At 31.8% G+C, this 72,089-nt stretch overlaps 3 protein-coding genes across 5 annotated transcripts; 1 reads left to right on the top strand and 2 right to left on the bottom strand.

Moving 5' to 3' along the window:
• Positions 1 to 11,631: 11,631 nt before the first annotated feature.
• Positions 11,632 to 13,499, bottom strand: LOC139522297 (myosin-J heavy chain-like). Its single transcript, XM_071315843.1, has 2 exons — positions 12,643 to 13,499; positions 11,632 to 12,067 (listed from the first exon to the last, which is right to left on the bottom strand). The coding sequence occupies exons 1-2, from the start codon at positions 13,430 to 13,432 to the stop codon at positions 11,685 to 11,687; spliced, it is 1,173 nt and encodes a 390-aa protein (XP_071171944.1). The 5' UTR covers positions 13,433 to 13,499; the 3' UTR covers positions 11,632 to 11,684.
• Positions 13,500 to 17,589: 4,090 nt separating this feature from the next.
• On the bottom strand, positions 17,590 to 38,933 carry LOC139523040 (ribosome assembly protein METTL17, mitochondrial-like). Its single transcript, XM_071316787.1, has 15 exons — positions 38,816 to 38,933; positions 35,185 to 35,347; positions 33,672 to 33,803; positions 32,468 to 32,585; positions 31,253 to 31,334; positions 30,599 to 30,672; positions 29,270 to 29,370; positions 28,405 to 28,475; positions 27,657 to 27,764; positions 26,285 to 26,353; positions 23,676 to 23,723; positions 22,855 to 22,947; positions 22,326 to 22,395; positions 19,955 to 20,075; positions 17,590 to 17,952 (listed from the first exon to the last, which is right to left on the bottom strand). Exons 1-15 carry the CDS (start codon positions 38,909 to 38,911, stop codon positions 17,631 to 17,633), a joined length of 1,668 nt encoding a protein of 555 aa, XP_071172888.1. The 5' UTR covers positions 38,912 to 38,933; the 3' UTR covers positions 17,590 to 17,630.
• A 711-nt stretch (positions 38,934 to 39,644) lies between these two features.
• LOC139523041 (diphosphomevalonate decarboxylase-like) lies at positions 39,645 to 56,813 on the top strand. Of its 3 annotated transcripts, none has more exons than XM_071316788.1 (11): positions 39,645 to 39,764; positions 41,625 to 41,695; positions 43,288 to 43,355; positions 44,025 to 44,071; positions 44,641 to 44,778; positions 45,465 to 45,519; positions 47,571 to 47,715; positions 48,212 to 48,379; positions 52,326 to 52,448; positions 52,848 to 53,003; positions 56,501 to 56,813. In XM_071316788.1, exons 1-11 carry the CDS (start codon positions 39,713 to 39,715, stop codon positions 56,654 to 56,656), a joined length of 1,179 nt encoding a protein of 392 aa, XP_071172889.1. In that variant the 5' UTR covers positions 39,645 to 39,712; the 3' UTR covers positions 56,657 to 56,813. The 3 variants fall into 3 exon arrangements, with proteins under 3 accessions (XP_071172889.1, XP_071172891.1, XP_071172890.1); XM_071316790.1 differs by having other exon boundaries at positions 39,694 to 39,803; positions 41,625 to 41,709; XM_071316789.1 differs by having other exon boundaries at positions 39,694 to 39,764; positions 41,625 to 41,709.
• The last annotated feature ends 15,276 nt before the right edge of the window (positions 56,814 to 72,089 follow it).

Consider the following 72,089-nt stretch of genomic DNA (forward strand, 5'->3'; position numbering starts at 1 on the left):
TTATTATTTTGTACATAAATAAGTTAGTTAGTTTTCTCGTTTGAATTGTTTTACATTTGTTATTTCGGGGTCTTTTAAAGCTTACCATGCGGTATGGGTTTTGCTCATTGTTCAAGGCTTTACGATGACCTTTAGTTGTTAACTTCTATGTCATTTTGGTCTCTGGTGGAGAGTTGTCACGAAGGCAATACCACATATTCTTATTTTTATAAAAAAAAACTTTGGCATCCATCAAAGAATTTTTAGATACCAATCTCTATTAAGAAATAAAAAGATGACATTATTTTGTGGAAAATAAGCTCTATCGGGTTTGAAATTGTAAACACATATTTCCAAACATTAAACCAATACACATTTGCTTTAATTTTATTTCTTGGACTATCTTTTTAATAGTTCAACTTCAGAATCAAAAGAGTACTTGATTTTATTCTATGTAATGAATTAGCATTATCCCGTAAGTTGTAATATTGATATACAGGAAGTATAATCTCCAACTATGCGGTTGGTGTGTCCGATGCCTACAGATAATGTATCATTTTCACTTAAGAGCAACATAAACACTAAGGTACTTGTCTGGAGGTTACCATTCAGTGAAAAATAGCCAAACCCAATAGCACCGCCATTCTTTGAAAGATAATAATTGTCATTCGTGTCTGTCACAATTTGTGATGATACAAAGTAGAGACCAGGTTTCTCGCATGTAAAAATTCCGTCCGTTTTCATAGATGATATAACAGAATCTGTTATTCCAAGATTTGTGTAAACGTGGGGAAACTGTATTTTCTCGTTCCTGGAGTAGGTTTTCTCAAAGGCACAAGCTGTTACTGCAACTAGATAGATAAATGGTATGCTTATTTCATTTAATATATATCATGCAAATGCAACAACAAAATTGTTTATTAAATATCTTTTAAAAAACAAACAGGTCCTTGATCCAAATATAACTATTAGTTTTCATTTATCTAAAAGTCTTTAAAAGCAGGCTGAGAGGCTCAACCAGGTAAAACTGATGTTGATCAAATAATGTCGACATTTTTTTACCCGTTTTCTTACACAAGTTCAGTTCAGTTTCCTGTATATTCCTCCATTAATTGTTAAGCACTACCCATAGGGTATAATAGTAGCAACTATATACACCTTAAAACATAAGGAAACATTTAATTATCTACAGTTGACTGAATTTAGGCAATAATAATTACTAAATAATTTATATTATAATTAATTCATAGGATTGTCATCATAAAATTTTAAAAATAATATTTATAATGTGCTGAGGTGTAAGAACAAGTTAAGTAAGAACTGGATATATTTACAAATAAGAATTTAGAAAAATACATCAAAATTCGCTTTTTTGTTTTTATAAAATATCCCAATCGAATTTGGGTACCTGTGAAGTGCGAAACGAAATAGAAACGGAACGAAACAAAACGAAACGAAACGAAACGATTTAGCGCAAAACGAAACGAAATACAGGAAATCGAAACGAAATGAATTGAAAAAAATATTTATTTTTACAATTTCAACTTAAATGTCCCAACTCAATGTCTTTATATGTACCTATTATTTCCGGGGACACATTTATCGTCGATTTTCGATGTAATAGAGTCCCTTGTGTGGACAGTGTAAAAAAAATTCATACGTCATCCAAATTTGTTTCATAATGTTTTATGCCTAAAATAGTAAGTAAGGGGATTAAATTACATGTAAAAAAAAATGAATATTTAGCATGTTTAGGTAAAGTATTGATTTTGCCCAGTTTGAAAAGGTAAAAAAAATAGTATGTCAAACTGAATTACAGACCCCCTCAACATAAATTAAAATTATCCATAAATTTGAGTTAGAGCCGATAGACTTTCCTATAATTTTGATATAATTTGTCATGAAAGTAGTACACTGCAATGTAAAAATCTTTTTGAAATAGAGCAAGTGCGATTTTTATGCCCCCGCCTTAGCGGAGAGGGCATTATTAGTAACACAGGGTACAATTGTCCTAATACGAGAATTTATCGGGTCAATAAAAAATTCATATCGGATGAGGCGAAACCAAACCCGATATGAATTTTATTGACCAGATAAATTCCGTATTAGGACAATTGCACACTGTGTAACGATTTTATCCTGATTTTGTTATATTACATATTAGTATATTCAAATTCATTTATAAGAACAATATCAACCAAATATATTTGGATATTTATCTAAAACTGTGAAAAATGAAAAATTTTAGGACTTTAAAGCAACTAAACAAAAACTTTTTAGGTCAATGGTATAAGGGAGATAATTCCAATTGACGTAATAAAAAAATGTAATGAAATTTATTAGTACAATATCAGCCAAACAAATTGCGAGAAATTACACTAAATCAGAATAATTAGTTTTACCCTTGTCCGTCAGTAGAAACGTCCGTGCGTACGTCCCAAAATTGGTTTCCGTTCTTTAACTTGAGTTTGCCTAAACAAAATGTTATGAAATTTATACACAATGCGTATCACCGTAAAACACACATCAAGTTTGAATTTTGGTGGCATCACTATAACTGTTTTAGATTTATGCCCTTTATAAATGGAAAAATTGCAAAATTTTTATTTCCGTTCTCTTACTTAAGTTTGCCTCAACCAATTGTTATGAAACTTATACAAAATGCTTATCACCATAAAACAAAGATTAAATTTTTTTGGTGGCGTCACATTTACCAATATTGAGTGATGCCCCATTACGTACTTTAACTTTAACTTTCAACCAAATGTTATTAGACTGATAGACAATGGTTACTACCTCAAAATTTAGATCAACTTTGTCTCAACTAAATTTAATGAAATGTGTATATATAATGTTTATTACCACTTAACCCAGTTTAAGTTCAAATTTTGGAGGCGTCACTTTTACAGTTCTTGAGTTGTGTCTCTTTATTATGTTATATCCTGGCGAGGGCATCATCTGTGTCCCTATGGACACATTCCACATTTATTAAAATTTGCGTTGTGTGTCTTAAAGAAATCCACTACGACCTAACTGTGTTCTCGGGACAATAAGGCAAAGACAGTGTGAACTGACAGAATATGGGTCCAAAAGGAGGGGTTATCGGGATATGATTGAGTGGTTAGAATGTTCTTCTGTGGACTGTTTTTGTGTGAGCAGGTTTACATTCGGCTTATATTTACATGGAAAGAACATTACCATCGTAATTTTGGTTTATTTGTGGTATAACCCAATTAATTTAATAGGCGATCATTATAATTTCGGCCGGGGATTTTTGCTGCAAATTTTATTTTCATTCTGTGTTTAATTTGGGTACAACACAACGTGAAGGTAGTTTCCTGATAAAACATTGAAATTCAGATGCACACAAAGTATACAACACACAAACATATTGTATTATAAGACATTTTGCAGAGAATTAAGTTAAAAGTGTAAAAAAAAATATTATTTATTTCATTTCGTTACGTTTTGCTGTAGTTCGTTTCGTTCCATTTCGTTTTGTTTTGTTTTGGTCCGTTCCGTTTGTATTTCGTCTCGCACTTTACAGGTACCCATCGAATGATATGTTGTTTTAAGTATTTTTGTTTCACACTTTGTCGCGAAAATTGTTCAATGTATCGAGATATGCTGATTTGTTAGTATATATCTTATTCAGATCATGAGGAAAAGTGCAATAATTGATAAATACGTTTCTGTCTAAAACGAGATTAAATGGACTATATATAAAAGATTTAAGGGTGTACTTATGTGTTTACAGTATTGTACTCATTCTTTAATTCATTGAAGATCAGCCAGAAAAAAGACTTTAGTCTATACTATTTTTCTTGAATTAATGGTACATCGACCGCCGCCATACTTTCTGGTTCTACATAAACTTAAGCAGACACATTTCATAGTTCAACTTTTAAAGAAATTTCAAGCTAAATATTGAAATAAATGTATGTTACAACTATGTATTGTCAATTTGAATAATAGTCCATTGGTGGCATATTATCGTCACAAGATCTACGCTTTATTGAGAACAACCTAAGTAGCTATTTATACCGTGAAAATTGCATATGACGCAACTTTCAATCCCAGTCAAAATGACGTTATAGTTAGCAAATATATATATAATGTCATTTTTGGAGCATGCATCCATACTTTGGGTATTTTCATCGAATTTTTACAGTTTGTTCTTATGTTGTGCGGTTTCACCCGCGCAAGGTTGAGGAGGATTGAGCGCTCACATACATATCTAATCCTGCCACACAATGACTGTGACTGTCTCAAGTAAAAAGCATGTGATTAAGTGGTTTTCAATGGTTTCTGTCTATTTGTTTTTCCATTCAAATTAATTTGAACAATTAAGACAGGCGAAAGATACCAAAGGGATACTGAAACACATAAGTCAAAAATAAACTGACAACGCGATGGTTTAAACAAGACAAAACTACAACTTGACAAACAAACAACAGTACACAAAACATAACATAGAAAAATAAAGACTGAACAACTCAAATCTCACCACAAGTTGGGGGTGATATCAGGTTTTCTGGAAGGGAACATAATCTACTGTACATGTGGCAACCGTCGTAATGCTCATGTTAGTACAAACCCGGTTATAACTGTAATTCGGTAGATCTAATTGATAATTGTGATATTCTTTGTTTAGTAGAGTCAAAAATGGTTGATTTATACCAATTAAATCAAGATAAAAAAAATCTTTTGCGGAAGGTAAAATCTGGGGAATAGTTTTATGTTTTAAGACTCATTTAGCAGATAAGATAAATATGATTGAAACAGATAGTAATTATATATCATGTCGTTCACAGTGGACCATGAAAAACAAAAAAATGTTTTGTTAGGAATTGTGTACTTTCCTGCTGAAAATTCATCGTATTGTATTTGGGGCCCCTATAACGAAATAGAAAGTGATTTTTTTAACTTCTGTTCATATTATCTTTATATTTATCTTGTGGGATATTTCAATTCTAGAACTAGCATACTTCAAGATTTTATTGATCTTCAATACGATGAATTATCGGGAATGTTAGACATTGAAATTACCTGTATGAACGCATTACCAAATCTAGGTTTACCCATCCAAAGACAAAGTATGGATGTTAAAAGAATAGTTTTGGTAATTATTTATTAGATTTGTAAATATACCAATATTCTTATTGTAAATGGTAGAATTATTGACAACAGTGGACACTTTACTTGCAAAAATGCTATTGTTATTGATTATAGTATATGTTCCTCATGCTTTCTCAAACTTTCCCTACTTAAGAAACGAATACTTTCTTTTCGAATACACATTCTCCGTTATCAATAACTCTTCAAGCAGAAATAATTGAAAATAAAGTGGTTGTAGATGAACCATCGTATAAAAAGATTATAAACGTGGAGAGTACTAAAACTGCAGACTTTATACATAATATAAACGGGAAAAGGGTGAACGAAATACTGACTCAGCTAGTAAATATGGTTGACAACGCAACAATAAGTGAAACGACCATAATAAATACCGCAGTTGAAAGTATAAGTAATTTACTAACTGATACAGCTAAAAGTACTTTTGGGACATATACCCAGCAAAAACTTAATCCCAATTTAAAAAAATATAAGAAAGCATCCAAACAGTGGTTTGACGATGATGGTAAAGAAGCCAGGACAAAATTATATCATCAAAAAGAAAGTTAAGAAAGAAATCGATCTCAATTTCAGTAGGCCGAAACTAAATCAAAAAGAGAAATATGTATGAGAAGACTATGGTTTCTCGCTAAATTGAAGACCCATTGGTGGCCTTCTTGGTCTGCTCTATGGTCGGGTTGTTGTCGGTTTGACACATTCCCCATTTCCTTTATTAATTTTATGGATAAAAGTATGAAAAACAACTTGAAAAAAATTAGAAAAATAATTAGAAATCAACTAACACAAAAGAAAAAAAAATGAAAAGCCCTAACATACCTTTTAGATTATTTTAAAATATTTAATGCTGATATCGCAAATGAATATGGGGGAAATGTGAAAAATCAAAACGATATTGTTTGATTAAACATGTCATTGAATGTACCCATATCTGTAGTTAACATACAAAAAACAGTTAAAAATCTGAAAATTAATAGAGCCTCTGGTAACGATTGTCTTTATACATGAGTATTTGAAGCATTCCTTTCAAACCTCTGTTTTGAATACGAGATTCAACAACTTCACTAATGTTTATCAGATAATGTGTGAAAATATAGTAAGACAGATATTTTTCTTTTCATATGTCATTTAGTTTAATGAAAAGTTAAAAGAAAAACAAATGTATTGTGCCTCTATTGACTTTGCTAAAGCCTTTGATATTATATGGAGAAATGGATTGTAACAGAAATTGATTTGAAACGAAACTAAGGGTAAAATTATATAGCAATATTCAATATCTATAGTAGTATATAATGGTCAATCATCTGACTATTTTTTATTTAATATTGAGATGAGACAAGGAGTAAATATCTCTTATTTTTCTCCTCCTTCTATCTGAGTAATTTTAATATTTTTTTTACAAATGCATGTGTTTTTGGGACTAAGCTGTATATTTGAAGACATAGAGAATTAAATGAATGAAAGATTTAGTTATTTTGCAAAATGGCGGATGTTTCTTGGCATTTTACAAAATGCCTGAAAATATTTTATAGAATGAAATGTTAAAAAAAAACCAGTGAAATCTTTTAACACTGGAGCAGTTTTATTTATGATTACTGAATTAAACAAAAAGAGTTTAAATGATCGAGAATAAAATTTTATTGAATATTCAAAATTCACAATAGCGCATATCTCGATAATTATTTATTATTTCCAGGGATCACAGTACTTTTACACAATATGTGTTCTGATTTTTTTGCAAATACACTGTTCACTCACATTTGGTGAAACCCAAATCATCACACATTTAGCTATTTTACTACCTTAACTGATAAACACTTAACATGGGCTTCGCAATACGCACACACGTCACACATGAATGACTTCTTTTTCCCACAAAATTAAAATTGCATTATCATGATTAGTTTGACTTGTATATAATATTTGCTTATAACTTTTATGCTATTAAAATTTGCTGTTACAAAATGTTAAAAATTATTATAAATTAAGGAATGTATCTCCCTCATGCAAAGCTCTGATTTCTTTCACGGATTTGGCTACACTTTTTGGACCTGTTGGACCTATTGGATTATATCTCTTCATCATTTAAATAAGCTTATGATTTCAAATATTTTGGCCACGAGCATCAAGAGTCATGTATTGTCGAAATGCGCATCTGGTGCAGGAAAATAGGTACCGTTTATGTTAACGTACTGAAGGAGATCTGAGAATGACGGATGATCAATTTATACCTGTCACTTATCCTGTCAAAACACTGATTTTTGTCTTTTTATTGTCAATTTTATAGATTTTAACCACTGTCAACTACCGCCTCATTTATTTATCAGTTTGCAAAGACCTGGGAATTCCATTGAGACATTTAAGATTAAGATACTTATATCTTTGCATCACAACAAAACTCGGCATTGTACGGCGGAACAGATGCTATAGAAGGGAATTTGTTTTGATGTGGATGCATAAAATTCTCATTATTTCTGAATGGGAACATTAAATATATTGCTACATGTTAGTAGAGTACAACACTCTCTGCACGTTAAGAACTCTATGAATGTTCTACAGGTGGAACTTTCTGTCCTAACCCAAAATATTTTCACTTAAAAGAGCATATAATATGACTTAAAAACTTTCCCAGCTGGGGTTTTGAGAATAAATAAGTCTGCCGACCCATTAGTTATTTTCTTTGCAAGATATTGTGATTTAATCCACTTTCTTAAATGCATCTCAATGATATATTTCTTTTACATGCTTGAAACTGAACACACAATTTGTTGAATTTGTTTTAAAATTTCAGTCATTTTACAAAATGCCTAAATTAACAAAATGCTGTTAAAAAATATATATATTATATACAAATTTTTTGCTTTATCATATGCAGATGATACAGTTCTATTTGCTGAATCAGTTGAATCTTTTCAGTCTCAACTTAATACAGTTAGTGAGTATTGTACATTTGGAAACTTAGTGTTTATTCTTTTAAAAAGAAAATTATTAATTTGTCTAGTGTATCGTAAAATCATCATATTTTTTTTAATTATCTTGAACTTAATGTGTATCCCATGGCAGTCAACATTCTACTGCGTATGATTAATTTTTGGTCTAAAATTGTTCAAAGCAAAGAAAACAAGTTGTCACACATTTATGTTTTTAACATATTCATATATCCTTGTATGTCTGAATGGGCTATTAAACCCTTGGAACACTTGGTTTAATAGCTTAAAAATCAGATCATTTGTTGTCTCTTTGAATTGTTTCATATTTTGTCATGTCGAGGTTTTTCTAAGCTGACAATGGGTTTTACTCATTGTTTGAAGCCGGAGAGTAAATAAACTCATCATAGATACCAGGACTAAATTTTATAAATACGCCAGACGCGCGTTTCGTCTACAAAAGACTCATCAGTGACGCTCGAATCTAAAAAAGTTATAAAAATCCAAATAAAGTACGAAGTTGAAAAGCATCTATAGTTGCTTATATATACCTAATTTTAACACTGAGTGGATAGTTGTCTCATTGGAACTCATACCGTATCTTCTTATATCTTATAACAATCACTAGGCAATCAATTATCATTGTAAAATATCCCCATCAATATACTATTACCTCTACCAGACATTGAATGCATTTCCTTTTCTAGTATTCCAGTGGACACATTCTGCATATTTTCCAGCAATTGAAATCGCGATTCTGAAGTTTGCATTTGCAAGGTTACTGAACTAAAATTAGCTTCCATTGTTTTCAATGCTAGGTCTAGGCTCCGCTCTACTAAATCAGCTTTATTAAAAAGAGCAATAAAATCCTGTTTTCTCGCACTGACATCGTTCGCAATAGAACTCATTTTGTTATTCGTAATTTGTAGTTCGTGCTCTAATCGTTTCGAAACATCAGTTAAGTTCACGACAGTTAGTAGGTTGGCTACATTTTTCAGCAGCTTAACATTTGATAATTCCTGCTCCAAAAGACTGGCATATTGATTTGTTCGAGAATTATTTAGCTTCAACTCGTTCAATTCTGCATTGACCAAATTATATTTATTTTGCAAATCGGAATAGTTTGAAATAATTTTTTTTCATATCCTCCTTCAAGATATCAAATTCTGTCTTCAAAGTATCGTTGCCACTGTGTGAAGCATGGAAGTTAGTCGTTACCCCTTGTTGGGTGGCAATCAATTCCTTCTCTAATTGGGAAATTTTTGTGTTCTGTTTCAGACGAGCATGTCTCTCCTCAGCTAAAAGATCCATCAGCATATTGAAATGTTTGTCTGTCATTACTTGTCCAGTTGTTGGGGACTGAGTTCTGTCATCGAGTAAAAATCCATTTGTGTAAAGAAAAAGTAAGAAATTGACAACCAGAATTTTCAACTGCATAATTTGTGTTAACAAATTTGCAAACAAATGTGTATCTTAGTATTGCGTTGAATAATACAATGTCAAAGATAAGCGCAACCCACATAGCCAATTCTTTCTGATAAGCAGTGTCTACAATATTTAATCCAACTGTGCATGGTATCTTCAATGTCATGTTGCAAAAGGTAAAAAGAATTTGTGGAATCATTCTTATTTTCTTTTCTTTACGTTTATTTTTGTACTTATACCATAACTTGTTAGATAAACAAGTATTGATTACAAGCATCTCTGAAAACCGGATTCGATTGTCACATGAATATATATATTGACATATTGTTAGATATACTGTTCCTATATTGTCAGCAACCTGAAAAAGAGGATTTGATGAGCATTCGTAAACATATATATTTGTGTGTCAAGTAGTTAACTATTTGTTCTTATTTCAAGATATCTATGAGATATCTTATCAAGTCAGACATTGTTCACATGAACTTGACCGCATTTCATGGATCGGGGATCCAGGTTAAAGTTATGTGATTATATTCGTTTCTCAAATACAATTAGCAGTAGGTCAACTATGTGTGGTGTGTGGAATGATTGTAAGGGGAACATATCAGTCTGACAGGTTTCATTTGACCTTGAAATCATTTTAAGGTTTTTTCATGAATGATAAGGTGTACATGTCTTTCTGGCATATATCATCTGACCATCACTTTAATTTCATGATTTATTGGTCAATGTTATTTTGTTTCAAAGGTCAAGTATTATTGGTGTTTTAAATAAGTTGTAATGTGTAAAATAGCCAGTATGTTAGAGTAAACACTCTTGTTTGTAAGTGTGGGTAGGATTTATGAATTATAAATGAATAAGATCAAAGTTTGAACTCTGAGTACAAAAGCGCACCTTCTGTCCAACTTATTTCTCTCAATTTTCACCTGAATATAACATTGAATAAACTCCGGTACATGTATACATTTGCACACCCTAAGCATAAATATACTAGTTAAAAGACTCTTTAAAAGTATGCCTACAAAGTTTAAATTTTCAGTGTGTGTATTTTCTTTCTAAATCTCAGCGTGTAATTTGTAATTCTCAGTGTTTGTTTTATATCTGGTCGTTTTCCTTAAAATGCCAAGTGTGTTAATTATTCAAATATTCTGATAATATTGCTAATGTCTTTTTAATTGGTAGGCTATCGTATACGCTTCACATTCGTGTTCGTTAATTGATTTTGCATCATTTTGTTGCTGCTGCATTCGATTACTGTTTTTGTGAATCACAATTTTATATTTTGAAATACTGCTAATGGTTAATTCATATTCAAAATGTGCATAATGTTTAGTCTTAGATGCATGATTTTTTTATTAGTTGTTAGTGGCTTTGAACTAGCTGTCAGATAACTGCGAGTACTCTCAGATCTGTTCGTTGCGTCTTTTTGTGTCGGGATGTATAATTACCCGGCCACGTCTACTTGTATTTTTGTCCATCTGATGAGTTAAGCCTTTTTCAACTGATTTTTATAGTTCGTTCTTATGTTGTACTGTTATACCACTGTTCCAGGTTAGGGGAGGGTTGGGATCCCGCTAACATGTTTAACCCCGCCACATTATTTTTGTATGTGCCTGTCCCAAGTCAGGAGCCTGTAATTCAGTGGTTGTCGTTTGTTTATGTGTTACATTTTTGTTTTTCGTTAATTTTTTTTACATAAATAAGGCCGTTAGTTTTCTCGTTTGAATTGTTTCACATTGTCTTATCGGGGCCTATTATAGCTGACTATGCGGTATGAGCTTTGCTCATTGTTGAAGGCCGTACGGTGACCTATAGTTGTTTATGTCTGTGTCATTTTGGTCTTTTGTGGACAGTTGTCTCATTGGAAATCATACCACATCTTCTTTTTTATATAAACCGCATATGTCTGTATCTCTAAATTCTGTATCATTCCAATAGTTACCAAAACATTTTATACTTAGTCATCCCGTGTTTACGTAGAATGTTATGTTTACTTAGAAAAGTGTTTCAATCCGTAAAAAAGGAAACAATTTTGAAACTAATTTGTATAAAAAATAACAGAATGTCATATTTTGTGTAGCTTATCATTAATCGTAATTGCAAATTAATTGTAGATAATTTCAAAACAAGAAACAAATACATCGTCTTATTTCTATTTATTGGACTATCTTTTCAATTTTTAAGAGTTAATGAGTGCTTGATCTGCATGATGAATTAACATTATCCGGTAAGTTGTAATATTGATATACAGGAATAACGATCTCCAACTATGCGCTTGCTGACCGCGTTCTCTATAAATAATGTATCATTTACACTCAAGAGTATTAGCTGCACAATGGTACTTGTCTGGTAGTTACCATTAAGAGAAAAATAGCCAAACGCAACAACATCGCCGTTTTTCCTAAGATAATACCATCCATTGGTGTTTGTCATGATGAATGAGGATAAAAGGTAAAGTCCAGGTTTCTCGCACTTAAAAATTCCAGTAGATTTCATAGATGTTGTCACAGAATCTGTAACTCCAAAACTTGTGTGAACGTAGGGAAACAGTACTTTCTCACCACTCGAGTAGGTTTTGTCTAAGGCACAAGCTGTTACTGCAACTAGATAAATACAATGATAAAAAATATGCACATTACACTTTATATATATAACAAATGTATCCACACACTTGTATATCAAAGATCTTAAATACACATGTATTTGATACACCTACACTTTATATAAGTTTACATTAAAAGTCTATAGAAAATGAGAGGATTCTTAACTTTACCAAGTTTAAAAGATGCTAATCAGTTAATCGAAACATTTTTTGTTAACCTTTTTCTTGCATCAAAATAACCTTTATTGCATGTATATCAGTATCAAATTGACTTTTGTTTTTGTTTGTCTGTTATTTTTGTTATCGTGCGTTTGTCATAAAAGTCTTCCAATGTATCAGTATATGCTGGCTTTTGTGTACACAGTGTATATTCATTTCAGATATGATTAGAGGATTAATTGATTGATTATTTTATTTGCATTAAATTTTTCTGTAACTAAATAGATTGAAGGGAAATGATCGGTGCACATTTGCGTCCATTTGTTTTGAGAAATTAAAAAAAAACGAATAATAGATAATGAATATATTGCCAACGTTAAAAAATAGTACTATTGTAAAATGCTCATATATTATTACCTCTATCAGACATGGAATGTATTTCCTTTTCTAGTTTTCCAGTGGATACTGTCTGCATACTTTTCAGCATTTGTAATTGTTTTTCAATATACGAAATTGATTTGTTTAATGAATCGTCCGTATATTGGGTTTGTGAACTAAAATTGGTTTCTATTGTTTTCAATGCTAGATCTAGGCTGTGTTCGGTGAATTCTGCTTTATTATAAAGAGCAATAAAATCCTGCTTTCTCGCACTAACGTCGTTAGCAATAGAACTCATTTTGTTATTCGTAATTTGAAGTTCGTGCTCTAATCGTTTCGCATCATCAGTTAAGTTCACGACAGTTTGTAGGTTGGCTACACTTTTTAGCTGCTTAACATTTGATAATTCCTGTTCCAAAAGACTGGCGTATTGATTTGTTCTTGTCACATTGAACTTCAACTCGTTCAATTCTGCCTTAACCAAATTATATTCATTTTGCAAATTGGAATAGTTTGAAACCATTTTTCTCATATTTCCCTCCATAACAACCAATATTGTTTTCACAGTATCGTTACCACTGTGTGCAGCAATGAAGTTAGTCGTTACACCCTGTTGAGTGGCAATCAACTCGTTCTCTAATTGCGAAATTTTTGTGTTCTGTTTAAGTCGAGCATGTCTCTCCTCGGTTAATAGATCCATCAGCATATTGAAATGAGTATCTGTCACAGTTTGTCCACTTAAAGCTGGAGGCTTTGTTCTGTCATCGAACAAAAACCCATTAACTTTAAGAAAAAGAAAGCAATTGATCAGCAGTACTTTGAAATGCATGCTTGTTGTTAGATATTTCGCAATCAAATAGATCACACGATTGCTTTGAACAGATAGTCGACTTACTTCGCAGCTAAGACACAGAAAAATGTAGCTGATAAGATTTATATTTTATCTCTAAAGTGTTATCCAAAGTGTTATATGATAATACATATTATTTTCAGTGTCATGTACGTGGTCGTGATATTTTTATCATCCCCCCTTCGAAAAAAATAAACGAAAATTTATGTTTAAATTTCCTACATTTGTGGAAACAAAAGCGAAAATTAATGTGATGAGTAAAGTTGCAGACCTACGGACTCTGATTGTTGATAATTTAATAATTATTGATGGTTTTTGTTTCGAATTGCATTTTGCAGACGAAGAAATATAAAATTATGTGTATGATCATTGTAAATACTACATTAGATGAAGGAAATTTAGCGTATTTATAATATGAATTTGCTTTTCTTGTGATCCTTGACATACAGGGTCCATTTAAGACAAAGCAACATTAAGCAAGAACGTCACTGCATTGAATAAGCAATGATAATATAAACGTTCTATCATATAAATATAATTTAAATGAACATCACAATGAAATATGTAAAAAGAAAACATAAAAGAAAATGAAATCCAGAAAACGGAAATTTAAAAACATCACAGTAAACGAAATCCACCATTTCTTTTGGGAAATCGCATCGGTTGTGAGAAAAGGCTATTTCAGGTGTTTTGAGATATAACGATTTTATTATGAAGATCTTCTTATTATAAATTGCACTAGATTTAAAAACAGGCGGAGGTCTCAACATAAGATTTTAAGTACAGACATACAGCAGAGATTTAGAAACACCCCCAATTAGTATATTTGTGAAAACCCAGGCTAACAAATGTTAGTATATGTATATGTTGTGTACAATTTGTAATGTTGTACAAATTATAATTTGTACAGATTTTTTGTACAAGTTATCAGTATTTTATGAACTGCTTAACACAAATGGATGATGCAAGCACACAGTCCTTTGTTTGACATATTTTTGTTATATTTTCACAACTACACGATACAATCTAATACTGGGCATTGCTACACAAACATGATAAGACAACAAAAAGACGTTTTATGGATATAAATATCGTATCAGGAGAAAGATAAAATTATAATTTAAATCATTCAGGTATCCTCAGTTCCATTTTGAGGACAATGAGAATAGAACTAAATCTTAGGTTTAAGTATATAAATTTGAATTTAAAACATTGAACTAGAACATTTTAGAAGATAAACCTGTATCACCTGGTACAAGAAGGTGTGTGTCAAAAACCTTATAATTAGTACAAAAACCCTGTACAAATTATAATTTGTACAAACTTACATCTTGTACACAACATATATAAGTCATAATCCTTTCATATTTTCCCCAGTAATCACAAACATACAATAAGCAATAATTCACGACAAATTTTTAAATTTTCTAAATGTTTCAGTGCAGATAGATCTTCTTTACTAATCATTGATATTATGTTGATAGTCCTAAATATGAAGCTTTATTACAACTGTCACATAAACGCAACATAAACTAAGAAAACTGAACATTGACCAATGAACCATGAAAATAAGGTCAAGGTCAGATGAACCATGCCAGGCAGACATGTACAGCTAACAATTCTTCCATATAATTAATTAAGTTGACCTATTGCTTATATATAGTTTAAGAAAAACAGACCAACTAACACTAAGCATTGAACCGTGAAAATGATGTCAAGGTCAAATAAAACATGTGTGACTGACATAACCTCATGTAATATTTCCATACACCAAATATAGTTGACCTATTGCATATAGTATAAGAAAAAAAATCAAAATTCAAAGAACTTAACTTTGACTACTGAACCATGAAAATGAGGTAAACGTCAGATGACACCTGCAATCTAGACATGAACACTATCCCTATGTCGAGATGTTTGCGACAAAAGTCGGAGGCTCAACAAACACTGAAATTTGTACAAATGGATATTTCAGGATGCAATATAAACTCTGAAGTTTGTTCATATAGTTGGCAAATTTTGTTTGTAAAGTTTAAGTCCAGCTCAAAAGGAGACTTTTTTTTGCTATATCAGTAGGATGACGTTCTAGTTCAATTTATACCATATAGCTGGATGTCAATGTTTCCACAGAATTCGCTGAATTTTAAGTGAACCTTTTCTCAAATTTTATTATTTATACCAAATCACTGCATTGCAGGGCCATATACAAGTATTGGTTTGACCATTTAAATCAATTAAATTTAGATGAAATTGAATGCAAGCTGTTATCATCTTCAATTTCTAAACTTATACAAACCCTTGCAATAAGATTAATTTGGTAGGTCACATTTGGACAAAAGGGGTCAAGATTGTAGTTCAGACATAACAACCATATCCCCTTTCTTCTGTGAAATTGATATTCCATAACAGTCAACCTATTTGTCATGGTGTCTGTAGAATTTACAAAGGGATGATTTCAACATATGGAATTTTGGAGGAAAGCACTAAGTTCAACTTTTCATGTGTATTTTTTGTCATCAAGTCTGTATCATCTGCATATAATATTACTAAAATTGTCTAGCTCATTTTCTAGGTCTTCAGAAATGATTTAAATCCCAGACATATTTTTACTAGAGTCTTCAAAATAACTAAATAAGTATGTTTCAAAACGAGAGATAAACTTTAAGCTTGTCTTTGAATATTTATGTAATGCAAAATATTATGATGTGCAGTTACTGTAAGTTCAGAAATTATTGCAATGTTTTTATTATTGCGAAAAATGCAACAGGGTTATAATCACAATAATTTCAACTCGCATTTTGAAATAATTTATATTAACTAGACAGGATGTTTGCTTGTGATACAGTAGTTTGACTACTTAGGCCATTTGAAAACAGAGGACCCCTGTAAAGAAATGGTTCATGTTTTATAATTTTAGTAACTGTTTAAAAAAATTAAAAGGCAGATTGGTTTTCTAGTTCAATTTGTAACACCATTGGTTTGAATAATGCAAGAACTGGAACTATCATCATCCGATATGAAAAGTTACAGCTCAAATATATATGCTTTATCCAATAGTGGTTGTAATAAGGGTGACATTTAATAACTGATAACCTTGTGAAATAAGATGAAGTCTCTGATATTGGTCACCAATAATACCAGTATACAAGTAACAAGTACCTGGTAAATAGAAAGTTGAAGAGTGATGGAATGGATGCTGTAACTCATCATATCAAGGAAGTATAGCATGCTCACTTGAGGAGTCATTTGAGTCTGCCATGTTGGTTGGCAACGAAAGCCAAGTAATGAGATGGGTACAGATGCGCATTAGTTTTTCCATAGGCCGTAATGGTAACGTTTTCTTCTGTTGCTCAGTCCATATCGTTAACTTGGACATGTGTGATGGCTCATTTCGAAGCTGAGACATTTTGACATATGTGGTTAGATTTTCGGGGTACGAAGTGAGATTACTTTTTCCATAAATTAGCAAACCCCGAGTATCCTTTTGTGATGCGGCTCCTCATGGTAAATAATCCCATTTTTAACACAAAAAGTTCTTTGAAAATTTAATACTTTGAACACATTTAATAGCTCCATAGATTTTACACATTTATTCTGTGTTCCCCTACTTTCTAAATTAACTCAAATGGTTAAGCTCAGTCACTTGTTTATCATAGAAAAGTGTCAAATATCACTACACAGAGAATTTTTGTTTACACGTGACTTTTGAGTTCCTCATTTCAAGGCGCATTAGGGATCTTGTCCCAGATAAGCTCACTTGGCCCATTGGGCCAGGTGAGCTAAAAATGTGACCAACATTTCAGAAATAGCAATTATGTACAAGATTAAGACCTTATCTTAAGTGTTCTGTAGCTGATGACCATTAAATAGAAAAATCCACCAAACAGTAAAGCAACCTCACTTAAAATTAATATCAAATTACAGCAAGCTTTGATTTAAAGTTTTGAGAAAGATGTAACAAATTTTGAGGGAAGGATTCAAATACAGATGTAGAAAAAGACCAGACAAACATAAACCAGAACATTATCCTTCTTTCAAGGTGGGTAATATTCAGATGGAGATCAGAACTGCAATGAAAATATAGGTCTCTTGATATGTATTGTTACTTTATCTCTTGGAAACATGTTATGAAAATAAACAATCAAGTATTTATTAACATCCATTATGTGTATTTTAATCAAGTTAAAATTGTGCCTGGTTTTGCAGAAAAATTTCGAGTATCACTATGTTCCTCTAACTCAGAATCACTTTCATGTCCTTCTACATCTCCAACTGATTCAGTCACTTTACTGGAGCTGGTGATTTCTTTTGGTGATACAGTTTCTGGGTTATTTCCCTTTGGTTGTGAATCTTGTAAGTTTCCTAATTCATTTTCATCCCCTTCTGACAATAATTGTTTGTATTTCATCAATCTTTGATGCTTTTTAGTTGATTCATTTGTATATATCACAGGGAGACAATCTCCTAACTTTGAATTCTTGACACAGGCATATAATTCCCTGAAAGTAGCAATTAAAATGTATATTTTTTAGACTTTTCAACATATTAAAGGCTTTTTTCATGAATAATTAATAAAAAAAGATCACAGTAAATCTTATGCTTCAATGAATAATTTCTCAACAGACATAAGCAATTTTAGGAATACTAAGTGTTATGACGAAATGTCTAAAATATAATAATATTAATATCCTTCTTATTTTTATTATTTTGTTTATGGTGACTTGAATAACACCAGTATCACTCAGATTACAATTCTACCTTGACAGGTAAGTTTGTATTTAGCCTATAAAATACTTATTTAGCCTAGAGAATTGAAAGGTCAGTTTATCCCATTCATACAATAGAAGTTTACCTATGAGGGTCTGAATGGGGTTTACAGAATAGAGAATAAATGTAATAGCAACAAAAAATAGAGAATAGAGAAAATGAACAACAAAATAAAGAATAGAGAATAATGCGGTTCAAAAGAATAAAGAATAAATGTGCAACTAAAAAGGAAACTTAGGTAACTGTAATGCAATACACATGTACTGATAATATAATGATCAATGTGCATAATTGATAAATAATCTTGTAACAGAAAGACTATATAGTAAAATCATTTTCATGAGAATTTGCTTAACAGAATGAGAGTTATTTTTAAGGCTATTAAAAGAAAAATGCCCTAAAAATTTAAAGAATACAGATATTAAAAAACCCATGCAGGTCCTCATGTCGTTTACATTGTCAAAATATAGGACACATCTAGTCAAACTGGTTTTAAACTAGACATCTTGTCAAACTGGTTTTGTATAACTGACTGTTTCTTGCCCTAGATGTCTATTTCACAGTGACCTTATGTGTTTGTGCTAAGAGTACATTGTACTGTCAAATTCATTGATTTTCTGTTAGGACATGACCTACATTATAAACATGCAAAATAGTTGCTTGAGATTTTAACTGATATTAGTATAATAAATTAAAATTTGGAATATTATATCCTGGTTGATGATGGGTTTTTTTGGGACCAAGATGTTTTCTTCATTCTTGTTCACATTATGATTATTTTAACCTTCAACATTGTTCAATGCACATTTAAAGATAGAAAAAATTTCAGCTCTCATTTAAAATATTTTGCAACTTAATAATAATCTGTCAGATTTGGTGTAAACAAAAAACAAGACCCTGCAAGCATAGTCTATTTCTATAACAGTCAAGCAGATAGTTTTTTTTTTATATCTGAAAAAAAACTACCATGTAAAGAAATATGCAATTAAAAGGCCTAAAATAACCCCTAAAATTCAACATTAACAGATTTTTAACAATTAAATCAAGATGCACAAAGTTTTAAGTATTAGTCAGAATACAGGGTTCTTTTGTACTTTAACAATATCACAATAACAATAAAGTGACCTTAATTTTGGACAAGGTAAATGGCATGAAGCCAAATTTATCAACCTCTATTGTATGAATGGGAAACTGACCTTTCAATTCTCAAGGCTAAATAAGTATTTTATAGGCTAAATACAAACTTACCTGTCCAGGTAGAATTGTAATCTGAGTGATACTGGTGTTATTCAAGTCACCATAAATGTTTTTGCAATTTGGTTCAGGTAGGTAATATAAAAATAAACCCCTTTTAATATTTCCTACAAAGGCATTCAAATGGCATTGGCTGAAAATTGATCTATGTGAAAGAAATGATAGTATTCCAATAACTTAATCATTTTTTTTTGCTTTGAACCCACAACCTCTTGCACTCAATGTAAAATTGAGAATGGAAATGGGGAATGTGTCAAAGAGACAACAACCCTACCATAGAGCAGACAACATAGTGCACACAAGACAATTGATGTCGTAACTGCATTTTGGATATTTCTGTTATCAGGTTGCTGTCTTATCAATTTTCACCTTAACATATACTAACCACATCTTTCTCCCTTAGACAATATGAAAAGTGTTCAAAGTTCTGATTTAAAAAAAAATCTAGTCTAAAAGTTTCTAACAGGTTTCTATACATACTTTGAGTGTTGTTTCTTTGTAACTATTATATGATCCAACTGTCCTGTTGGACAACAAATTCTGCAGTGTATATGTTTATTGGCAAAGGTAGAGTTAGCAACAAGACGAGGCCATCGTACACCTGAAAATAAAGGAAGGATGTCAATATAATATCCAAACAAGTACTTTTTATTGTAAATTACAATAAATCATTTTTTTAATCTGCATCTTAAATATCTAACCCTTCTGGAGCATCTGAGACCCCTCCCCCTTTTTTCTTGTGGGGTTTAGTGTTGCTCAGTCTTTAGTTATCCATGATTTGTGTAGAAAGTGGGTGTGTCAGTTTATTTTTGATGTATGTGCTTGAATGTCCCTCTGGTATCTTTTGCCCCTCTTTTATACAACTTCATATATATTTGTTGTTTCTATGAACATTCTTTTTCTGTATAAAGAATTTTCTTAAGAAAGAATGTATAATATTTTTCAATTTTAACAATTAGGTTTAAAACATTTTTCACAATATATTAAACAAACAACTGCCAGCAATGCCATTTTACTACAAATTTTCATTCACATTTTTCATGAGACATTTCTTAACTGATTATTGACTGATTAGATCTAGATGTGTTCTTTGACATATTGTTTGTTTTTCCATATATTATTGTTTTGTGAACATTTATACCATTTTAATAAATCAATATTTGTTTTTATTTATTTCAGGCTTCTTTTACTGATCCTTACTAGGAAATTAATTTTTATTTGAACAATTGAAAGTGACTTCACTAGATATAATAATTAGGATGCATATGGAAGCCATCCCTGTGAATAACTTGTGGTAAAAACTTTCTATCTTTACCATAGGAGATACAGACAGACTGATCCAAGGGTCCGGAAACGGTCATATATGCCAGTCTTGTCCTAAACTAAAAGTATAATGTCCTAAACTTTTAATTGGGATTTAGGTCAAATTTTATTTTTCAACAGTAATAAGTTAGGTCATTTCGTTGTCTTTCGTTGAGATCGAGTTTCAAAATCGCCATTTTGAACATATTTTTTTTTTGTTATCAATTTCCTGTAACTGCCACTGCAGTTAAGTGTTATAATCCTGAGGGCCCTCCTAATAACTATATTAATGCCTTGGGGAGCTATTGGTTAATGGTCTCTTATCTCTTTACCTGTGTTTTTAACTCACACCTGTCAATTAATCACAAGCTCCGAACTAATATTATACAGAAATAAAAATTCCATACCAACTGGCTTCATTATTTAATTACTTAACAGCTAAGACATTTGTCAATTATGATTTAATATTAAATTAAAACTTGATTTAATTTACGTAGAATAAATATTTTTTCATTACTAACACACGTGCTTTGTTTACTGTGTAATACGCATTCTTGAAATTTTCTTCCACAGATTTAGTGTCACAGATTTAGACACTAAATCGTAAATTTAAATTAATTTCATGCTAAAAAAGCAACTGCAACTATTTTCATTAATATTCTTGCACTATTAAAGGTAAAATATTAAAAAGCCGATGATTTCCTGTGTATTTGATAAACAAAACTAATCCCGGAAATGAGTCCGGAATTGTTCGTTTTAGTATTGTCGCATTACATCCGGTTTGAATTTCGACTTCAGAATCGAAAGAAACGTAAGTGATGACTGAAAAAATTATCGTTTTGAGTCTTTAAAATCATTTTATTTTTAAACTGTTGCCTTCCCTTAATTGCTCTTGATCGGTTTTAGGAAAATGGAAGGATAAATCATAAAGTAAATGTGATGCAACAGTGAAACAAGTTTGTTGATGCTACGAGTATGAGCATACTCATCATGAGTCTTATGCAGTAATGAGATTTTGACAATCATTTTTTGAAAAGGGGCACCAACCTTTAAGTTATATGAAAATGACCGAAATTAGGTGAAAAAATTTCCGGATCCTTGGACTGATCACAATGTGGCGGGGCTCTAACAATTTATCCATCTAAATTTCTAGCTTGGGTTTAATGTTTCACATTGTAAATTTTTCAGTGGACGTTGATTTCATTCAATACTATTTATTTGAGAATTATGGGGGTTCAACTACTATTTTTCTGAATTAAATACAACCTGCCATTAGAGAAAACTGAATTATCATGTACATAAATTAAATTATACTAAAATTTTAATACCTACATAAAGGTAACATTTCATGAAATGAAAACTAATTTTAATCAGCTATAGTTAGAGTAGGAGATAAGGTGTCTGCGCAATGCTAGGCAATGTTGTAGAAATAAGTAGTATAGGTACAGGTTCAAGCCCTGTATGGGGAGGAAGTGAATAATCAGATCTCTTTAATTTAATTTTCTAGGCACTATATATATGTATATATTACTCTAGATAGAATACTTGCTTTCTACGTGTTCTTTGGTCTTTTTTAATATCACAAAGGTATATCTTTCACTAGTTTTATCTACCTTTTTCTGAAGAAAAAAGAATCAATAAACAACATTAGATGTAAATAATATGTACAAATTATCATTCCACTGAGACAGACTTTTCGTTACATGATACCTTAAGCTTTTTCTAAGAATGTTTTAGTTCACCAAAACTATAAATTTTAATATCGACAAATGCTGCAGATTTGGAGAACAACAGACTATTTCAGTGGACTATTGCTTATTTTTCGGTTTTTTATTATCTTTTAATGTGATATATATATAACATGTGTATTTGGCAACATGAATGAACCGAGGCATCAATAAAAATATCATCCAGATAGATCTAAATTTAGAATTAGTTATTAATAATTCTATGAAATTACATTTGTAACTTTTATCGTAAAGGAACAATTGAGTAGTTGATAATAACGAATGCATACAATCATTATTTACTTGTTTGTTTGACATTTTCTGAATTTTTTACCACATAAGTAAACTTACCGCAACTTGCTCTAGAGGTTTAAAATCTGCAACAAAGTAGCAGGGTACTTTGTGTGCTAGTTTGAATTTGGGACATGGCATATCATGTGGACACTAAAACATAAATTTTGTATCAATTAAACACTCTTCTCTACAATAATTGCTAACAGTTATTTACAAACTGATTGTTTATTTTTAAAGACAGTTTATTCCTTCACCTATATGATCATAAATTTCAAATGCACATAACTTATTTTCTTTCTTCAATAAATTTTTACTTATATTATGCATTTTCGTTACGTTTTACAATCAATATGACAAAACTTATTTACAAACAAATATTTGTTTATTTTCAAAAGCTTAAATTTAAATTCAATGATAAAAATTATTCAATGTACCTTCTAGAAATTATATATTTCATAGAAAGCCCCTTGGTTCACAGTTAATTAAAAAAAAAGTCATATCATCATTTATACTGTAACTAGTTGTGTTTATTTCCTAAATATAGCAACACGGCTATGATTTTCTACACAGTCAGGGGTTCATTAAGGGATACAAATAAGTTTGACATTTGTGTTACGAGTTAAAAAGCTGGCAATGTATTAATTTAAGTTGCAGTATAAAAACAATATTATGTCAATGTTATAAAAATATATGAACTTTTTTGTACTCAACACTAAACTGGGGAAGGTCTCAGTACCTGGCCCTTCCCCAGTTTCTTAGACTCATACAAAAAAGTTTATATTTTTCTGATATTGACGTAACATTGTATATTTATTTTTTATCTCAACTTAATGATTTAAATATTGAGGTTTTATATGCAGTCAGTACTAAAAACTTACAGGTGCAAACACAGAGGCTTTTTTATCTGTTTCTTCTTCAGTGGGAATCTATATTTTAAAATAACATTAAGGTCAAAGGTTAAACAATCATTACATAATCTCTAAACAAAATTTGTTAATTTGTTGTCAGGATTTTTCTACATAGAATCATAATTGATACCCTTGAGCGCACTTAAAATGTAGAATCTATTTCATATTTGAATCAGAGAACATGTTTGCTTATACATACATACATGTATATTAAAAATTTATATATTTGTTTTTCTACACTTCAAAGAATGACAACCAATAGCAAAAAAACACATTCTTGAAAATGTTTATAGATGGTACGACTGTTACATATATTAAAGTGTATAATGTAAGTTCGACATTTAAATAAACTCATCATAGATACCAGGACTAAATTTTGTATATACACCAGATGCCCGTTTCGTCTACAAAAGACTCATCAGTGAGGCTCGAATCCAAAAAAGTTAAAAAGGCCAAATAAAGTACGAAGTTGAAGAGCATTGACGACCAAAAATCCTAAAAGTTTTGCAAAATTCAGCTAAGGTAATCTATGCCTGAGGTAGAAATGCTATTATCAAAGGAAATCTCCAACAATAAACATTAATAAGTGATAAAAAATTATTTTAATTCATGTACACAATATGGTACAATACTTTTAGCAAAAATTAAAATATGTTTTTCATTTCTACGTACATTGGGTCAAATTTGTTTTGTTACTGTTCAATAATAACCATCACATTATTTTCTAGAATAAATGTATATTCTAATGCAATCTTAATGTGACAATTTTTTTCATTAGCTAAAAGTTACAGTCAAATCCACAGTTGACCAGACGTAACTAGGGAAGGACCCGCCATTTTGAACTGATTGGATCATCAAATATTCGATTACTGTAATATTATCAAAAATAAAACACCACCTATCTGGAATTCGTCGTTTTAATGTGATTTTATCCAAATTTGAATCGTAGAGGTAACGTAATAACCTCCAGTTTGCAAGTTTTCATTTATATAGCACCACGTTTAGCAATGACGTTTTTGCTCGAAGATCATTAACGAAGTTTTGCAGATTTTTTTTTGTATGTCAAATTTATTATTTTTTTCAAGCTTTAACTTATTATTTCTTCGTGTAATGCATTAGAATCGGAATAACAGTACTGTACAGAGTTGCCATCGTCAATTTTGATTGCGACTGCATTTGCAACCGTCAAATCGACAATTGACGGTGGCAACTCTTCAACTACAGTACTGTTATTCCTTAATTAGCCTCAGAACATGCAGCTTAAGTACTCTGGTTTCTGCTGAGGAATCCATTGTTAATAGTTTACTTATAAACTAGATATCTAAATACTGCTTATAAATATGAAAGACAAGAGTGCACACACTGAAGTGTCTTGCCTTCTTTACTAATCATTGATATTATGTTGATAGTCCTATAAGTATAAAGCTTTATTACAACTGTCTCATAAACTTAACATTAACCAAGATAGCTAAACAAAGACCAATGAACCATGAAAATGAGGTCAAGGTCAGATGAACCATGCCAGGCAGACATGTACAGCTAACAAAGCTGCCATACAACAAATATAGTTTGCTAGAACTACTACTTATAGTTTAAGAAAAATAGACCAAAACACAAAAACTTAACACTGTGCAATGAACCGTGCAATTGATGTCATGGTCATATAAAACCTGCAGGACTGACATATAGATCATAATATATTTCCATACACCAAACATAGTTGACCTTTGGCATATAATATTAGATAAAAAGACCAAAACTTAAAAACTTAACTTTGACCACTGAACCATGAAAATGAGGTCAAGGTCAGATGACATCTGCCCGCTAGACATGAACACCTTACAATCATTCCATACAACAAATATAGTAGACCTATTTCATAAAGTGTGAGAAAAACAGACCAAAACACAAAAACTTAACTATAACCACTGAACCATGAAAATGAGGTCAAGGTCAGATGACACCTGCCAGTTGGACATGTACACCTTCCAGTCCTTCCATACACCAAATATACTAGCCCTATTGCTTATAGTATCTGAGATATGGACTTGACCACCAAAACTTAACCTTGTTAATTGATCCATGAAATGAGGTCGAGGTCAAGTGAAAACTGTCTGACGGGCATGAGGACCTTGCAAGGTACGCACATACCAAATATAGTTATCCTATTACTTATAATAAGAGAGAATTCAACATTACAAAAATTCTGAACTTTTTTTTCAAGTGGTCACTGAACCATGAAAATGAGGTCAAGGACATGGGACATGTGACTGACGGAAACTTCGTAACATGAGGCATCTATATACAAAGTATGAAGCATCCAGGTCTTTCACCTTCTAAAATATAAACCTTTTAAGAAGTTAGCTAACGCCGCCGCCGCCGGATCACTATCTCTATGTCGAGCTTTCTGCAACAAAAGTTGCAGGCTCGACAAAAACTGTAAAAGATGCATTGGTCAGGATACATATGTGACAGGCTTCTCAATTCAGATTATGCTAATTTTAAATGAGAGATTCAAAATATTTGATCTATAAACAAGTTATTTGCCACTTTAAACTACGAAAGTGTATATATCTTACATTTAAGATAAATTCTTTAGCTTCCTGTATTAATCTGTGTCCTACAAATGTACCAATTTCTACTAGCACCTGAAAAAATAACAATGTATGTTAAAAACACAACTTATTCCTAATATTTTCCTTACATTATATTCTAATACAAGGCATGGTAAATTAGTAAAATATCACGGATTTATTCGTGGATCAGCCCAAAAAAAGCTATGTGTCAATAATGTTCAGGTTCGTTCTGTTCATAAAACTCATAAGACATTTCATATTATCTTACCTCCTATCAATGTCTAGGAAAGTAGGAATATGACTAGTCAAAAGCAACTGCATGGAGACCTAATGTGAAACCCCTACTAACCTAATATGGAATATACACAGTCTCCACAGAGTTGTTTTTGACAATGTATATTCCATATGAGGTTAGTAGGGGTTCAATATTAGGTTAGGAGTCTGGGCTTATTTCAATACACTATTAGTAGTGGTGCTTCGTCCCTTTATAAAAACAACACAGTGTTTAGGAAAAATCTTTAAAGGTTTCAACAGACTATGCAGTCATAATGATGAACTGTTGAAATAAATAAATAAAACACAATTAAAGATAACAAGTTGTTATTGTTGGCATTTGTTTTAGTCCAATGGAAGTAGGTTCTTAATACTAACAGTATTGAAGGGTTGATCACTTCTCTAGCCCACTAGTCTAAATATTACAATTTAAGATAGTTGGTAAGATAAAGGAGTAGGTCCAGTTTTTGGCCCCAAAATATAGCAGGTTTACAAAATTGTTAAAATGTAAACTGTTAGCAATTTTCTTTTATTAGAAAACTAAAATCCACCAATTTATAAATCTACGAACATGTAAATATTGCTCAAACCACGAAAATTGATACCCACGAATTAAAGTACTTTCACAGTAACACAGTAGTTTTTCAGACCTTTAAATTTGACAGATGAAAATAAATGAATATGTGGAAATGAGAATTGGACTGTTTTAGTAGCATTGCAAGAGTTGAATAATGGTACCAGAGTATTACTATGTGTTCAAGCCACCAATCAATAGATCAATAGCCTCTGGCCTTTATTATATATATAATTAGTCTTGTATGATTTTTTTAATTTAAAAAAAAAAAAAAAGTTATATATATATTTTTGAGTTTAGTAGTATTATGTCCATTATCACTGAACTAGTATACATTTTTGTTTAGGGGCCAGCTGAAGCCTGATGCCTCTGGGTGCTGGGTTTTCTGAATGCATTGAAGACCCATTGGTGGCCTTCGGCTGTTGTCTGCTCTTTGGTCAGGTTGTTGTCTCTTTGACATATTCCCCATTTCCATTTAAATTTTATGTTTCTATTAAAAGAGTTAATATATCAGTGATAATTTAATACCAGATAGTCTTCTGTCATATCCCATAGAGACTGCACCATTTTCTGTCTAGCTTCTTTATTTTCACATTCTATTAATGTATAGGCACTCACAACCGTGGAGAAGGAATTCTGAAAAAAAATATATAAAATATTTGGTGATTCGTCAAAAAAAAATTAAGACAACACATCATCTTCAAACAATTTTAGAAATAAATTTATATGAATATGAAAGACCAGGCCACTTGACTCCCCCTAAATCCGCCTCTGATAAATATTGTGGACGGCAAGGGTGGAATCTTTCTTTTTAAACAATACTTTTTTCTTCATGATGAACAATACTCACCCAAACAGTAAGAATAGAACTTTTATGCTATGCTATTTCTTTTCATAGACTATACTTAAAGTTACTATACAACATTTGCTTAAACCAAAGAGGAAGGTCAAGGTTGGAACCTTATTCTGATCATTACTTACCATGGGTGGTGATGGTGGGAACTTCTTAAAGAATGTACTCCATTTACCTACACCGATGTGGAGGGTCCAGGTTGGAAGCTCATTCTGATCATTACTTACCATGGATGGTGATGGTTGGAACTTCTTAAAGAATGTACTCCATTTACCTACACCGATGTGGAGGGTCCAGGTTGGAAGCTCATTCTGATCATTACTTACCATGGATGGTGATGGTTGGAACTTCTTAAAGAATACTCTATTTACCTACACCAATGTGGAGGGTCAAGGTTAGAACCTCATTCTGATCATTACTTACTGTAGATGGTGATGGTTGGAACTTCTTAAAGAATACTCCATTTACATGCATATCTTTCTCTTCATGTCCATCTATAATAAAGAAAATAGTCAAGTTACATTATCAATTCATTTTTGTTCATTGTCAAAATTACTGCTTTATACCAAACTAGTTACATATAACATATAAATTTAAAGAGATGAGATAGGATTACCAATGAGACAATTATCAATAGAAGATCAAAGATCATGAATGTAAAGAACTATAGGTTGTTGTATTGTCTTTAAAAATAACTAAAACTCATACAGTACTGCAGTTGAAAAGCTGCTTCCTTCAATTGGCAATTTGATAATTGCAAATGTTCTTTAACTGGCGATTCATAATGGATCATAAGATATATTTTTTATTGTATTTAATAAATTAATAAATATTCTTACTCTTATTCTAATGGAGACACTAAAACAAATATCTGTAAATGTAAGATAACAACTGACTGCAGCAACTTTTCATTTACAGTACTCTTAGACCTCGTTTACACTTGTACAAAATTGAATCGATCTTAAAAAGATCAGTTCACTTTTACATTTAACAAATAAGATTTTTAAAACCTTTTGAAATATTGGGCCCTCAATGCCATTCAACTTGTACTTTAATTGGACTTTTTAACTATTTGAAGAAGAGTGTCACTGAGGAATCTTTAATTGTAGACCAAATATGTGTCTGGCTTACAAAATGATAAGCTTAAGTGTATTTTGGGTGGTGCTTTTCCTAATAATTTTCGAATGGTACATGATACAAACTGAATATTGGCAAAGTATTGACAATTTGGCAGATTTTATGTAAGAGCCAATTACCACTTTTACCTTTTACTTCAATCATACTTTACCTTGTAACAGTAATCTTGCAATAGTATTAATATCAACAGAAGGATCCACACAATAATACTGAGATATGTCTCTTTGCCAATCAGGATTATTCTGAGCTGCCCTACAATTTACATATAAGAGTAACTGCAGAATATACATTATTCAGAAACAAGGAATATACATGTACACTGGGATATATCTTTGACATCTCTTTCTAGCTAGTTTCTGCCTACTAGGTTGCACTTTGTAAATACAGCTGTTTCTCACACCACACCTCTTTTGGGGAGATTTAGAATATTCATAGATTATTAATTTTGTTTACATACTGGTTTCCAGTTCTGATCTGTAGGTTGCATCTCATAGCGACATAACTTAGGAATGTTACCAGGAAATATACATGTGAATATTGTTTATATTGAAATCTGTGGTAACCCTACAGTCGAGGCTGGGGTAGTTAAGAAATTTATTGTTAGTTTAAACTCTTAGAACTCCGGGGCATATAAACCTTGAAAATATGCTGCACAGCCCTATATTTTGACCTTTGAAAAAAATAGTAGTGCATATAAACTTTCCATTCTAGGATATTATTTTTTTCAAAACTTCATAGTAAACGTGTTACAGTTTTAGCCATAAAAGGAGTTCCTATGGGAAAATGCATTGTCAATATTTACAGAAATGCAACGTACTAGGATCATTTTAGCTCCTGTACAATTACAGGGTACCTCTGATATATTGATTGTTAATGTTCAATGACAATGCAATTGTAGGATAAAACTGTATGAGGGGATAGGAATAACTTCAATTAGAATTTCATAGATTGTGGTAATTTTATAAAGATAGCCCTATTAATAATGAGATACTCCATATCATAGACAGTCATACTCTATATGTAGTTAGTATTAGTATGTAAATTAAAATTCTTGACTAAATTATGGCAATAAAATAACAAAGTCAATGAAACTTTAAAGCATGTCAATTAACTACAAAATGAATTAAGCATTTCTTCAATGAATTTATAATTGTATTTACACTCAGAAGTGTAATTGATGCACACAAAAAAGAAGTTAACATGGTAAACATTTTTTCTGTGGATCCATTATTATTGGTTGGATACTAACTTTCTTGGATTTCATGGGGTATAGGTGAACCACAAAATTAAAGGTTCAACAAATGACAAATTTCGGCAAAACAACAGAATTATATATCCATGAACATGCAAGTTTTCCTTGATTCAAGAAAATTGGTACCCACGAAATAAGTGAATTTACTGTAATACTTAATTTAATTCTAATTTTATCACTTATTAATTGAAAGAGTGAACAGTGTATGTCTGGTACATTTGAACTTACCATATAACTGAGCCTAGCCCTGATCCATAGTTATATAAACTTTTTGGTATGTAAGTAGGATCTCTTGTCCAAATCTGAAATAAAAAAAAAAAATATTCTATTACAAGTCAGCTTTAGTTTTGAGTTAAAAAAATAATAACTTGGCTTTGTACTTTTACTCTATTTAGGCCCTAAGAAAAATTCTGAGTATTTAATGTCACCCAATGTACTCTATTTATCCTCTAACTAATATTTTCAACAATTTTTGGTTTCACAATAATCAAAGTCAAAACATCTCTCACTCAAGACTCAACATAAAAAAACAAAAAAAACTCCTTTACTACCCATATTGATTTTGTCATCAAGTTACAGTAAACGCAAGTATCTTTTTTGTAAATTAATGTGTTTTTTGTTTGTTTTTTTAATATGAAGAATTATTCAAATAAGTATGATCATTTAATTGTACTAAATTTCTAAATTTGTTTAATTTTTTTTTTAATAAAAATATATCTTTATCAATTTTTAAACATATTTGCTGATTTGAAAACATTTTTTGTTTAGGAATCACATTCCATTGCATGTTCTTCTTATGCATAAAAATAGCCCAGTTCATTTGAAACTCTCATTGTATATAAAAATTACAAAAGAAATCAAGTATTATATTAGTACACTTACTTCATTCAAGACTTGTAATAAAACAGCATAATTCTGTGCCATTCTAGCCACCATATATTTCATACCACTTTTGGCATCATACCTATACTCAAAATAAAACAAATTACAACAGTCAAAATAAGTTTATTGAAATTCATTATGGTTATTTGCAAACAAAATAATACGAACTTCAACCTTTAAATAAACATATAAATTTTGAACCAAAGGAAAGTACTGAAAAATTGGTCACATGCCCTAGAATATTATATTTTTTTGTGGTTGGTTCTGATTTCAGTTGTAAAAGTACTCACACACACAGATATGATTTAAAGTCCTTAGTCTGAAATCAAATGTCTACCTTGAACACCCAATGCTTATCAATCTACATTTTAAGTTTATTACAGTGAGTTGCTTATAGGTGTTACTGTAAAACTTTACCTATAGCTCAACCTGTTTTTAAAATTGACAATACAATAGGGACAGGTAGCATCAAGGTAGATTTAAATCTAACAATACCAACTGGTCAATTTAAATGTCCCTATTGTGTTGTCAATTTTAAAAACAGGTTGAGCTATAGGTAAAGTTTTACAGTAACACCTATAAGCAACTCACTGTAATGTATAACCAAAGATGATTTGTTCTCTAAGATCAATATAAAAACCAACATTTTTAACAGTATACACAAGGTTATAAGTAAATCTCTATGTAACAAGAGAATTGCTGGTGATTTACTTATTTAAAACCTTATCATATATTACCTAGAGAATACACAGAAAGATATTTTATAAAGAATCTTTAACAGTATTACCAATGTTGATAGTGACTAATAAATGGCCACAAAAAGTGATAAATACCTTATTACTATTTGGAAATCTGTTCTGCTTGACCCCAGAATATGCACTACTTGAATTATTGACTGTAACAATCATTTTTCCATTCTGGTGTCAGATATTTTCCATACACCTTATCGCTAATCCCGACTGTCCCAGCTGCTTGAACTTTTGACTTCATACAACAATCACTTTTTCATTGTGGAATCAGATATTTTGTTTTATAACGTCAAAATTTTACGAGAACCTGTGTGATATCCAGAAAGGGTAGACAAATAGTGATAAGGTGTATAATGACGTAAAAATTTGATGGGAACCTTTGTTGTGTCCAGTAATGATGGCCTAATATTAATAATGTGAATTAAGTATGCTACATGAAACAAGAATTCAGACTTTATGTACTTACTGTTTACTTTTCCAATGGGACAAATGTTTTAGTTTTAATTCCACTTCAACTCTTCTCTCTAGTTCATTCATATAGTCTGTTTCTTTGTCAGATGAAATGGAGCCATGTTTATTTTTATCTGTATCATAAACATGATAAAATATTGCTATTAAGATATTTATTGTATAACAGTATTTAATTTATAATCTACAACATAATGGAAGACATATCATTTCTTGTCTATTTATAGTATTATGTGAAGAAAGCTTAAAATAAAGTTGGTTTGCTTATTGTAAATTCAGAAATTATTGCCATGTGTTTATTACTGTGAAAAATGTGACATGGTTATATTGTAAATTCAGAAATTATTGCCATAAGTTTATTACTGTGAAAAATGCCACATGGTTATATTGTAAATTCAGAAATTATTGCCATAAGTTTATTACTGTGAAAAATGGGACATGGTTATATTGTAAATTCAGAAATTATTGCCATAAGTTTATTACAGTGAAAAATGGGACATGGTTATATTGTAAATTCAGAAATTATTGCCATAAGTTTATTACTGTGAAAAATGCCACATGGTTATATTGTAAATTCAGAAATTATTGCCATAAGTTTATTACTGTGAAAAATGGGACATGGTTATATTGTAAATTCAGAAATTATTGCCATAAGTTTATTACTGTGAAAAATGGGACATGGTTATATTGTAAATTCAGAAATTATTGCCTGCATTTATTATTGTAATTTTGTCACTTTTATGTGATACATGTATTGAGAAAAGTCCGGTTAAATTCATATAAAAAATTTCAAAAAATGCAAGTTTAAATTATTTTGATATTTTTTGCAATAATAAAAACACCGCAATAATTTCTGAATTTACAGTAATCACAATAATTCAAACTCACATTTTGAGAACTTTTATATTAACTTAACAGGGTTTTTCTCAATATCACAAAAATTTAAATCACATTTTTGTCTAAAATGACAAAATCACACACGCAATTATTTCTGAATTTGCAGTACTCTATATAACCGTATGCATGACATGTTTTCTGTGAAAATATCAATTGTTCTGATACTTCAGCTTATTAATCTTTAATACAAACTGAACAAATAAACAAAATCAAACTGATTAAAAAAGAGATACATCTTGGTGCTTATAATTTCAATTTCAGTTATAAAAATGCGATAAAATACATCTTTTTGTAATTGTTCTTACCTTTTTCTAAGATTTTTTGTCTAATAATATTCTTTCTTTCCATTACACCGGTTCTTTCCATTGGCATTTGTCGTGTTATTAAACTGGTATTTAACTTTCTTGAGTCACTAATAATACTTTGCGTTCCATACTCTGAAAATATGTTAAATTAGGGGTTTTATTCATGCACTCTTACACTTGAAACTTCATCAAATAGAACATACTGCTATATAACAATTAAGTGCAATTTCTTAAAACATACAATATATATATGAACCATCAAAATGATAAAAAACTAAAAATTGAAAATTGGAATTTTTCACCATGGGTTTATTTTCATTTATTTTACCACTACAATAAAATTGTGAAAATAACGTTAACCGTCTATGAAAATAAAGACTTTATAGAAACCAGTATCATGAACAAGAAAAAACTGCTAAAATTAAAATCTTAAACCTAGAAGTCCTAATCTGCTAACATGCTAATGGCAACCTCCAACATCAATTATTTTTTAATTTGCCCACTTAAAAGCAGTTATACATATATAAACAATACATGCTGGCAGTTACTGAGGACAAACATGTAATGTAGACATGGTAGAAGTACCTAATCTGAAAGCTGATCTAAATTAATGCATTATCTTTCTTCAAATGCAAACAACTATACAATCAATTAGTGTTTCATGCAGCTTTTGAAATAGGCAGGGTAACTTTTTTTTATCTCAGAGGGAACTCTTAGCGCATTGGCTTCTAGACTTAGACAACAGATTGAATCTTGATCATGTTGATAGTGCAACAATTTCATATAAATCAATAACTCCAGTTATATAAATAAACTTTATAAATATAAGATCAATGCAGCTGATTGTCTAAGGATCTGTTGTGATAATGGACTTTGCAAGACCAAGAGCATTTATAGCATTACTTTTAGATGCACAAAAGAAGTGCCAATTACCATGATAACCTTTTAGATCTCATATGTTTATAATACCAATCAAAGCTACCTTGGCCCATAACTGTACAAAATGTATTAGACTATTCAACGATTTGTATATCATGTATAAAGCAAGATTAACCCTACATATTCTTGTGATTCATTCATTATTTTCTCTCTATCTAATTCTGTGATTTTTTGTTTTTCTTTGAAGTTTGTTGATTTTTTGTACTAATCAAACTATCTCAACTATATATAATCAGTAACTTCAATCTTATAGATAACAACAGAATCAAAGCCGTTGTAAATTCACACTAAATCTTACTACTCAACCATGTCAACCAAACAAATAGTATAGATTAAAAAAATATAAACAAACAACTGATTGTTTACGAAATCAGTGTTAATGTTATTCCAATGCATTGTAAAATTATAACTCAAACGATCACCTGGTTCCCTGTTAACATGTTTAAATTGTCTACATTTTAAATTCGTTGAGAAACAAAATCATTGTTGTCCTTATTAGTTTTGTGTATTTGTTCTCTGTCCATGCTGTCCCTTCAAAACTATTCAAACATAATTACGAAATTCAATAATATACTTTTAACTAATAAATCCACAGCTTTCTCCAGTCTTATCGGTACAACAACAGTCTTTAATCTCATTATCCCCGGATTTTTCCGAGCTTTCATTTCACCATCTTTCATCCTGTTTAATATAGCGGGATCCATTGGAAGTTCGTTTTCTTTTACACTTCTTACATCCTGCAAAAAAATAAAAGAAGACAGTTTTTTTATTAGCACTTCAGCAATCGGTTGGTCGTTTCGGCACCAAATATAATTCTATTTTTTGTTTCATGTATTCACATAATTTTGGAGAAAACTTATTATCTCAGAGATTAATCAAAATGATACATTTCATACATATGTACATCATTAAATATTATGTACAATGTAAATGTTATTAAGCAATTAAAATACACAATAAAACATAATCAGTCATTGTCAGTTGGTTTGCTGTACTTAATACTCTCACTATTTTATTATTGATGTTAAACTAAATTCGTTCATCAAATTTTATATATATTATATATCTAAAAGGAATAACATAAATAATGATGGGCCTTTGGCACCAATTTGTAATGTTTAATAGCACTGTGTAGTTGTCATGAAATAGAAGTTCTTTTATAATTTTAGTTCCACTAGGACATTCTCATTATTGATTAATTATGTATTGGAACTTCTGTTTTGCTGACAAAAATATTTTGAAACCTCAGGTGAAAATATCTAAAATTAAACTAGATGTGTCAAAACGACACGAATGGCCTCGTTCCAAAAATTTGAAAAATCTGCAATTTCAACAACACATGCGGACACTAACAAGATGGTAGTCTCACATATACTAAATCTGCTCAAAATCTAAAGGCCTTAAAAAAAACCATATAGCTGAGATTTTCAACAGTTTCTCAGTCCAAAGCCCGTAATTTCGACAAAAACTAGTGAAGCGGAACGAAACTCAAACTTGATCTGTAACTCATCATGGTTAACTCACATACCAAAAATAAGTCCAATATCTAAAGCTGTTTAGAAAAAAACCTGTATAATGGTTTGTTGCGGAATGACGGAATTTCAATATTACGGAATTTCGGAATTACGGAATTACGGAATTTCAGAATTATGGAATTTCGGAATTACAGAATTTCGGACAAGGGTAAAACTAAATGTCCCTGACAACTTTGTTGCGGGGCCATAACAAAAAAGCCTTCAGTAGGTTACTAGCAACATAGTGTCAATGAATGTTAATCATGATCATGATGATTTACCACGTTTCGGTTTGACCAGTCATAAAATTAGTAATACACAGTTAGGAAAAAAACTATAAATTGACACTCATAATTTTTAACCACTATTCTTTTCCTTCTTTTCTGAAAAATAAGGCTTTATATATATGTGTATATTTATTGAAAGAGCAAGAGTGATAATGGTGAAAAATTCTCTTTTTGGTGTAAATATAGCAACAATCTGCATTTATTTGATACAAAATATTGCAAAAATAATTAAAAGGGTGTGAAAATGTCACAAAAGTCCCCATAATTGGGTCAAACAAAAGAATAGGTTTGTTTGCCCTACCTACTCAGAAAATAGCTGCAGACTCAAAATCTTTTATTGTCCTCATGTGATTTTTTTTTAATCAGATATGCATGAATATGATGAAGACTTCTAAACATCCAACATGTCCATGATGTCCAATACTTAAATTTCTCTTTGTCAAAAAAAGAAAAAGAAAATGCCTACCTACCTAACTGTCTCCATGTTTGGGTAGGGTTTGGGCAAACCAAAATATTTTTAAAATTTCAATACATTAGAATGATACCTTTCCTGAAACCATAGGCATTTATCTATCAAAAGGTAAAAAAAAATTCATATATATAACCATTTCCACCTCTTTCGAAAACAAATTTGCTCCCCTATTCAATATGGCCGAACTAACTGTGAAGTTACCTACATTGTATAAAATTGAGGAAATGGGGAATTTGTCAAAGAGAAAACAACCCGACCATAGCTCAGCAGACAACAGCCAAAGACAACCAATGGGTCTTCAAAGCAGCGAAAAATGTATGTTTGTTTATAAATGTCATAGATATAAGATTTTTTGTGTTTTAAAGCCACTTTTAGGCACATGTTTAGGAGCTGCGAAGGTACAGTAGAATCTGTGTACACTCCCTACATGCCCTATCTTGATTAACTTTATTACAACAATGTTTACAAGGACGGGTGCAAGAGAAGTCGGCCAGGAGACAACTAAGACTGTCTCCATTAAAGTCTACTGGGACAGTCTATGAAGACAACTCGGACCGTCAATAAGAAAACGTGGACCGTCAATTAGACAACTCGGACCGTCTATAATAACAACTCAGACTAAGTATAAAATAAGACTTTTGATGAAATAAATGATTTAAGGGTGAAAGCTATATGTCTGATGAAAGTTTTACAGTCAATTTATATAAATAACAATAACTCGGACTTTCTATGAAGCGATGCCTATATAGACAATTTAGCATGTTGAGTGTTGTAGATGATCCGAGTTGGTGTTGTTTTTTTTTTGCAAAGTCAGTAACATGGCGAAATGATGTTGCAATCTAAAATATATTGTTTAATAATTTATAATAATTTATGTATAGTTTAAATCCTCCTTTAACACTTTGGCTGTGTTGTTCTTATAGACGATCCGAGTTGTCTTATTGACAGTCTGAGTTGTCTTCTTATATGGTCTGAATTGTTTTTTTTAGATGGTCAGAGTGGATGTGGTCCGACCTGTCTTTGGGTCAGGAGTGTTGGGGTATGAATAATACAGATATTGAGATAACAAGTATAGAGGAAAACTTGTATGGGGACGAGGTCCCCAATTATGGTAGAAAAATTTTACAAATGAACTCAAAATCGTTAACTTTTTTTTCAGATCTACTTCCTGTTCCAGTTTTCCCCGCATTCGCGCAAAAAATCTACTTCCTTTTCCGGTCTTGTTTGCATGAGACTTTGAATAAAATATATATTTATCAGTCAACATGTTTGAATTAAAAAAAAAATTAATACAGACTTCGTCCCCATTCACAGGTAATGCCTGCCTCATATTAACTTTAAGAACGTCACAGCTAGACTACGTCACAGCTAAATCCCTAACAACCGAACCAAAATCGGAACGTTACGGTATTTCTGTTTCTTTTATCAATGTTTGAATTCAAAAAAATAATGCATACAGACTTCATCCCCATTCACAGGTTGTGCCTGCCTCATATTTAAATTCAGCTGGACATCATGACATGATTGAGGGTAGTAATGCCCTTTACCATCAGGCGTGAAACGGTCATTTTCGGCTACCGTTAGCGTCAAATTGGTTAAAATTTTACCATGATTCATCAAATTATCCTTATCGTGATTCGCGATTCGTTAGAGGTTTCAAATAATTATCATTACCGTCATTTTTAGGGAAAAAATTACTGTGATTGGTTAAAATTAGCTCGTCTAAAAGAAAGTGTCATGCGCCAAAAATTACCATTAACATCATTTGACAAGAATTTTTACCGTTATTCGTCATGAAGGTCCCCCATTACCTGACCCTCATGTCATGATTGTGTAACCGAATGTCAGACGAATCTCAGAGTTCAAGCTAAGGTGGCAAAAAAGATAAAAATTAACGTGGTTGGTGAAAAAAATTTGAAACGGATGATTTACCTCTGATGGGTGTATGATTTTGGTCGATTTTTTTCTATATTGTCGAGAAAACAGTTTCCAAGAAGAAACTCTTGCCCTGTGCATGGGGGCTGCCATTTTTCTAAGTTGAATGGAAAGAAAACCCTAGAAAAAACCGAAAGTCAAGTTTTGTCTAATATTTCATAAAAGAAAATTTAAATAGAAAGACAACGGTTCGTGGTCTAGTGGTTAAGACCGATGGCTACAGTGCTGAAGGTCCCGAGTTCGATTCTCACTCGGGGTGCTAAAAATCTCAGTACATTAGAAGGGTAATTTTCACCCTCTCACACACATCTCTGGTACCCAGACCGGAGTTTAAACTAGAATGGGTACGTTGGGGGCCTCGGTTGGTCAAAGTGTCCCTACTTTGACCTGGAGATCAATCTTCTGATATCTCTCTGGTTTGTCTGTTTCCACCGAGTGGCCCGGTGGTTCTCTCCGAGTACTTCGGCTTCCTCCACCACAATAACAGACTTCCCGGTGTCCTAGCACTCCCTTTGTGTTGAATTGGGTGGGGATTGGTTGTCCTTGTAAAAATAATTGTCGTATAAATATACGTTAGTGACACATCTCCATTAATCCCGTTAGGGAGTGTACATGGATGCCACTGTACCCTCGCAGCTTTCGAGGGGTTCTTCGGATATCGGAGGCATTTACCAGTACATACATACAACGACGGACATTAATTAAATAAAACAGAAACAGCTGCAAGAGAAGACCAATTCGTAAAAAAAGAAAATTTTGTGGTTATCTGCAATTAGTTATCTCGAAAAACCATATGATTGAAAAAAAAAAAAAATATGAAATACAGGCCACGGTCAATAATATTTACTTTCGGAAGCTTTCAGCAGTTTTCCTTCATCTTACACAAGCCAGGAAATGCAGTGTGACACCTGCACAGGACCTGTAAATATTGCTGTTATTAAATATTGTAAGGAACTACAGTATCAATGGCAGTTTTAATGTAAATGTAAAGGGCCAGGTGCTACTATTCAAAAGCAGTAAAGGTCGAATAAGTAGCCATTTACCTTGAAAATTCAGATCCTTTAGGGGTATGTGAGGGGGAGGACAGGGGGGTACCCTTCTCCCTTCTCCCACCCTCTTCTCCTTTCTGCTACCCCTCATCTCCTTATTTTATTTTTTTTAATTTACCGGAAAAAAGATTTTTTCATATTTAATTTTTTTCATATTTAATTTTTTTCTCAAACATTTTCTCCTTTCTCCCAGCCTTCCTCTCCTTTCTCCTACCCCCTTTCTCCTTTCTCCTACCCCTTTCTCCCTGTCTTCCTTACCCCTTTCTCCCTGTCTTCCTTACCCCTGTCCTCCCCCTCGTATGTAGGTCTGTTGCAGCAGGGCCCACAGATGCTTGAGGACAGGAGCGCTATAGTTGAGATTCACGTTGATAGTAAACATGCATATTTATAGTAAAAATATGATATATTAGTATATATATGGTACACATAAGTGATATATGTATCGAAAAATCTGAGATTTATGATAATAAGGGGGAGGTACTATATGGGGCTCATACAGGATCCTATCCTCAAGCACCTGTGAGGCTGTGACAGGGCCTACCTATTTTATTAATTGTTAATTAGTTCATGTCCTTAAACCATGTTAACCATGTAAAACATGCATGAAATATTTGCCACTGGACGTTAAGTAACCACCAATCAATCAATTTAATCATGCAAATGTAAAATACATTAATAATTCAAATTGAAATAAAAACATGATTATTCAGTTATACCTCTTTTTCATTGTTCTTCATGTTCTTTGTTCAATATTACAATTTCATGGTTTCACTGGTCTTTTTCTTGTTTACTACATGTATCATGACTATATGTAATATGTAAACTATATTTAGTATATATGAAAAGATTTAAAGTGTACAATAACTACATGTCTGTCTGTATTGGTAAATGGTTTATCTGACCTTGACTCATTTCATGGATTATGATAATGTGAAGACTTAAGTTTATGTGATATTTGTAGTAAAAATGTATGACTACATGTACCAACAAAATATCAAACACAGTTATAAAAGCAGGTGATACATTTCAGTTTGTGCACACTTGTGTTTCATACATGTATGTATAACTTCATAAACACACTAGACGTGTTATAATTATGTTAACAATATATACAGCTTATGAAAAAATCAGGAATAGAGAATTGCTTTAAAAAAACCAGCATCTTCTTATATTTATATACATGATATATAGATTCCACAACTGCATCAAGTGTGTTACAGTATTTCTCCACTCCAGACAGTTAAATTTTGAGTCTTGTCATGCGTTTTGAATATATGTAAAATTTTACTGTTGAGAGTTGAGAGGTATTGTTATACACATGATATAGTCATGATAGTAGTAAAATCTAATTCTCTAATGATTTGTAGACGATATCTAAAAAAATATCATTCCTTTTCAAAGATTTGTGGAAAATTGTGTTCTTTTCATGTGACATCATTAGACATGGTCGCCTGTTTTTAAAACATTACAATATAGGCAATAGGCAGTGATTTTGCTAGCGCTCGTCACTTTCGTATTTTACGAAAAGGTTTTAGAAATGACGAAAATATTTCATATCAATTTCGTCAAAAAGGTGTTAAAAGTTGTGATGACAAGTAATCCGCCTATCGCCAATCAGATGGGTCACTAATCCCTTAATTATCATTATAAAACCTCATAAATGATCATCATAATAAATGAATAGGAAATGAATTATAATTTAAAAATGACCTATAATTTAAAATGTATAATGAATAATTTTTTTTTCTAAATTTCAGGGGGAAAGAGAAATGAGAAATTGATACTGCCATTGAACTCTTCAGTTAGTGTGACACTTCATCAGAATGAGGTATTGTGAACATGGTGAATATGCAGCTAATGTTTATTTATTTGGCATAGTTATAAGAGGGGTGTAAAGGGGGGTATGTGCACAGAAGAACACAAAATAAAATTGGGAGTCTCATTGGGGGGGGGGGGTTCTGATCCTGGATCCCGCTTATTGTTGTGTCAGATTCCCGTATCCCGCTTACACTATGTACGTAAGGAATTCTCATTTTTTTGTAATTTCCAGTGTCCCGCCAGACTTCATTTCCCGTTTTCACGGCACAATAATTTGACTTTCACGTGTCACGCTTACAAAAAAAATCAGCAATCCCACGTCACACTTAGACCCCAATGAGACCAACAAAATAGCCATTTCACGATGAACGAACAATTGAAAAATGGTTGCAGGTTGATCTTTTTACTGATTTCATGAAACACAGTGAACAACGAACCTTTTTCACAGCTGCACGTGAAATAAAAATGGCAAAAAAGTTGCATGAAAATAACCCTTTAAACCCTCTTATAAGCTTCTGTCCAAATAGACCTGTATCCTTAACTTATTGGTTGAATATATAAACCTAATAAATGAACAAATCTAGCATCTTCCACATCAACAGCTTTCGCTCAGTTAGTTGTATTTTTTCATATCAAACCTGCATGACCGTTTATCAGAATATTTGTCATGAAAATATGGGTCATTTTCTAACATGAATGCAGGCTGTGTTCCTCTTGACAATTTCTTTTTATGTCAAATTATTTTTCAATAATGATTTGGTGGGTTGCCTATATTCATTGATATCATGGGTAATATAGAAAAACAACTTATTTAATATTAAACAAAGTTTTTTTTTATAGGATTTGTATACAGACTGCAGGCAAAACCATGATATCCATATGATATCCCTGAAAATGCTATTTATTTTTAATCCCCAAAAATATTGGTATCGGAAAATGAACCAGAATCATAGTCTTATTACTATGTTGTATCATGATTATAATGCTATTTCCATTTCATAGAAAGTCTTTTCCTGTTTCTATGCACATGATGCATGAATATGAAAATCTAACATTTTAAAAATTAAAAAAATGAATGTCAATGCTTGAAATAAAAAAATTTTTTGCATGTAATACTTATAACACAACACTATCAACTGTTGGTAATTTACATCTGTTGAAAATACTCATATGGTTTTTGGCAGGAAATAAATTATAAAATTGTGAAAGATTTTTTGAAAATAGTATTTTCATGAATAGTAAAAAAAATACTGTGAATTCATTTATATTCGTTGGATACTAATTTTCATCATGTTCATGGTTTTGTGGGTACAGGAGAACCACGAATTTAGATATTCAACGAATTACAAATTTTCTAAAGTAATGTGTGCAGACTTTGCCAAAACCACGAAATTAAATATCCACGAATATGCAAATTTTCCTCAAACCATGAAAATTGGTACCCACGAAAATAAATGAATCCACAGTAATCGACATGTACAAATGTATATTTTACACTTTATTTTCAGTTGAGGACTGAAACAACAATAGCTGCCAGTCCAAACTTTACAAAAGATCAGATCTGACTGTACTCTACATGTATATTTTACACTTTATTTTCAGCTGAGGACTAAAACTACAATAGCTGCCTGTCCAAACTTTACAAAAGATCAGATCTGGCTGAATGGTGTGTAAGTCTTTATAGGAGTTATTTTATAAAGCTTAATTTATTTATTTATCTTCAGAAATTTATAGCAGCATTGCAGAACCTTAGTTAAGTAGTATTAAAAGTAGGCAAAGCTCTGGAAAACTTCAGAAAGACCTCACCCAATAATCTTCTTATCTTCATATCAAAAGTTATATGATCGAAAACATCATGTTAAACAGTCTACATATAGCTTGTTTTTATGTTATATTTTAACGATACTTGTCTACTTTTGGAAACACACACTTTACCATGTTAACTGATATTGTATTTCTGATATATATATCAGATAAACAAATGTGTTCACATCATTATTATTATTCTGTTGGAGATATTTTTGATACCTCACAAAGATTATTAAGCCAAAACCTTTCATACATGGTTGGATTATTGAACATCATGTGTAGTTGACCATACTTTTAAAGTGTCATTTGGATATGACATTTTCAGCATGTAATACCCCCAAAAGGTCTGAGTATGCTGTAATACATGTAATAGGCATATGATAGGCAAAGTCCAATTAATCCAGCAGAATATGTTGTAGACAAATGACAGTTAAGTATGACCAGCTTCACATGATTACAGCAGTGCAGACATTTTACTACTGTGTAGCAATCTTGTATTAAATTTTAAGAATATATATTTTTTATTCTAGAGAAGAGGACATAAACAACAGCAGATTACAAGCAGTCATCAGTGCAGGTAAGACTTTGTATTATTTTTTTTAATGTTTGGCAGAAAAAAGTATGTTTTTATTTGGGATTCCTATTATCATTTTAAGCTCTGACCCAAGCATTTTCTCCTTAACATTTGCTTTATTAGCTGTTATTGCTATGTTTTTTTGCCCTAATGACTGTTAAGCAATTGTTAACTTCAACATGTTCATAAGAGTCCTGGGGAATTTAAGATGTTCATTAAGTATATAATTCTTAATTATTTATGGATAACACTATAGGGAGATAACTCTGTTTTAATCACGTTATATTGTTAAAGAAATATATAGCTTTTCAATTATCACAATCAGTGTTGGTCAAACTGCTGTATATCCAATGAGATTTTTTTCATAAAGTTTGTGGTTCATTTTTTTTTTTTTTTTTTTTAAATTTTTAAATTTTTATTATAGGGGCAAAGTAAATATTTTGACAATTTTTCTGAAAATTAAACAAGTCAAATTATGTTTAGTCAAGGTGTTTGGTACCACCTTAATTTAAAAGTTGGGTAAGTCTTAATAATTTCCTTGCTCAGCAATTTATTGACTTATGTGCTTACAGTAAAAAGAAGAGCTAGAAAGAGGAAAAGTGATGGAGAGACAAATCCCAGATTAAACTGGAAACTGCACATTGTGTCAGAGAATAATTTTCCTACGGCTGCTGGCTTGGCTTCTTCTGCTGCAGGTTATGGGTGCTTAGGTAAGTAGATCTTTATAAATATGCCTCAAAATTGGGGAAAATCTATTTTGAATGAATTTTTGATAAATTGGCCTGTGACTAGAATTTATGTTTTTATGTAGTTTATGTTGATAAAAACTTTGGTCCAGTGTTTCCAAACTGTTTGTGAACAAGATGGATAATTTTATTCCCTAATTCAAATCAATTTTTAGTTTAGCACCCAATTTGAGAAAAAAAATTTCAATGTTGGTCACAAAAATAAGTCATATTAGAATAATGTCTAAACTTTAAAGATTTAAGAATTTCACAGGGTGCTTTTATAATCCATGCTTTTGGCAAACAAGCAAAACTATATATCTGTCAAATTGTCACACTTCATCTGAATAACTGATAGTTATCTTATTGCCTTACAATATTCTCCCTTTGAAAGCATTCTACTACTTGCAAAAGTATTAAAAGCTACAACTTCAATATGTAGTTGTATTTACGGAAACCACTTGTTTTATCTCATCATAGGAGTGGACTGAAACCTAAAAATTATTTTTTTTCACATGTAAAATCAGTTGTTTTGGGAACTCGCATCAATATAGGTAAAAAGAACAAAATCAACTTGATTACACCTACACTTAAGAATTACATATAATATAGTAAACATGGTAAATGGTTCAATGTATTATGACTATATTGTGTGTTTGTTTTCATTTCAGTTTATACATTAGCAAAATTACTCAATGTAAAAGGAGAATTATCAGACATTGCAAGGTAAATTATTCAAATGAGTCCATTGATTTTACATGTAATTCTGTCACGAATCAAAATACATTTTGTTGTTTGTTTGAGATACCCAGTGATTAGAGCAAAACACATTATGTTCCAGTCTTGTTTATTTGATACAGAAGTTTAAATTTACATGCCCCACCTAGGGACATTACGTTTTTCTGTCAGTGTGTTTGTTCATTCATTCATCCTTTACCAAAAACAGTAGATTTTAATGAAGTTGAAGTTCAGTCATCTTGAAATAGAATAAAACATGTTCCCTATGATATGATCTTTCTAATTTTAAATAAGAGTTTTGAACCCATGGTCTACTGAACATAGAAACATAATATATACACCTGGAAAAAAGTATTGCAACACCAAATTAAAATTCAAATTAAAAAAATACTTTTTATTTTTTTATTAAATGATTTTTTGAAATAGAACTAGTTAAACATTATTTAAATATCACCTGAGTTTAATCAATAAATATCAACTCTTTCAGTTCTTATCTGCACATGCAGCGACTACTCGTAAACACTAAAACAGATGTTTTAATCCTCATTGTTTTCAACACTTAAAAAAACCAAGTTTATAAATTTATGTTATTTACACCTTGTAATTGGTCATCCACAACTCATAACTGCAGCAAGATGGCAGATATCCAGCATGAGGGAAGCAGGTATGCCACTGTGATAATTGCACGTATTGTTGGTCATCTCCATTCCACTATAAGTCGTTTTGAGAATAAAATCCAGGCAAGAAACGATGTTAAAGACCTTCCGAGGTCAAGAAGATCCCCTATAACATCTGCTAGGGAAAATTAAGCATAATGAAGGTTGGTAAGAAGGAAACCCATTGCAAAAAATACAATCCTAAAAAGTGAATAATGACCATACAGGAGCCTTTAAGCAAGAACTGTTCAAGATCGGCTCATCGCTACTGGTTATCGTGCGATAATACCATTTCGGGGGCCTTTGCCTACGAACAGACACACAGATGCCCGTATCCAATATTGTGCAGAGCTCGCCAAAGTTGGAAATTAACGTCGTGGAGGAAGATCCATTGTTCCAATGGAATTCGGTTTATCTTCCTTGGCCCTTTCGTAGCCCGAATTTGAACCATATCGAGCATACATGTATATGGGACACTGATGGGCGTAAATTGCACGAAAGGACACCCCAGTTCAAACAGGTCATGAAATAAACAATACCTTGTGTCAAGAATGGTTGCTGCTAGCTTAGCAACAAATGAGTCGACTTATGGCAGGAATCAGAAGACATTAAGATGCGGTTATCCGTTTGAATGGAAGCTGCGCACAAAGTATTAATTATTTGGCGTATATCGACCAACCATGATGTGAACAATCATCTAAAGATTAATTTTGAAATGTCTGACATTGTAAAGTTCGACTACAGTAAAACTTGTAAAATGCATTTTTTTGTACAAAAAACACTTCATTTTGTTATAAAAATTTTGGTTCGATAAAACCTTTTTTTTTCATACATTTTTTGTTCGTTTTAAAGCCAATGTTATCATTAACTACGTTTCGATATTATTTTACAAATATTTTATCATATTCCATCCAAAATAAGAGACTGATTTTTCAATTTTTAAAAAATCAAGGTGTTGCAATACTTTTTTCCATGTGTATAGATAATTTATAACAAATATGACAGATATGAGCAAGTAACAACCATTAATTTATTAGTCGCTGACAAGAAAGACACAAGGTATAGATCTGAGGGCACTCACTGTTACTGAAAGTCAATACCAACTAGTAAAAAAAATCAAGTATCTTTGAGGATGTCTAAAGTATCAATCAGTACACGTCTTACATCCAAATGTATTTTGTGTAAAGATTAGATTAAAAAATGCAGGTTTCAACAGATTAAGGCCATATCAAGGTCCTTACAAGTTCTCCAAACAAACCATAAAAAACACTTTATAAATTTAACTGTTACCCACAAATCCTTGAAAGTCAGTTCCCCACAAATAAGACTTAATCTTTAGTTGATATTTTCAGATTAAATTGATTTGCTTATCATTTGTTGCAGACAAGGTTCAGGCAGTGCATGTAGAAGTATTTATGGAGGATTTGTAACCTGGGATAAAGGAACAAATGAGGATGGTTCTGATTCTAAAGCCAGACAGATAGCACCACATACTCACTGGCCAGAACTTTCTGTGCTTATTTTAGTGGTAAGAATCGATAGTTTCTGATGTTTATAAACAAAAATATAAGTAAATTTACTGAACTTCTGTAAACAAAAAAACATAAAAGGAGATAACAGATATCCACAAAATAAATGTAATAATACTAATATATATTTTTGAACAAAGAAGACTACACATTTTATTCAAATCAGTCCCCTGGTTTATTTGACGATTGTCACACAGGATTGAACCTATATTGAATAGTTGTACTATAAAGGGCAGTTGTTAACAACAAGTTAGTGCAATAAAGAATTTGTTGATGTGCAAAAAAAACAAAAAAACAATATTTACAGATTGTATACTATAAATGTCACTATTTCTAATTTTCTATATTTTTAGAATGAGTGTGAGTATGTTTAAGCCTATTGATTGTTGAAAACCATTGTTCATATATTGTAAATCACTGAGATAAGTTTGCATAATATAAAGCAAAAGTTTTAAGGAGTTGCCTTGATTAACTCCCATGAATTTTTATTTTCAGGTAAGTGACCAGACAAAACATACCAGTAGTACAGCAGGGATGCAGACCACAGTGGAAACCAGTGAGCTACTCAAACAGAGGCTGTCTGGTCTTCAAACCAAGGAAGATCAAATGACAGATGCTATAATGAACAAAGATTTTAAAACATTTGCTGAGATAACAATGAAGGTAAAAATAATTGTCTTCTAATTTGAGAAATAAAGAAATAAATTTAGTTGTGAGTTAGGATAATTGTTGTGACTGATATTTACAAGTTCAGAAGTTTTCTATTACTGTGAAAGTACTATAATTGGTGCGTACCAATTTTCGTGGTTTGAGCAAAAGTTTTATGTTCTTGGGTTTTTAAATTCGTGGATTATAGTTTCAAAAAAAAAAATAGAGTCAAGAATTGAAGCCATTAGAATTAAAGATTACAAATTGTCTTGAGGGAAGGAAATTGCAAAGTAAACATTTAAATGGTTGCACCCGTGTAAATTGTTGTGATGACACTAATTAACCAGAGATCGAGTGATCAACAGATTAAAGACCACCAAAGGTGTTAATTAGGCCATAAACATGTCACAGAAAACAGTTACATAAACAAATGCTATAAATGTACTTTGAATTAATTAATCTTTATCAAAAGCAAGCCCAGCATGATATTATTATTTTCCGTACGAGAATTATGCGGATATAAAATGAACACTTTATCATAACAAATCATCACCGGAATCTGACTTTCATCGATCAAAAATATTTTTTTTATGAGAATTTAAAGATCAAAAGTTGTACAGTTTAGGTTTTTAAAGATTAAATGGGTATAATACTGCCTGTTGTTCATAGTGCATTTGCCCTGAGACTACTATTGAAGTAGTCTCAGATTTGCTGATATTCAATGTATTCTATATCATATAGGTAGTCAAACCTACATGGGTATCTTTCCATTCCATGTCTTGATTTGGACAAACATTGTTATATTTCATTGGACACTTAAATTCGTGGATAAAGTGGTCCACAAAAACCACAAAAATTGGTTCCCCATGAATAAAAGTACTTTTACAGTAAGTAATGTATCTATATTATGGATCATTCTAACATGACGTCCTTCAAACGCTTTGAGTACACACCCGTGGTAAAATATGAATATATTGGTTGGGCTGTTCTGATTGTACTCCCACGTCATATGATTGTTTATGGATGGAGTACACGACGTCATAGAATGATAACGTAATAGTTTAAGCATTTTTCGGGAAAATACACGCTTCTGATACCGAAAATCATCACCAGACAGAGAATGAAACGTAAACAAACAATACTAAAATGTGGTATAAGCCCTTTTTTATATACATAGAAGATATATAAGTAAATTATCATTAAAATTCATCCAAATCTATCTAAATATATTATTGTAAATAGTTTGAGCATGTCACTAAATCTGTTTGCTCCGTTCTTTACCGCCAATCTTAAAGTGGGTTAATTTATGGGAACGGCAAATATTTGCCTCCATCTAGTTCGCTTTGAACCAAAACAATTGCTATATTTGTCTTATCAGAATCGAAATAATTCATGGGGGCTTGAATATATCTAAATTTTACCACGGGTTGTCCCTTTATGCCGATATTTTACCCCTCGCTATCGCTCAGGGTAAAATATTTGTCATAAAGGGCCAACCCGTGGTAAAATAACGATATATTCAAGCCCCCATGAATTATTTCTTAAATAATAAATATGAAGAAAACATGTGATTGTGTTTGTTTGTGTCTCTACAGCCTTTTGGATTGTATCACCCTAAATACTTTTCAAATGTTAGTTTGATTGATAAGCACTAATATGAGCCTAAAAATGTGATCTTATAGCACTAATATGAGCCTAAAAATGAGATCTTATAGCACTAATATGAACCTAAAAATGAGATCTTATAGCACTAATATGAACCTAAAAATGAGATCTTATAGCACTAATATGAACCTAAAAATGAGATCTTATAGCACTAATATGAGCCTAAAAATGAGATCTTATAGCACTAATATGAGCCTAAAAATGAGATATATTAGCACTAATATGAGCCTGAAAATGAGATATATTAGCACTAATTTAAGCCATTAGCCTGATTATGAGTGCTGCTAAAAATGAGATCCATTAGCACTAATATGAGCCTGAAAATAAGTGTTGCTAAAAATAAGATCTATTAGCACTAATTTGAGCCTGAAAATGAGTGCTGCTAAAAATGAGATCCATTAGCACTAATATGAGCAATTAGCCTGATTATGAGTGCTGCTAAAAATGAGATCCATTAGCACTAATATGAGCCTGAAAAAAAGTGTTGCTAAAAATAAGATCTATTAGCACTAATTTGAGCCTGAAAATGAGTGCTGCTAAACATGAGATCTATTAGCACTAATATGAGCCTGAAAATGAGTGCTGCTAAAAATGAGATCTATTAGCACTAATATGAGCCTGAAATGAGTGCTGCTAAAAATGAGATAGATTAGCATTAATATGAGCCAGAAAATGAGTGCTGCTAAATATGAGATCTATTAGCACTCATATGAGCCTGAAAATTAGTGTTGCTAAAAATGAGATCCATTAGCACTAATATGAGCCTGAAAATTAGTGTTGCTAAAAATGAGATCTATTAGCACTAATATGAGCCTGAAAATTAGTGTTGCTAAAAATGAGATCTATTAGCACTAATTTGAGCCTGAAATGAGTGCTGCTAAAAATGAGATAGATTAGCACTAATATGAGCCAGAAAATGAGTGCTGCTAAAAATGAGATCTATTAGCACTCATATGAGCCTGAAAATTAGTGTTGCTAAAAATGAGATCCATTAGCACTAATATGAGCCTGAAAATGAGTACTGCTAAAAATGAGATCTATTAGCACTAATATGAGCCTGAACATGAGTGCTGCTGAAAATGAGATCCATTAGCACTTATATGAGCCTGAAAATGAGTGCTACTAAAAATGAGATCTATTAGCACTAATATGAACCTGAAAATGAATGCTGCTAAAAACGAGATAGATTTGCACTAATATGAGCCTGAAAATTAGTGCTGCTAAAAATGAGATGGATTAGCACTAATATGAGCCTGAAAATTAGTGCTGCTAAAAATGAGATGGATTAGCACTAATATGAGCCTGAAAATTAGTGTTGCTAAAAATGAGATCCATTAGCACTAATATGAGCCTGAAAATGAGTACTGCTAAAAATGAGATCTATTAGCACTAATATGAGCCTGAACATGAGTGCTGCTGAAAATGAGATCCATTAGCACTTATATGAGCCTGAAAATGAGTGCTACTAAAAATGAGATCTATAAGCACTAATATGAGCCTGAAAATGAATGCTGCTAAAAACGAGATAGATTAGCACTAATATGAGCCTGAAAATTAGTGTTGCTAAAAATGAGATCCATTAGCACTAATATGAGCCTGAACATGAGTGCTGCTAAAAATGAGATCTATTAGCACTAATATGAGCCTGAACATGAGTGCTGCTGAAAATGAGATCCATTAGCACTTATATGAGCCTGAAAATGAGTGCTACTAAAAATGAGATCTATTAGCACTAATATGAGCCTGAAAATGAATGCTGCTAAAAACGAGATAGATTAGCACTAATATGAGCCTGAAAATTAGTGCTGCTAAAAATGAGATGGATTAGCACTAATATGAGCCTGAAAATGAGTGCTGCTGAAAATGAGATGGATTAGCACTAATATGAGCCTGAAAATGAGTGCTGCTAAAAATGAGATCCATTAGCACTAATATGAGCCTGAAAATGAGTGCTGCTAAAAATGAGATCTATTAGCACTACTATGAGCCTGAAAATTAGTGCTTCTAAAAATGAGATAGATTAGCACTAATTTGAACCTGAAAATGAGTACTGCTAAAATGTTTAGTATTTAGTAACTTATCCTTACAATCTACTGAAAACCTAGGCATCCAATTGCTTTGTGAAATGGCATTGTTCTTTAAGGAGAATAATAAGTTATTTGCACACAGCCTCCAATCTCCCAGATTCTGTGACTTTGTAATTTAGAGGTTGGTGGGATGGGAGAAAACAATGCCATACTATGTTTCTATTTACATACTCTCTAAATCAATTTATTTTCTGTTTTTATGTTTTCAGGAGAGTAACCAGCTCCATGCAGTGTGTTTAGATACCTATCCTCCCATTTCGTACATGACAGACACATCACATCAGATTATAAGATTAGTTCACCAGTATAATAGTATCAATGAGGATGTTAAGGTTGGTTTTACAATTATAGTATTTTGGGTTTATGGAAATAGCTATAAATACACCAAACATTTTCACTTGAATGTCTTATTAAAAAGATTAATTTTATTTTCCTATTTAAGCATATTGCATTTAGAACTAGAGCAGAAATGGACAGTTTGGTGAATAGCTATACATAGTCTTCATTTGACCTGTATGTGTAGACTCAACACTTGTTCAATAAATATCATAATAAACAATTATTTTTCAGACTGGAACTTATTTAAATATATAAATGTCTAAAAGACAGATAAACCAGATCGTGTTGTGATTGTAATGAAGGTTAGCTTGTTTAGTGTTCGTTATGTTTTAAGATGTAGTAGGATTCCTATCAGATAATCTTAGTTTATTTATAATAGCCATATTTTGTAGGTATCATACACATTTGATGCTGGCCCTAATGCCTGTTTGTTTATGTTAGATTCTGAAATACCAAGATTTTATTCACTGGTGAAACACTTTTTCCTGCCTGAGAATGGACACAGCACAGTACAGGGTTTACCTATCACAGAACAAACTTTACACACGGTAAGCAGATTTTTGATCAGTCATACACTACTGAGAAATCAATTAGTGTACTGATATTTCACTAACTTACCTGCATATTTTGTATGGATTGCAACTATTTATACATGAAGCAGTGGATGTAAATACAAAAAAGAAGGAAAAAAATTCAAGGGGAAACCAAAAAGCATTCGTTGAAGAAAAACAGGCTATACATTGGACAAAATTGTTGAAAATGAACCATTGTCTCAAAATTACTACACAGAAAATTTAGTACTATTTCATTCTAATGTATGTGGGAGGCTAGGAAGGGACTTTCAATATATCCCTGCAACCAAGAACCATTTTTTGGGGTTCTCCATTACAAATCATATTATGATATACAAAATAACATTTCAAAGTTTTATATGAATTATATATTAATACAATTGTACACATAATTTTAAGAATTGTTTTTTGGTGGAAGAAGACGTCAAGTCTTCTGAAGACCTATGGGACCGACTTTAACTCATTGAGCCTCCGTATGCCGCATTCGTTTCTGTGTATTACAATTTCAGATCATTTCATAACAACTTAAGATTCCTGACACCGATTTTTACACATGATTAAGCATCTGAATCATTTAATTTGTAAATTAGGATTGAAAAACAATCACTATCGTAAATATGACCTTTTTATTTATGTAAGTTAATAGATTTCATTTCATCCACATGAAATCCATGAACATTATTTGTTTACTTGTAACCGGATGTTTTTACTGTAGATATTTGTAGTACGCATGCGTGAATTTGGTATCGGGACAACTCGCCCTGTTTACAAGTTCGCCCTTGAAGTTACGAATTTGCAATCTTGCAGACAAGAAGATTTTGTTTTTAATAAATGAAAAGGATCTATTTCTTATTAAATTGGTGTCTTTATTCATTGTTTTCCTTGTCATGTGAATTAGATGCCTTTTTACTTCAAATGGTTTGAATCTATTTATAAAATTATACAAGACTCAGTTGACAAGAGCAGTACATTACTGTTGGGAGAATTTGATTAAACTCTAAATGCTCATAGAATAAGAAATATAATTGAAACTGAATGTACCTCCTTCTGAATAATTTATTGCAATATAAATATAAATCCCTTTTGACAAGAGAAATCTGACTTTTGTCAGAAATATTTTTTTCACATGTGCAAAGGTGATCATGTGTGGTGGCCATATTGGTTTGTTAACTATATGTGAAGAAGCCTCTAGAGCCATGACCTAGACATAAATAGTCTCTGAAAGCGTAAACTTTATGCAATACTATTTTATCAATCATGATTATTTTCATAAATATAAATTTGATTATTTAAAGAAATAAAATTATAACAATTACGATTTTAGATTAGAGATTCTACTCAGACATGCTTTGATCTATTTATAGCCAAATTAGTTTACCTGTGTGAAAATGTAAATAATTTGTTTACTAAACAAGTAAAGACAAACTATGGATGGAAGATAATAATTTACATAAATATTGCAGGACATTTGATTGATTTTAATAAATATAGGATTTAAAAACTGCAAGTGGAAACAAATTTAATCATTAGCTACATAATCAGCTGATAATTTTTCTCGCAAACATCGTGTTGATGTAACTGATGAAAATCACTCCATCAATCCTCCAGCCCTTTCACATATTAAGCAATAGATCTACTTATTATTGTAGAATATTCATTGAATATACATTCATCGTCTAATTGAATATATTGGGTAATCGGATATTTTTAGCTGACATTTTGGGTATCCGATTGTCTGGAGTCTACTGTACTACCATAAACATAATAAAGATAGTAAATTGTATTTTTTTTCACTAATTTATTGACATAATACTGGTTGTAACATATTTTATTTTTGTATTCAGGTTGGGACCCCCCCCCCCCCCAATTATGTGTGGTGTCCCTTAAATAAGGGACTGTTCCTAAAACAAGGGGTCATTTTTCTGTTGAAATAAAAGAAAGAACATTTTAAAGATTTTTATTAAACTCAAAAGTGGGAAAATTCTTAAATTTGGAACATTTTTTCTAAATGAGGGGTCAAATTAATAAAGAAGATATAAGTTTAGAAACAACAGAATATTCTTTTGACATATTTTGACCATTTAGTACTTAATAGATACTTAGTTCTTGGAGGAAAGTTTCATCAAATAATATGAATAAAAATGTGCTCATTTTTTAAGATGGGTTGTAATGTTCTTCCAATAAGGTTACCCCTCATTTGGAGTGTTGTTCCCAACCTGTTAAAGGTCCATCTTTGTGTGCATAATTCAAAATTGGAAATTTCAACAAGCATCTAATATTCTTACGCAAGAAAATAAACCCTGATCTGCTAGCTTCATCTCTTCTACCGATTTAATAACTAGAATCATGCAAACAGACTTAAGAAAAAGGCATGTAAGTTCATCATACAAATATGACACTTTTTCTAGACAATCCAGATTGTGCAAAATACTTCGCTTAAAATTGTAACCTTAAGATTGTTGTTGTGCACTAAAAACCCCTTAGGGAATTTCAAAAGTTGGCCGGTATGTAACAATCCTTACTATTTTTATACTCCATTGATGGGCATTATGTTTTCTGGTCTGTCCGTTCGTCCTGCTTCTGGTTATAAAGTTTATGGTCGAGGTACTTTTTGATGAAGTTGAAATCCAATCAACTTGAAACTTAGTGCACATGCGTTCCTTATGATATGATCTTCTTGATTTTACTGCTAATTTAAAGATTTTACCTAATTTTCACAGTCCACTGAACATAGAAAATGATTGTACGGATGGGAAATCCATGTACTTATGACCTTTTCTTGTTTGAAGAAAAAAAAATACATCATAACGATAATGGAACAAAGCAGCCTGGGTTAGTGGGGCTGCTTTTGTGGTAATTCATGTTACCTTTTATCCACCTTCTTCCACCTCAGAGCTATCAGCTCTTTGATTATTATGCCCCACCTACGATAGTAGAGGGGCATTATGTTTTCTGGTCTGTGCCTCCGTTCGTCCATCTGTTTGTTCGTTCGTGTGTTCGTTCGTCCCACTTCAGGTTAAAGTTTTTGGTCAAGGTAGTTTTTGATGAAGTTGAAGTCCAATTCACTTGAAAAAACTTAGTACACATGTTCCCCATGATATGATCTTTCTAATTTTAATGCCAAATTATAGTTTTGACCCCAATTTCATGGTCAACTGAACATAGAAAATGAAAGTGCAAAGTTCAGGTTAAAGTTTTTGGTCAAGGTAGTTTTTGATGAAGTTAAAGTCACAACTACTTGAAACTTAGTACACATGTGCCCTATGATATGATCGTTCTAATTTTAATTCCAAATTAAAGTTTTGACCGCAATTTCACGGTCCACTGAACATGGAAAATTATAGTGCGAGTGGGGCAACCATGTACTATGGACACATTCTTGTTCCTAATGTTTTCATTAGAGCAATATATGGTGCATTATAATTTTTTGTTATTTAAAACAACAGAATATAATTTAACATTTTATTTTACAGGATGAAATCCAGAAGTTTAAATTAAGTAAACAGAATGGATCTGTAAAATATGTCATCCATACCAAACCTGGTCCTGGGCCACAGGTTATAGAGGACCCACCAGAGAGCCTGGTAGATGATGAGGGCTGGCCTAAACCAATATCTGATAAAACTTGAAATTTCTTGTAGGGCTTGAGAAAAGGGCTGTCAGTAATGTTATTGGAATAAGATTGAGAGATAAGTGGGCCATCATCGAGAAAAGGAAAATTCTGACTTGTATCAATTTATTGTTTGACAAATGATTTAGGAGATAATAAAAAGACTAATAAGTTTGTGTAGTGTTATGTTGTTTTTTGGCATACATTTAAAAACAAAACCAGCACTTTGTTTGACAAAACAGAGCAAATGAGACAAAATTAATTAATAATGAAATGCATCTAGGAAGAAATAGATAATTTATATTGATATGCTCTCTCTTTTCATAGTTCTTGCAATCTATTAAAATCAGATTGTCCACTTTGACCCATTACTGCAGGGGCGGATCCAGCCATTTTAAAAAGGGGGGGTTCCTAACCCAGGACAAAGGGGGTTCCAATTACATGTCCCCATTCAAATGCATTGATCGTCCAAAAAAAAAGGGGGGGGTTCCAACCCCCGGAACCCCCCCTCTGGATCCGCGCCTGTACTGGGTAGTTTATTAGTCCTCTACCTACAAAGATGAAGGGGACTTTAGGTTTACACTCCATCAGTCTATCTGTCTGTTTGTCAGTTAGTCCAGCAAAATAAGTTTTCCACACATTTTTCTTTGTACTTGTTTTGTAAGATATACCAACACTATGCAAGGAGTTATGTTTAGATGGTCTTGAATTATAATTCAAAAAATCGTTTTAAGTGACAGGCTAGAACTTTGATTGCAAATTCTTAACTGCAAACTTAGATTGTCAGTATTTCATCAAAATATTTAGTTTTATTGATTTTTCAAAATTAAACCACCTACCATTTATAATATAAAAAATAAATAAAACAATGAAACTTAACTGCTTTGCTAACAAATAAAGGAAGATGTGGTATGAGTGCCAAGGAGAACTCTTCACCCAAGTTACAATCAGTTAAAAAAGTAAACCATTATAGGCAAAAGTACAGCCTTCAACAAGGAGTCTTGGCTCACACCGAACAGCAAGTTCTAAAGGTCTCAAAAATGACTAGTGTAAAACCATTGGTGATAAAAAGGGAATAATATCTGAAAATTTTAATGTTTAAACATTAAATTTCCAGACTTAATGAGGAGATATTTGGCAGTGTACTCAAAAGAGGGACGAAATATACCAGAGAGACAGTCAAACTCATAAATCAAAAATAAACTGACAACACCATGGCTAAAAATGAAAAGGACAAACAGACAAACAATAGTACACATGACACAACATAGAAAACTAAAGAATAAACAACACGAACCCCACCAAAAACTAGGGGTGACCTCAGGTGCTCCGGAAGGGTACGCAGGTCCTGCTCCACATGTGGCACACGTCGTGTTGCTTATAAGATAACAAATTCGATAAATAGTCTAATTCGGTAGGTCACATTTATGAAAGGGAAGGGGATTGTAGTTACGACGTAAGGAACATATCCAATATCATTTGTGAAATGGTTATTCCATAACCATCAACCAACTTGTGATGGCGTCCGTAAAATTTACGAAGAGATGATTTCAACTTCACCATTTGGAACTGTTTTTTGGATATTCCTTTTTGAAATATACCAAAACTTTTAGAGGAAAATATTTGAATGGATGATAAGGTCACTAACTTAAAATTCTTATTAGATGTCTTGAGATTTTAACATCCAAACAAATCTAAACAGGCAATGCAAAAAATCTGAATTTGATCCGACTAATCTTTAGAAACCGTTGTACTCAATTAGTCATTCAATAATGTGCCTTAGTGTATTTGTCGAGTATAAAGCAGGGTATTTTCAATTCATCTTCCTAAATATGCTTGCAATATTTGTTACTGGCTATATTCATGGTGTGTTGATCAACAGGAAGTATTAGGAAATCAATCAGAAACCAATCCAACAGTAAAATCATTCTAAGATTAAGTTTTGTTTGTTAGCTTAATTATTCAAAGTCAAGTGAGGTATTTGTCTTCCTTCATCATCGTTGCCAGTCAACTTTTACAAACGTCTGAAACTCCTAACGAATTTGAATCAGCCTTTGGCTTGATCTTCATTGGGGTAGCTAGTATGAAAATGTGTCTGATGGTCCTTCACGTCAACCAACATGACTGACAAGGCTTAAATTAGTAAGTAGGGATAAAGCGCAAATTTTGTTTATAAAACATGCTGCTCTCATTTGGGAAAACTGACAGGATAGAAGTTTTAGAATCTGAGATCAACTTACTTATCATTTACTTCTAAACTGTCAAACATGAGTTTTTGTCCTTAAATGACAAATTTAATCGATTTTTATCATGTTTGTCTTTTATCTTTAAAACAATAATTGATAGATGTAGAAACTTTTATGTCAGAAATCTTCAAAAAGACTAGAACTTCTTATAGATCAAATGGTCAGTCGAAACATTACAAAGAGTTATTGCCCTTTAATTGACAATTCTTACAACCACTTATCATTTTTGGCCTTATATCTCTATAATTATGATAGATAAATAGAAATTGAAAGAAGAGTCAAAGAAGAAGAAAGACTGAAAGATAAAGAAAACCTATAAACAGAAAAAACTGATCAGCAAGTCAAGATCTACAGATAGTTCAACCTTGCCGAAATTGTCAGTCTACTCCTTATTGGAGGTGTTGTCATTAAGAAATTATTGCGGGGCCAAAAAATGTGGTAGAGATAGAGATTTCAAACAAAAATAAATATCAGAAAAACAAGATCAAGTAAATAAAAAGATTTTTGTTTAAAAATTATATTCTAGTCTACAATGTAAGAAATAGGCAATTGTTGAAATAAGCAATGATCCAGTTGAGGGACACTGGCTCATTATAACCTTTAGTGTAGTTGTTGCTAAGCTCGTGTGAATGTGTATCCATTCTAGCTAATATTGTTTACTTGAAGGGAAACCTATTTTGTTCATTCTTTCAGTAATAACTATCAGGACTAATGTCATTTGTAATCAACATTAATTTTGCTATCCTCACAGTCAGCATTCTGAATTAAAATCAAATATTTGCCTTTCTACACAGTGAGAGAATTTTCTGTTGCCTTTTTTTTAGCTCACCTGTCCCGAAGGGACAAGTGAGCTTATGCCATCACTTGGCGTCCGTCGTCGTCCGTCGTCTGTCGTCGTCTGTCGTCGTAAACTATTTCAAGAATCTTCTCCTCTGAAACTACTGGGCCAAATACTTTCAAACTTTAACTGAATGTTCCTTAGGGTATCTTATTTATAAATTGTATCCGAAGTTTTGATCTATCAACAAACATGGTCGCCATTGCTAAAAATAGAACATAGGGGTCAAATGCAGTTTTTGGCTTATAACTCAAAAACCAAAGCATTTAGAGCAAATCTGACAGGGTAATATTGTTTATCAGGTCAAGATCTATCTGCCCTGAAATTTTCAGATGAATCAGACAACCCGTTGTTGGGTTGCTGCCCCTGAATTGGTAATTTTAAGGAAATTTTGCTGTTTTTGGTTATTATCTTGAATATTATTATAGATAGAGATAAACTGTAAACAGCAATAATGTTCAGCAAAGTAAGATTTACAAATAAGTCACATGACGGAAATGGTCAGTTGACCCCTTTAGGAGTTATTGCCCTTTATAGTCAATTTTTAACCATTTTTCGTAAATCTTAGTAATCTTTTACAAAAATCTTCTTCTCTGAAACTACTGGGCCAAATACTTCCAAACTTTAATTGAATGTTCCTTAGGGTATCTTGTTTGTAAATTGTATCCGAAGTTATGATCTATCAACAAACATGGTCGCCATTGCTAAAAATAGAACATAGGGGTCAAATGCAGTTTTTGGCTTATAACTCAGAAACCAAAGCATTTAGAGCAAATCTGACGTGGGTAATATTGTTTATCAGGTCAAGATCTATCTGCCCTGAAATTTTCAGATGAATCAGACAACCTGTTGTTGGGTTGCTGCCCCTGAATTGGTAATTTTAAGGAAATTTTGCTGTTTTTGGTTATTGTCTTGAATATTATTATAGATAGAGATAAACTGTAAACAGGAATAATGTTCAGCAAAGTAAGATTTACAAATAAGTCAACATGACGGAAATGGTCAGTTGACCCCTTTAGGAGTTATTGCCCTTTATAGTCAATTTTTAACCATTTTTCGTAAATCTTAGTAATCTTTTACAAAAATCTTCTCCTCTGAAACTACTGGGCCAAATACTTCCAAACTTTAACTGAATGTTCCTTAGGGTATCTAGTTTGTAAATTGTATCCGAAGTTATGATCTATCAACAAACACGGTCGCCATTGCTAAAAATAGAACATAGGGGTCAAATGCAGTTTTGGCTTATAACTCAAAAACCAAAGCATTTAGAGCAAATCTGACAGGGATAATATTGTTTATCAGGTCAAGATCTATCTGCCCTGAAATTTTCAGATGAATCAGACAACCTGTTGTTGGGTTGCTGCCCCTGAATTGATAATTTTAAGGAAATTTTGCTGTTTTTGTTTATTATCTTGAATATAATTATAGATAGAAATAAACTGTAAACAGCAATAATGTTCAGCAAAGTAAGATCTTCAATTAAGTCAATTTGACCAAAATTGTCAATTGACCCCTTAAGGAGTTATTGCCCTTTAAAGACTTTTTTCACAATTTGTTCATCATGTTGACTTATTTTAAAAAAATTTCTTTGAAACTGCTGTATCAATTTCAGCCAAACTTAGGCTAAATGAGTTTTAGAGTATCTAGTATAAATTTTATATTTTATTTCCTTGTATGTCAAGAAACATAGCTCCTATGGCTAAAATAGAACATAGGAGAAAATGATTATTTTTTTTGGCTTTTGAAGAAAATAGGACGATCCAAAAAACATTTAAATAAATTGAAAAGCCAAAATAATCATTGATGAGAGATTTAACCAAAATGATTAAGGTGAGCGATTCAGGCTCTTGAGAGCCTCTTGTTTTCTGATTACGACCTTTTAAGATATTACCAATTGCTTGAGTGTCACTTAAACATGTTCTTGTCCTGGACATGGGTACATAATTAAAGGCAACAGTAGTATACCGCTGTTCAAATACATAATTGTCAACTGCATATTGGACAGAATGCTAATCAAAACACGAGGTACTGGAAATTTGAGGTACTTGTTGAGTGTTGAAATAACCATTGTATGTGGGGGCTGCTTTCTAGATATGTAACAATCAGGATGAATGCAGATAATTGAAAAGAGATGCAAATGATACCAAAGGCAAATGGACATTCAAACTCTTTTAAGTAGAAAATAAACTGACAACTCTATGGCTAAAAAAAAGACTTTTACTCTGATAGGCGAGTGACTTTAACCATAAAATTATATTTTTAATGCACCCACCTAACACACGGCTAAATTATATATCATTTGAAAGCTACATATCTGTACTATCTCTTTTGCCCGGTCGTAAAAAAATCGTATGGTGCAATTTCCGTCAAATCAAGATCAAAGGTCAAGGACGAATAAGTGCAAATTTTCTAGGATTTCAGCTTGATTGCATATTATGACTTTTATATACTAAATTCATATATGCAAAGAATTTAAACTTTTAGCAGAGAGATTAACAGTCCTTATTAAAATGCATTTTTTTATTTTTAAAGCTTGTTTTTGATAGACGGCACATGTTTCCTGAAATTCGAGTAAAAGTTAACAAAATGTGTGGAAACCCAAAATTTTCTTTCTGATGCAACTGCTTATCACTTAAAACTAAGTAAAACCCTGTAATAATTATCAAAGAAGTTTTTGACCTCATAAATTTCCTAATATTATGCTTACTTAATCTAACAGCAAAACAAAACAACTCATACAGTTGCCCAAAATACCGCCATCTGCGAAAAAACAGCTTTTTACCATTTCTTCCTATCTAAACATTGTATGTGGTAAATATAAGATTTAATAAACAAATTCTTAAGAATCTGAAAAAAGTAAAGTAAAAAAAAACATGTGCGCGAATCATACTATTGCTTGAAATAAAGGGGGCGAAACTATGAGATTGCAGTCTGCATTGTAACTATCAGACTGCAATAAACATCTTTCGACTTTTCTAATTGTTTGATTTGTAGCTTCATGATAAATATTGATGTTGTGAAATGACCTTTTATTTATTAAATGTGAACCATAAAATAGAAATTGAAAATTTAGACAAAAATAAATTAAAAAAAAATTGATGAAAATTGAAATTTCAAAGAATTAAAAAACTAGTAAACACAAAAGTCATTATAAAACTTCTTCATTGCTTGAATTGCGTTGTTCATTGTTTAAATGCATTAATTCATCAAATAAGAAGTCTTTTGAAGAAAAAAATCCATTAATACGTTACGATTCTAGTTACAACTAGACTTCCTGGATAACTTGAATGACTAGTTCATTTTTCATATGAGGATGACTTCATGCAAGAGTTTCTGATGACGACTGATAAGAAGCTACCAGTATCTTGAAACTTCAATTTCCACTATATAATGATTTCATCTCACTGCATAAATAGTGCTAAATTTGTGACAATATTACACTCGTATTTTCCATTGAAATAAAAAATAAAAGAGATATAGTTTACTCTATCACGTATCTAAAAGTCGACGATGAGGGTTTGTAAAGAGATGAGCATAAATCAACCCATCAAATCACTCCTTACTACCCAATAACAAACTTTTCATTTCTATGTAGCAACGTTATAGCAATGCCTGCATATCTATACTACTAAAGGAAGAGACTGAATTCATTGAGCCTCAACTCCTGTGAAACAATATCAAGTCGGAAATATTTATGATAGGACGTATATTAATGTAGGGTTTTGTATTTCTTAAATTTGTTTGTGCATTCGCAGTGGACGTACTGCAATCTAAATAAAACTCTTTATTTAAACACTTGCCCAATTGTAACGCGATTTCGCGGCATCTTCTTGTGGAGTATATATCTCCAAGTTGATACACTATTTCAGAGCTTGTATTTGCTTTCACGATTTTCGTGATAGTGTGTAATTGCTCACAATGAAGAAATAAAATAAAGCCAACTTTAGTATACCGCTATTCAATAGTCATCAATCGATTTACAAGTAACTGATACAAAGCTGGGTCACAAACCAAAAACCGAGGGAAACGCATCAACTATACGAGGAACACAACGAAATAACAGAAACACTGAACTGCAACAAACACAAACGTCAACATACAATGAAACAGATTATTCGACACCAACTGCCATATGCCTGACTTGGTACAGGACATTTAAAAATGGTGGTTTGAACATGGTTTTTTAACTAGAGGTCAAATGCAATGTTGAAATCATCCCTTGGACAATTTTATGAACGCCACTACGAGTTGGTTGACAATTATGAAATACCTGTTTCGCCAGATGACGACTGCTAAGTTCCAATCGACGTAACCAAAATACCGTCTTCTCTGCCTTGAATGTCACCTTCCGAATAAGACTTGGCACCGAGTTAGGAATTACATGAGCAACAAGACGGGTGGGGGTTTGTGTCACTCAATCTGTAGTTGTATATGTTGTGTTTTGTATAGTGTTGCTTGTCTGTTTCATTTTTTGCCCGGCTTTATCAGTTCGTTTTTAATTATGAGTTGATGTCCCATTGATATATTTCGTCACTCTTCAAGTAGTAAAAGTTTTGGTAAACGATTTGGTTGTATATATATATATCGCCGTAAGCAAATTAAGTTATTTTCGCAGATATTTGTCTTATTGCGTTAATCTTCTTCACTTTACTTCCAGGCAATTTTTTGGCCGATTTTCATTACTGCAAGTTAATTTCTTTAAAGTAAAATAATACAAAACGGACAATCAATATCTCAAACCATAAATCAAACAAACTTAATTAAAACCATGAACAAAATAAAATTGAAGTTCAAGAGACGAACAACAGTCCACATAACACAGCACAGCGTGAAAAAGACCATGCCTAAAACAGCGAATGATCTTATGAGATCAGGAAGGGTATTCAAATTTTTCGTTTTTTTATTTCACAACTGCTTATAGTGTTTTACATACACAATGACCTGCATTTGTATTTTTTTAAAGTTGAAAATACTCAAAGCATCTTTTATTCAAACAGTTAAAGAGATTATACTTCTAAACACATTTAATACGTCTTCCACGGTTTTAAACTAAAAAGGAAGCAGCAGCATATAATTTAATTCGTTTACATCCTGCTTTAGACAACCAAGTGTTTCTAAACAAGGTTACTTATTTTAGTCTTGCCTACAATTTAGTCGCAAAGTCATGTTTGCAATTTAAACATGATGACAAAAAGTAAATAAGTTTGACTTCGTAAAAAACATATTTTTATCTCAATTAGCTCGTATATATTCTTTTCGAACTTTAAATATCCCTTCTTTTATTATGGAAAATCATTCTCATCCCTGAAATTGACAATTAGCGATGTGCTATCTTAACATAGAATAACAAAGTGATCGCTTTTTGCAGATGGCAGATTTTTGGGCAACTGCAAACCCTTCAATAGAAGGTTGTTCTATGAACAATAATTAATAATTGCATCTTAAAATTACAAAACAAATATTCCTTGACCTAAAACATATACATTCATCTATTTTTTTTAGCATACAAATATCTATCCCCCAAGATATATTTTGCTTTTGGAACACTTTTTCATTTTTTGGGGATTTGTTATGAATTTCAATTTTCAGGAAATATTGCGCATCTTACCTCTTATTTTTTGTTTAATTTGGAAATAACGTATCATGTTATATAAAGTTCATATGATCTTTTGGAAAATTTTATGGTACAAGAATAATAATAATAATCGCTAAAAATTCGAATGCTTATTCGTGACCTTTGACCTTGATTTAACAGAAAATGCACCGTACGATTTTTTTACGACCGGGCAAACAGAGAGTACAGATTATTAGCTTTCGAATGATATACAATACAGCCGTGTGTTAGGTGGGTGCATTAAAGTCGTTAACTAAGCGTCTTTTTGAAATTAGTCACTCGCCTATGAGCTGTGTTTTAAAATTTATAGCTTAATCTTGCATCTATTACAAATACAAAAGTTTTCACTCGAATTATGTTTCTAATCTTCAATAATACAATAATACATTTCCAATATATAATGAAAGAAGCAGGTCATTAACGAAATTAAATAAGGCATACAGACACATAAATGAGACTGATGGTGTCATGTAACAAGAGATCTAATTGTATCTCGGACAATTGAATTACTTTATAGTAGTTCATTAAGATTTGCTTAAAGGACTTTCACTGTAAGGAACTTCAGGGGAAATGTTGACAATTTTTCTAACTCCATTCAGTTATAAATGCTTATATATAAGGCAGCATTTGTATTTGAACTTTAATAGCTGAATAGACAAGTCTCTTTGATTTATAGAACACTTAATTCAAAACAATCGAAGTCGAAGGCTATGAGATTAGACGCTATTTGCATAGCAATGATGATACAAACAGCTAAAAAAAAAACCATAAATGAATGGAGGAATAGGATATATACTTATGATATATGAACAACCCACAGACAAGGATAATCAACATCTATCTATATACCAACAGCCTTCAAGAATATACTGTGCTAATATTATTAGGCAGCTTTCACTGTGGTAATAACATCATAAAAATTGACAACGGGAGGTACATTTTTTTTCATATTGTCAATTTTATTTCGGATGACATTATAATGAAACAATGATTTTCTTTATATGAGAAAATCTTGAGGAAATTCAAAATTTGAACACGAGACTTGCATTACCTAATGAGTTCTTGAAAATTATGATAGATAGATAGGAACTTTGAATGTCAAAAAGCATGCACTAGACAAGATCTGATAACAAATCCAAAGGTCAAATTATCATTCGACTCCTTGTAGGAGCTCTTGACCAAATGAAAATTTTCACAAATAATTAGCAATATTGGCCTTTTATTTTTACAACTGTAATAGATAAATAAACAACGAAAAAAGCAAATATAAAAAAGAAGATGTGGTATGATTGCCAATGAGACAACTATCCTCAAAAGACCAAAATGACACAGACATTAACAACTATAAGTCACCGTACGGCCTTCAACAATGAGCAAAACCCATACCGCATAGTCAGCTATAATAGGCCCCGATAAGACAATGTAAAATTAACAATTTAAACGAGAAAACTAACGGCCTTATTTATGTAAAAAAATGAACGAAAAACAAATATGTAACACATAAACAAACGACAACCACTGAATTACAGGCTCCTGACTTGGGACAGGCACATACATAAATAATATAACGGGGTTAAACATGTTAGCGGGATCCCAACCCTCCCCCTAACCTGGGACAGTGGTATAATAGTACAACATAAGAACTAACTATAAAAATCAGTTGAAAAAGGCTTAACTCATCAGATGGACAAAAATACAAGTGGACGTGGCCGGGTACTTATACATCCCGACACAAAAAATCGCAATGAACATATTCGAGAGTACTCGCAGTTATCTGACAGCTAGTTCAAAGCCACTAACAACTAATAAAACAATCATTCATCTAAGACTAAAAACTTATCAGTATGAAAAGATCAACATGGCTGAAATTGTCAGTCGACACTTTGTATGAGTTATTGCTTTTAAGGATGACTTTTACCTGTTTTGTTGTTCGTTTTCGAAAAAACCTCGGAAGACAAAAAAAAACCACAATCTTCTGAGCAGCAAATCAAGATCAACAACTAGGTCAACATACCCAAATTATCAAACTCACATTACTGGAGTTATATATGGGCATTTAAAACGATGTTTACTTTTTTGGCGTTTTGGTAGAGAAAAACAGTTAAATAACCTACAAGACACAACCACAAAAATAGGTCGGCACAATATGTGATAGGAGCTATTGCCCATAATTAATGATTTGTAACCCATTTGTGTGTTTTTGCCAAACAATAGTATATAAAGAGAAATATTATACATAAAAAAATACAAGATAACACACAATTGGAGGTAACTCATGAATTATCTTCTGGTCTACACTGTTGGAGAGTAACAATTTTTAAAAATGTATATTGATTCAGGTGAGCCTCTATTTGAGCTGGTGATTTACTCTTGCGTGGTTGTTTTTCTGTTCTGACTAACATTTGTTACCTAGGGGGAAACTCATGATGATCATTCTTCCAGGTATATCAATTGCAATATATTCTGAAAAAAAAAATGTTCTCCAATGTCTTTTCCAATCGATTTTTGCTATTCTCACACACAGCATGCTGAATAAAAAGTAGGTATTGGCCTTTGTTTAGAGCGAGTGAAATTGTTCAGATTATTATATCCTTTATACTTTTCTTATGAATTTACCACTGCTTTAAGTGTTCCTGTCCCAAGCATGCATGGGCGCATAATTGTCTGCTAGACATTTACATAAAATTATCAAACTAACGGCCACTAGAAATTATATTTGCTAGTTCAGATTTTAGACAATTTTCTATGTATGGCACAAGATTGATTAAATGAAATAATCTTTAAACCATTGCAGAAACAAGATTTTACTCAGAATTGTGGTTCTAAATTAATAGTTATAATCTTACAGCTTTTACAAATGTTTGCACTTGTTTTTATGTCGAATCTTCCATAATGCAATTATATTTTTTAATATATAAATCAATACGGTGATCCGTTGTAGGTCATTTACAAAATTAGATAAAGTAACAGTTCTATAATGAATTTAATGGTTTCTTGTAACAAGAGATCTATAATTGCAGCTCATTAAGATTTTACCAAAAGGCCTTTCACTGTAAGGATATTTTTCAACGAAAGTTTATTAAGATTTAATTATACCAGACACGAATAAATGCTATTATAAAGACATCATTTGTACTTTTCATTTAATAGGTGATTTTAAAAGTATCTTTGATTTAATAAAACTCTTACTTTCAATCCTTTAATTATTTGCAATATAAAGATCAAAGTCGAATTTAAGATAAGATATTTGTATGACAATGACACACATAAACCTAACTGCGTGAACATTAATTAAAGGAGATGTATGTGTACTTCAATGGCATGAAAACAACACACATACACATATAACCAACACACATATAGATACCAACTAGATTCAATACTGACAGTTTTCGAATCTGTTTTTAGGTAGCTTTCTCTCTGATAATATCAGCATTTGTTATTTTACTGATTAGTCCCCGATTTTTGGTTGGATTCGCATTGCTGTCTTTTCTGTATAGAGTTGTAGACTGTTGTTTTCTAGATCATGGTATTATATTTTCCTTTGACTGTTGATTTTCTCCTGTCCCCTTTATATCTTCTGCCTCCATCAAAACCAATAACTGCGATATCGGGGTTTGAAAAAAGGTTAATTCACGTTTCACTATAGCATATATATTGCGGATGAACTCTCAGTAAACGCATCTATCCCATCGAACTTGAGGTAAAGGATACAACAGATACAGTTATTTCTGCCTCATATCATGGCTCACATCTGGAAATTGACAATGATGGTCGGTTAAAAACACAACTTTACTACAAAAGAGGTGATTTCAGCTTCACAATTGTGAACTCTTCATTTCTGTATAGAAACACTGAAGCAGCGCCTGCATTTAGAGAATATGTCTTCCAGTTGATATTCCAGAGATAGTTTTTCCTAGTATGATTTGCTTGCAAGAGGGATGCTACTCACATGGAGCTATTAAAACCAATACTGGCAAGAGTTCCAAATGGTGAAGTCGCATTCATCCGTTAGTGAATTAAAAAGACGCCATCAAGAGGTGACAAACCGTATAGAATAACTGTTCCAGAGACCACGAAGCATGTGTTTCAATTGATTTAGCTTCAATCCCGTTTCCTTTTCTACGAATGTGAACTACGGAATTAGACTTATTACAGGGTTTGACACATGTTGAGTAGGATCTGCCTACCCCTCTGGAGCACCCGAGATCACCCAAGTTTTTGATTTGCTCAGTCTTAAGTTTTCTTTGTTGTGGTTTGTGTACTCTTGTTTGTCTCTTTGTCTTTTTCTGTTTTACCAATGGCGTTGTCAGTTTGTGATCATCGACTCAGGTGTATAAAAAATTACAACAAAAACTTCATACTCCGTTACTGATGATTTTAAATATAAATGGAAATGGAAGTGATTTTTTCCAAATTATTCTCAAAAACAAATATTTTGACAACTACGTTTAGATTTTAGGACCTCATGAATTTGCTAGACGTGAACGTTTAAAATATAATTTGATTTGTGAAAAATTCCAGAATCTATTAAAAAAAACAATAAAAAAAATATACTATTGCATATTCATAAATACTGAATAACAAAAACCAATTAAGCTCTTGTTTTAATACCGGACGGGTGAAAATATTTTTTTAGGTTTTCTAACACATGACTTCAAGCGACCAAGAAAGTGTCATAACTTCAGAAAATCATGAACAAATGCCATGGATTGTTTGACGTTTTTTGAATGCATAAAACAGTAGCAAGTGGTCCGAGACCACCATTGTCGTCCCTTGATTTTCGTTGTTCACAAATATAGTCCCTAGTGTTGACAGTGGGTTACTTGCCATTAATTTTTATACCCCTTCCAAATTTATTTCTCCATGTTCACTGCCTCAAATTGCAAGAAGGGGGTTGAAATTACACTGTAAAAAAATTTGGGTCCAGAATTTTAAAGGAAAGTAGTGATTTGGTCCAGCTGAAAAAGGTTGAAAATGAGCACTTCGGAAGCTGTCAAAAGATTTCAAGACGCCCTAAACATAAAATTGGCCATATTTTGAGTTAGAGGCGATGAAGTTTTCTATAAATTTGATATAATTTGTCCCAAAAGTAGTACAACACACTGTAAAAGTTTCTTTGAGAAAGCGCAGGTGGGATTTTTTTTATTTTCATTTATGTTCTAAAAGAAATGCACTACGAATTAATTGTGTTCTCGGACCAAGTTTTGTTTTTGTTTTGACAAAATTTAAATTATACAATATTATTGTGGTGTTTATATATATACACTGACAAATAGTAATCTCTTATACAATCACGAGGGTAAAACTGACCTATATTATTGTTAAATTAGAAAATCAGTCAACTGTAATCAGTTGGGCTAAGAAAGTTCTTCTCAGTCGCCCGGTTAGAGAGCTGACTTGAAACAGAGTGGTCATTGATCGAGTCCCAAAGGCGACGTTGTGATTTTCTGATTAAAATCATGCTTACCGGTTACATTTGTATAACTAAAGTATTTTATTCATATTTGATTTAAAAAATTATTTTATTCATTAATAGAATATGAAAAGGATTAAACAAATAAACTCATCATAGATACCAGAAAAAAAACGTCATCAATAAAGACGGAAAGACGGAGTTTTATACTAAGAACTGGAATTGTAACAAGATATCTTTAGAACAAAGTATTTATTTGTTGTTAAAAAAAAGAACTGGAATTGCTGATTGTCATACTGAATAAATGTATTACTTAAGGAAATCTAACCATGACTATAAAAATCTCTCTTAGAGACTAAACAACATAAAAAAGAATTATTCTGAAGGAAAACTGATCATATAAATACCGTAAAGTGCTAATTTTATCAATTTTAGATTACTTTGCGTTAAAGTTGATGCCCACGCTAAATGAGAACCATAATAAACAGGCATTTTATCCATTTTCTTATTGATTCCTTCCATTCCTATGTACGGATAATATCCTCTCAATGATTCATTTTATTACTTAAGACTGGCAAATCTGCAGTATGAAAGTGTGATAGGCAAATGCTATTAATTTTCCTCAATATTCAAGTGTGGACATAACATTTACTAAATTTTATCATCGGTACAAGGAAATCTTTCATAAATATAAATCAACATGCAGACATCTTATACGTTCACGTATTTCACATCCAATATTTTGTGGTAATATTCGTTACAAAGCACAAACATGTCAGTATTTACCTCAAAAGCTAACCAAACCTTCACACAGACTCATTCGGAAAGGATATAGTTACGATACTGTTGTCAGGTCATTATGGATTGCATATCTTGATATTACTATTGATTCGCTGATAGGGTCTATGCATGCATAGGAAATAAACATATTTATTCTAAAACCAGTTGTTGGGATGATACGGGTTATGTTCTTCTCGTATATTTTTTGATGGTACGATACTAAACCGCTAACGGGATGGGGATTGTACTTGATTGTCATATGATGAAGACATAATCTTTCAATAAGTTTAAACGAGGTCTGGAGCTGGCATGGTAGTAACTGCTAGTGTATGTATCGTTGTCATTTTGCTAAGTTTCTTTTGTTACCTTTTCTGACATCAGATTTAAACTTCTCTCAAACTGAGGTTTACTGTGCGTATTACTATATGTTTCTTTATTCTACATTTGCTAGAGGTATAGGGGGAAGGTTGAGATCTCTCTAAACATGTTTAACCCCGCCGCATATTTGCGCCTGTCTCAAGTAAGGAGCCTCTGGCCTTTATTTGTCTTCTATGTTTT

The sequence above is a fragment of the Mytilus edulis genome, chromosome 5, assembly GCF_963676685.1.
Source record: "Mytilus edulis chromosome 5, xbMytEdul2.2, whole genome shotgun sequence".
Classification (NCBI taxonomy): domain Eukaryota; kingdom Metazoa; phylum Mollusca; class Bivalvia; order Mytilida; family Mytilidae; genus Mytilus; species Mytilus edulis.

Bases quoted from the DNA above. Each gene is read 5' to 3' on its own strand.
- LOC139523040 (XM_071316787.1), bottom strand. From the start codon at position 38,911: ATGGCAGCCCCCATGCACAGGGCAAGAGTTTCTTCTTGGAAACTGTTT. The intron at 30,673-31,252 runs GTAAGTGTACTA...TTTTTATTTCAG, and splicing joins TATTACAAGTCTTGAATGAA to ATTTGGACAAGAGATCCTAC. The intron at 20,076-22,325 runs GCAAGTATTCTA...CTTTATTTTCAG, and splicing joins GACCAAAGAACACGTAGAAA to GTGTACGATGGCCTCGTCTT.
- LOC139523041 (XM_071316788.1), top strand. From the start codon at position 39,713: ATGCAGTGTGACACCTGCACAGGACCTGTAAATATTGCTGTTATTAAA. The intron at 43,356-44,024 runs GTAAGTCTTTAT...TTTTTATTCTAG, and splicing joins CAGATCTGGCTGAATGGTGT to AGAAGAGGACATAAACAACA. The intron at 47,716-48,211 runs GTAAGAATCGAT...TTTTATTTTCAG, and splicing joins TTTCTGTGCTTATTTTAGTG to GTAAGTGACCAGACAAAACA.
- LOC139522297 (XM_071315843.1), bottom strand. From the start codon at position 13,432: ATGCATTTCAAAGTACTGCTGATCAATTGCTTTCTTTTTCTTAAAGTT. The intron at 12,068-12,642 runs GTAATAATATAT...GTATTTATCTAG, and splicing joins ACATTCCATGTCTGATAGAG to TTGCAGTAACAGCTTGTGCC.